The 70,996-nt window shown below is 42.9% G+C and overlaps 2 protein-coding genes and 9 long non-coding RNA genes across 12 annotated transcripts; 2 read left to right on the top strand and 9 right to left on the bottom strand.

Moving 5' to 3' along the window:
• Positions 1-2,253: 2,253 nt before the first annotated feature.
• On the bottom strand, positions 2,254-2,833 carry LOC114435794 (uncharacterized). Its single transcript, XR_003670629.1, has 4 exons — positions 2,805-2,833; positions 2,641-2,703; positions 2,478-2,540; positions 2,254-2,372 (listed from the first exon to the last, which is right to left on the bottom strand). It is a non-coding gene; the product is annotated as an uncharacterized LOC114435794 (long non-coding RNA).
• A 4-nt stretch (positions 2,834-2,837) lies between these two features.
• On the bottom strand, positions 2,838-8,036 carry LOC114435784 (uncharacterized). Of its 2 annotated transcripts, none has more exons than XR_003670618.1 (5): positions 7,787-8,036; positions 4,799-4,989; positions 4,274-4,461; positions 2,975-3,025; positions 2,838-2,860 (listed from the first exon to the last, which is right to left on the bottom strand). It is a non-coding gene; the product is annotated as an uncharacterized LOC114435784 (long non-coding RNA). The 2 variants fall into 2 exon arrangements; XR_003670617.1 differs by having other exon boundaries at positions 2,840-2,860; positions 4,200-4,461.
• Positions 8,037-8,514: 478 nt separating this feature from the next.
• LOC114435419 (uncharacterized) lies at positions 8,515-9,777 on the top strand. The gene is made up of 2 exons (XM_028405088.1): positions 8,515-9,219; positions 9,332-9,777. Exons 1-2 carry the CDS (start codon positions 8,515-8,517, stop codon positions 9,548-9,550), a joined length of 924 nt encoding a protein of 307 aa, XP_028260889.1. The 3' UTR covers positions 9,551-9,777.
• Positions 9,778-11,744: 1,967 nt separating this feature from the next.
• On the bottom strand, positions 11,745-13,579 carry LOC114435808 (uncharacterized). The gene is made up of 2 exons (XR_003670644.1): positions 13,222-13,579; positions 11,745-12,015 (listed from the first exon to the last, which is right to left on the bottom strand). It is a non-coding gene; the product is annotated as an uncharacterized LOC114435808 (long non-coding RNA).
• Positions 13,580-23,751: 10,172 nt separating this feature from the next.
• Positions 23,752-24,598, bottom strand: LOC114435786 (uncharacterized). The gene is made up of 4 exons (XR_003670620.1): positions 24,547-24,598; positions 24,386-24,451; positions 24,238-24,297; positions 23,752-24,154 (listed from the first exon to the last, which is right to left on the bottom strand). It is a non-coding gene; the product is annotated as an uncharacterized LOC114435786 (long non-coding RNA).
• Positions 24,599-33,482: 8,884 nt separating this feature from the next.
• LOC114435824 (uncharacterized) lies at positions 33,483-33,849 on the bottom strand. The gene is made up of 3 exons (XR_003670660.1): positions 33,768-33,849; positions 33,594-33,650; positions 33,483-33,492 (listed from the first exon to the last, which is right to left on the bottom strand). It is a non-coding gene; the product is annotated as an uncharacterized LOC114435824 (long non-coding RNA).
• A 1,522-nt stretch (positions 33,850-35,371) lies between these two features.
• On the bottom strand, positions 35,372-42,755 carry LOC114435813 (uncharacterized). Its single transcript, XR_003670649.1, has 3 exons — positions 42,507-42,755; positions 35,994-36,180; positions 35,372-35,666 (listed from the first exon to the last, which is right to left on the bottom strand). It is a non-coding gene; the product is annotated as an uncharacterized LOC114435813 (long non-coding RNA).
• Positions 42,756-47,858: 5,103 nt separating this feature from the next.
• On the bottom strand, positions 47,859-50,884 carry LOC114435789 (uncharacterized). The gene is made up of 3 exons (XR_003670623.1): positions 50,638-50,884; positions 48,406-48,530; positions 47,859-47,919 (listed from the first exon to the last, which is right to left on the bottom strand). It is a non-coding gene; the product is annotated as an uncharacterized LOC114435789 (long non-coding RNA).
• A 1,346-nt stretch (positions 50,885-52,230) lies between these two features.
• LOC114435420 (uncharacterized) lies at positions 52,231-53,493 on the top strand. The gene is made up of 2 exons (XM_028405089.1): positions 52,231-52,935; positions 53,048-53,493. The coding sequence occupies exons 1-2, from the start codon at positions 52,231-52,233 to the stop codon at positions 53,264-53,266; spliced, it is 924 nt and encodes a 307-aa protein (XP_028260890.1). The 3' UTR covers positions 53,267-53,493.
• A 1,626-nt stretch (positions 53,494-55,119) lies between these two features.
• LOC114435807 (uncharacterized) lies at positions 55,120-57,133 on the bottom strand. Its single transcript, XR_003670643.1, has 2 exons — positions 56,938-57,133; positions 55,120-55,732 (listed from the first exon to the last, which is right to left on the bottom strand). It is a non-coding gene; the product is annotated as an uncharacterized LOC114435807 (long non-coding RNA).
• Positions 57,134-64,246: 7,113 nt separating this feature from the next.
• Positions 64,247-65,090, bottom strand: LOC114435798 (uncharacterized). The gene is made up of 5 exons (XR_003670634.1): positions 65,068-65,090; positions 64,863-64,913; positions 64,714-64,776; positions 64,572-64,625; positions 64,247-64,308 (listed from the first exon to the last, which is right to left on the bottom strand). It is a non-coding gene; the product is annotated as an uncharacterized LOC114435798 (long non-coding RNA).
• Positions 65,091-70,996: the final 5,906 nt, after the last annotated feature.

Below are 70,996 nucleotides of genomic sequence, written 5' to 3' on the forward strand. Positions count from 1 at the left end.
ACGTCATGATTAATCCAAAACGTTATCAGTAACATTCTTTTACTTAAATGTACACAATGACAAATTGCGATTAACTATATAACAAAGCCTGTATAACTATATATTGATATAGCTACATTAATAGGAATGTCCTATCCCTGAACACACCCGATCCCACCAAGCGATTCACACCCGAACCAATCACATGACTCGTATGCCGTTCGAAAGCGCTCAACTGCTTCAAACGTCACTGAAGTGGTTCAAACGTCACTAGTCACGTGACTGAAGCAAGCCTCAGCACAGTGGTTCGAAGCAATTGCTTCATGAGCTACCGCGCATGTGTCAGAGCCTCGGGTGTCAGAGGACCATCCTTACCCATGATAGTGATGTCCAAATGAAGCAATGAGCCGTATTGAACCACTTCATCATTGTGTCGAGTATGGGTTCATTCATTCAAAGCTCGTTTCAGTGACCTCTAGTGTGAAATAGGACACAGTGTCTTAATTACATGATGAGTCTAACCAGGTGTGTGATGTACATATATTTTAGTTAAGACTGATTAATGGTTCGGTCAGTTGATTCTATAAATATATATGTATTGCAGTAGGAGCTTGTGGATATGCCTGGATAGTAATTAAACATTTTCATTGTTAAACGATATTTTTTCCACTGTTTTGGACTGAGCCGGTTTAAGCAAAATCTCACGTTATGAAGCAGTGTGGAGTATTTGAACCAGTCATGTGATTCACTGAGAGGACCGAAGCAGTTACTGCTTCGGACGTCATCGGTCACGTGGGTTTTCCAGGACCAAAGCAAGCTTCAAAGCAGTGGTTCAACATAAATGCTGTTGCAACTCGGAAGCTTGTATCAGAGCGTCGGTGTCACTTGGCCATCACTAACCCACAACATGATGTCAATGTGATGTTTTACTTTCAGCCATAGATGATGAATAAAGGAACGACTAATTCATATCTTTCATCAACATGCAGCAGAGATATTTTAACATAATGTGTGTAAACACCTGAACTTTAGAGCATAAAAAATATTCAGAGTGGTTTATTACACAAAATAATCTAAATGAAAACCATTAAGTTTTAGTTATCGTGACTAAACAAAGAACCAGGGTTAGGATTTACTGACATCTAGTGGCCAATCTGAATACCCCTCCCTTTCTAAGTTTGAAAATCTTGCTCAGTCCAGCTGTGTGACTTATAATCGGGCCGAAAGTTATCATCCTGACCTGCTGAGATACATTTATAACATCAAATGTCACCAACAAACTCCTCAGTAAATATATGATCATATATGACCTGACTAATGTTAATATGTATGAACAGGAAATAAATGTAACCTTCAGTATGTCCATAGGAAAGTGTGCTGAACACTAAAAAAAAGATTGGAACCTCCTGACTATGACATTAAAACACTATTTTACATGTTAATAAAGACATCAGACTTCTGCTTTCTGAACTCACTAGGTACATATATATATAAACAAACATATAGGTGTACATACCAGGGATGCAGACTCCAAGAAGCAACACAAGTATATGTGACGTTACCATGGTGACACAGTTAACCAACAACTCACCTCTGTGTGGAGAGAAACAACTTCCACTTCCTCTTGTGGTCTGTCAGGCTGTGGCTTGACTTTTTAGGACGTTTCATCATTCTGTCAACAAGCAGAAGAAGTGGTTAGAGCTGCTCTGACATGAAGCCACTTATGAACATCTCCTGATTTCCTGAAATTATGTAAATTGCTAGTCAAAACAAAAATATCAAGTTAACACTTCAGAAGAACTGGAAAAATTATAGACACGCAATTGACCACAGAAGCAACAAAACAGCTAAAACAGTACACAAAGTGTTTTTTATCTCTCGTCATGACAACAGTATAGATTATGTTATTATGTTCAAACGTTATTAAGTGAATTCATTTAATAAAAAGTATTAAAATCATAAGTCATACTCTCTCTGACCTTTTTGGAACCAGTGCAGTCACCCCTGCAGACCAGCAGGGGGAGCCACAGGTTCAAGGCACTTCTGTAAGGGTTTCTCTTTATAAACTCTGAGGTTTCATCACATTCTTTTGTACAATGTCTGGTCTGTTGTAAGCTTGCAGCTTCAGAGTTTATCAACAATTAAACATTAACGTAATATCATACATAGAAACACAACAAATTACTATAATTTCACATATAACTGTATGAAGATGAACTACCACAAACTGCTGTGTTTTGTAAAGTGAGTCAACTTACAATGGAATATTCACATTATAAACAGGAGAATAAATGTGTGTTAAAATCTGTATTTTGTTCATGATGTGATATTAAATTAGGAGCATTTTTGTCATCCATCCTGCTGGTTTCATTGATCCTGAACTCTTCATTGATCTGGAAAAGAAATGAAGACAGAGATGCAGGGTCAACAATCTGTACAAGTGAACTGTTACGCTGACAAATCTAAACATGCGTGTTGTGTTGTTGCTGCACAAAGACCTGTCCTTTGTCTGACTTCAGCATAAACAGCTCCATCAGCTGCAGCAGCAGGGGCTGGTTGTCCTGTGAATATAAACATGTGGCAGTATTGAACAGTGACTTCACAGCAGAGAGAATAAAAACACAAATATACTTTATTAACAGTTGTTGTAACACCATGTACCTGCAGATGATCTTATCTTCACGTCTGAGTAAACACAGCTCTCCACTGGTTTCTGCTTCTTCCCTGTTAAAAGACCCAGATGAATGAGCTTTCTTCAGGTATTCCTGGCATTTAAAAGCACCTACGTGCTGTTAGCTTTTCTTGCTGCTGTATGTGGTGCTCACCTTTCTTAGTTACGTTTTTAAGTTCAATCAAGAATATGTGACGTCACTGGATTCACCTGAAACATATAGTTACGCTTTAGAATGTCAACATGTTACTGTGACCTTAAAACATATCATTGTAGTATTTGTAACTGTAACTCAAACTCAAAACATCTCGCTGTATACTGTACCATGTTCTGTGTTTTCAGGCTCTTTGATTGTTTCATAGACGGACACATCACCTACAGAGTGAGAATCGAGATGAGGTTAGTCGTTATTATCACATCATGTGAATTACAACAGCTAACAAGACATGGAAGTGTTACATTTGACACAACTGCTGATTGATAAGTCTGAGGTTTGACTTTTGTTTTCACACAGAAGGATAAATAAAATTGTCCTGCATGGCCAGAAGAGAACACCAAAACACACATATACAAAAGAGAACTCCTCTGGCCAGTAGCTGGCACAGGGACTGTAGCTTAGGAGCATATCAATGCGTGCACACAGCCATAGCCAGACCACATGTCTAACTGCTATAGATTTATTGGAAGTGGCAAGTAGCAAGGAGCTGCTGAACCATGTCGTTCAGCTGTGATATATTTTATTTGTGATTTAAAGTCACTCTTCTTCCATAACTGAGGTGACAGTAGGGGTAGCAGCTGTTTCTTGGCTAGTAGCTCCAGCTTAACTCAAAGAATGGAAGATCGATAACCGACTGTTTTCTAGCTTGCTGGTTTGGTGTTTAGGAGACAGTCCTGCTCTTTACAGGATTTTGGGAGGTTCAGACTTCACAAAATACATTGCTGCACTGTGCACTTTTTTTTAAAGTCCTATTGTTGTTGGAGTCTGAGTGGTGAATCTGCCTCTGTTTGCTTATAAACCTACACAGGAGCTTTGAGAGAAGCTAATGTGAGCTGCAGGGAAGCAAATGGTCAAAAAAGGTCTTTTGTCTTTCTTTTTGAAATTAAATAAGAATATCTGACACAGGCTGAGCATTCCCCACGAGCAGACACTACAGTCAGCACCTCGGACAGCTCCAGCACTGCTGCCGGCTCCACAGCAGCACCATGGACAGAGACACAGCACAGGTCCATTATTAGTCATATCTAAACTGTAATAATAATTTGGTGTCCACATGCCTTCTGGGGTAGGAATAACTTCAATTCCTTATTTTGCCATCAGATCTCTCCCCAGGAGGTTAACAGGGCAAAAGTCAGACAGCACAAAAGAACACTTTATACTCATTCCTGAAACTGGGTCTGTAACCTTGAGCGTTGCAGATTAAAACTCCGATTTGACCACTAGCTGACACACAACCTGTAGACCTTTTGTTTTGAACAGTTGTGGCAGAGAGATTCAACAATGTATCTAGGTGGTGCAGCTCAATAACATCAACATCATCATTTGTCTCACCTTGGTGTGAGTGTGCTAAGTGTGAAGGTGAAAACTTTTCGTCAGTTAGAACATGTGTGTGTTCATGTCTTGACCTGCTGATCCATCCCGGGGTTGCCAGCCATCTCCCCCTCCATCCTGTCTTTCTCCTTTTCTCACTTTACAGATTTGTGCCCAATGTCTGGCTTTTCTGCATTTGTAGCACACATCTCCCCTCCTGTCCTCTCCTCCATTCCTCTCCCCTTTTCCTCCTCCATGCTGCCCTCCTCTTCCCATGTTACCTCTGAAATAAGTGTCACAGGCATTAGAATCATCATCCACATTATTTTCATTAATGATAAATATTTCAGTCACCATTTTCCTTTCGGTCCCACTTTAGTACGTCCTCTGCATGAATAGCATTCTCTTTGTGTCAGTGAGGCACATTTTGGTTCTACATCACGATCATGGCCTGTACATGGTTTAGTTTTACGTATTGGCATGGCGTTTAGTACCCCCATTCTTCTTTATTCACCATTTTAGTGGTTTTGGTTTCAGTGTTAGATTCATGAGCTGACATTGTCTCTAGCAGTTTTTTCTTTATTTTTCATTATGTTTAAATCAGAAAAACTGTTCCTGACCTTATTGTTGAGGCGTCCTCTTCCCGTGGAATTTGACAGCCAGAAAGAATAGTGATGTCTGTTGTGTTTGGGGTGGTAGGAGAGGAGGAGGTGCAGCTGTTGCGGTGGCTGAGGAAAAGGTGGGGGGTCAGCGCTGGGTCCCGGGAGTGGATTCCTTCTCCGATACAACGTACATTAAGTCATCTTCTTCCCTAGAAAAATGCACATCAGAAACTTTATGAGTAGCCGTCGTCCGGCTTCTTTCCCTTGCCGCTCTGTCTATTTTGTGCTTCTTTCAGCCACTCCTTAGACCTTCTAGTTTAGACCTCCTCTCTTTCTTTCTACTCCTGCCTCTATTAGGCTCACAAGTGTTTTTACATTGCTTTAAAATCAAACATCTCTTAAAAGTAAAGTTGAGCAAAATAAACGATACATTACAGACGCTGTGATTTAAAGAAAGAACAAACAAATATAAACATGTCATTAAATTCACCTGTGTTAAACACTACACACTTTCTTCTTTTTCTGATTCTAGGACATGAGTAGATTTACACTCCAACAAGAACTAATTCAGAATCAGAAATACTTTATTAATCCCATGGGGGGGTTTGCTTATATTCAGCTGCTCCATGATGGTCGGAAACGGGTTAAAAATATAAATAGGCCTAAGATAAAAATAAGAGATAAGATAGATAAAAATAGCCTTTAAATAAGGTGAGGTAAATTAGCAAGTAAATAAAGTAAAATAAAATCTAACCAATAATAAAGAAAAGCGAATGTAAAAGTGAATAAATTGTGATTTAAATGAGGAACTCTTGTCCGGTATAAAGATGAAACAGGTTCAATATTTATTTGTTTTAATTTACAGCCTGTGTGAACACGCTGCTGTGTCAGCAAAGCTTTGGGCCTGTTCGTGGATCTGTGAGCGCGGAAATCAAAAACATTTCATAAACCTGCGGATTAAATTCATAATAGAAGAAACAAAACCAGCCACGTGACGTCATTTTGTAACAATTCACCTGTTTTTAAAAATCAGGAAAACGCCACCACGCGCTATTCTCACGGGCGGGTCTTATTCTGCTGCTGCTGGTTTATCCGTTAATAAAAAACCGCCAGGCTAGGCCACACACACCACACCAATATCCCAATAATATTTACAAAAACACAGAGGAGCCAGAAATCGATTGTTTAGAGTTCACGCTGTATTGTAGGCAGAGCACAGGTGATCAGCTCGTGCACACAAGCAGCGCGACACAACCGGTCTTTTTCCCCAAAGTTTCTCCCTGTAACCCAGAGTTTAGTGCAACCCGATCAGTCCCCAAATAATATATAAAGAATATTTCCAGTTCGGAGTTCGAGAGAACGGTCCAAATGAACCCGTGTCCCTCCGTGAGGACTAGATCAGCAGTTCCTCGGTGAGACGTCGTTCCATTAAAAAAAGAATAAAACGCGATCTCACCAAACTCCAGTCGTTCGGGTAAAATCCTTTTTTAGTCCTGGGGTAATCCACTGTCTTTGGTAAATCCACAATGTCCGTAGATTCCACTTAAATCGCGGTAAATCCAGCCAGGGAAAAGGCCCAAACGCTGCTCCGCATGCCGGCGTCTTTCAGGAAAAGGTCCACTCGTCCACCTGTGTCTTCCGTGTGTCTCCTGTGTCCTCCCGTGTGTCCTCCGTAGAGACATTTAAATGTTCCGCACAGGGATCCCACACCTCCGCAGCGTAGATTGGCAGGTGACAAATATACATACATGACATTTATACGTGATGAGAAATAATAACCTCTTTTCTCTCATTTCCAAAACAGCCATGTAAAGAGGTGATTATGAGGCAACCTTTACAACCCTTTATTTTTATTGGACTGAAAATGTCACAAATACTAAAAAAATCCATTCAACGAGATAAATTCAACGATATTAACATGTAGAACGATCAAACACACACAGAGACAATAAGAACCAGCTGACTCTCATATCAAACCAATAAATAAAAGACAGATTTAAAGTCAAACTCCAAATGTGAGAGAGGGGAACATGGAGCTATTTCAGGGTTTATCCTCATTCTACTGCTTTCTTCTGTATAAAACCATCCCTGAGCTCAGCAGGCCTGAAGTCCACGATCATCCTCCAACACCAAAGAATCCCAGAATTTAGCATCAATCCTTTCATTATAATAATGACTCTCTGTCTGTTTTATGGGGGCAGCAGGTATGTGTGCCTAGTTTTGTTCTAATCTTTAGATTCTGTCATTTAAGGAATGGATTACACAAACAGCTGAAGCTGAAGGTTTTTATTTCACTATGGACTCAACACTGACCTCAGCCCATTTGTCAGCCTGCTCCTGTGATGTAGGATGACAGCTTCTGGCCAAATAAAGGTTCAAATAAATAGATTAATATAATAACTTAAATACTATAATTAGATACGTGGAGCTAAAGGCACAACAAGGCAGCTAACTCATAAATGAACTGCTTTGGTGTTATTATTATTCTTTATGTGACTATGGGCATATGACGTATTTATCTCGACCGTACCCGCGTTTCACTTCAAACCGCCTGATGTTAGCAGCTGTCTGTGCTGAGTTAATTATAATAACACTGACCGTCTCCCTGAACGGAAGGATAGCTATGATATAAAATCACGTCTATGTATAGGAAACCCTGATAATAGAGCCGAACTGTGGCCGAACTCACAGCAAAGTCTTGATCAATAACTGATGTGTGTGTGGAGTCAGAAGAACCAGCTGCTGCTTCTAAAATCCACATTTGAGCAGTTTGAAGCGGAAGTTTGGTGAAGGAGGAAGTAGCAGCTGCTTCACTGATCTTTCCTGAATATTTCAGTTTAGCATCAAACACAGAAACATATTTTCCACAGACCGTGGACAGAGTTTCATTAGTGAACACACGACACACTTTAAGACTGGTTTTGACGCCACTGCGAGTTTTTCTCCCTGTGAACAAATCCAGGTGAAGAAGCTGATGAGCGAGTTAGCACGAGTGGCTAACGTTACCTGAAAGAATCCTCTTCAGTCCACGCTGTCGCCTGTGGAAGTTTTCCACGGTTTGCACTGGTCCACTCAGTGTGATTCGCAGAGTGTGGACTTTGGTTTGGACGAAATTCTGTGTGTTCCGACCCCGAGACAACTGAGACAGGAGCCGACAGAGAGAGAGAGAGAGGCGCAGTGTGCTGATGGAGGCTCTGTTTGGCGAACAGCAGCACACTGCAGGAGAGAGGCGGACTGTGGTTTTCCGGAAGTTCTCTCTCTGCTGTCAGCGAAACAACTGAGACAGGAGCGAGTTTGGAGGGGCGGAGTTCATGTGTGGTCGGGAGAAGTACCGTCGGTCGGATACACTGTGCGTTGGTTGGAGAGATTTTGAAGCGAAGTTTAAGCCGTACTAATGTTTGGGTCGGGCCGAATGTCAGCTTTGTCGTGGGTCTTTAATGCTCCAGTGGATGTCTCTGTGACTGAGGAGGAAGAAACCTTGAGCAGGACCCGTGTCTTAAGGAAGAACCTTCCTGCTGCCAGTCGGCCGGGTAGAGGAGAAGAAGAGGGAGCCAGGACAGAGAGGATGAAGGAGAGAGAGGAGCAAACAAGCAAAGTAGCAGCAGTTTGCTGTAGGTCACAGGCGGGGCTCTATTTGACTATCCCCGCCTGTGAACTACAGCACAGTATTTAAACCGTTCTGTTCAAACCATGCAGTTTGTTTCACCTTATCCTGACAGCAGGATCTCTTCGTGATGGCTCGTCCATTTCTCGTCATCAGTCTCTTCGTGGTCTCTCCTGTGCTTGGAGAACTAGTCCAGGTTCTTCAGGGAGACCCGGTAAAGTTTCCACCGCCTCCAAAGTGCAGCACAGGGGAAGAAGCCGCTCTGATCCACCGGCTGAGAGATGACAGCAGCCGGCTGGTAGCGTCCTGTCCTCTGAATCAGGACTGGAAGCCGGGACCAGATTACAGTGACAGGATCAATCAGAGCGCCTCTGTCGTTCTCAGCGCCGCGAACTTGAACGACCACGGCCTCTATGAGTTCACCTGCAAACAGCGCATCGTGAAACACCTGCAGCTGGATGTGCTCGTTCCCTTCGAGGCTCATGTATCAGCCGGTGGGACGGTCAGACTCCCCTGTTACACCGTGACTGCCGGGGAGTCCGTGCAGTCAGTGCGCTGGGAGAGACACGGAGAGCTGGTGCTGCAGCGCAGAAGCACCGAGTCCGGGAAAGACTCCGAGGAAAGACGAGTGTCTGTGTCAGCGGACTGGCACCGCACAGGGGACCTGTCACTCACCATGGAGCCGGCTCAGCCCGGAGACCAGGGGGTCTACTTCTGCTACTTCTACTCAAACGGACAGAAGAGACGCGGAAACCCTGCAGCAGTGAGACTGGAGGTCCCGCAGAGGGTCCCTGAACCACCTGCGCGCACACCGCCGCCTCCCCCCCAGCAGCAGGTAGAGTCCACTGTTCCCGCTGCAGCTAACCACTGGTTTTATTGACACATGTGTAATTGTGCATAACTACAGCATGACTGTCAGAGCTGACAAAGTTTCTTCCTGTCTGCAGCAGTCAGAGTGCCACACTGGGACCACCATCATCACCACAGTCACAGTGATGGCTGTGCTCTTTGTGCCGCTGATCGCTTTTCTTGGCTGGAAACTGAAGAGCAGAGGATTTGAGATGAACCAACCCGAGCAGAAGAACGTCTGGGAAGGCGGTGAGGACAGAGGAGAGGAGGGGAGCGGACAGGAGGAGGACACCAAATTTAACATAGTGATGGTTTAGAAGCAGCAGTCTGGTTCTGTCTTTGTTGCTGGAACCAAAACAGGTGATTTTAACCCTCATAAGCTGTAGAGAATTTTAATATGACTGACAGCTGGTCCTGTCCCTGACTCTGGGGTGTATTGTCCCTTTAACTGTCTTCTTCACATATACCCTCAGCTTTAGTCTTCCAGCCCCAGAACATGTTTTTCCAGATCCTAATGAACTTTTCTGACTCCATACTTCTGATCATGTCCATTCACTATTATTGTACTTTACTGCTATGCTTCAAATAAACTGATTTCTGTTTCCACTGTAATATTTATATGAAAGTTAATTAACGGCCCTGTGGCCCTAATGCTAATGCTGGTGGGGAATCTGTGTTTTTATAATTTTGAAGGTGTCAATAGTGAAACGGATCTGTCTTCCTTTCTGTTATCCTTTCATTTAAAATCTGGCTTTGTGCCCTTTTCAGAGTGGTTTCTGCCCTGTAACCTTTTATTGTGGATGCCAGCCTAAGCCTGCATAGTATAAGTTTGTCTTGCCTGTTACTCTCAGGATCAATTAGTATGAAGAAGTGAAACACAACACTAACTCACACTGGTGAATGTGACACATTGTGGTTGTGTAGTGGCTATTTTACCCCCCACTCGGTTGGTTGGGTACAGGGGATGTTGTTTTCTACGCGCTGATATTTCCAAAATAAATCGTTTGATGCATCATAATCTTTGGCTGAGGTTCCCGTTTGTTGTTAACAAAGGGTTTAACGAGCATATTTAATATTATGATACTAACCTCCCCGCTCCTACAGGCTACCTGTCTGATCTGATCACCTGTGTTCATTTAAGCCTTATCCACCAACCCTAAGCTGCCATCTAGCGACAAACAAAAGCAATTACAGCTTAACTTCATGGCTCCTACAATGTGTGTTCCTACCAGTGGTGGAGGAAGTATGAAGCTTGGTACTTAAGTAAAAGTACAAATATATACTCAAGTAAAAGTAGAAGTACATCAACAATCCTACTTAAGTAAAAGTCTTAAGTACTTTTAAATGTACTTAAAGTATTCAAAGTAAAAGTACTCACACACTGAATATATATGATTGATTTCCATTGCAAAGGATCTGAACAGGTTAAAATAATCGAAGAAATCATCTCAAAGTAAAATGGAGCATGTGTAGTTAATGTCCATGTTCAGTCCAGAAGCAGATGTGGACAGGTCTGTGTGTCATGAGGCAGGCTGTGGGCATCAAGTGAACAGAGAGGCTGCTGATAACAAACAGGCATTCAGAATGTTTACTGTGTCAGTGTTCCTGCTGTAGATTCATGTTATGATTCATGTTCATCAGACATTAATGGATGGACCTGTGTCAGCAGACAGCAGCTAACTAGTTAGCTAACTGAGCCAGAGCACCGGCATCATGACTGAGGCTCATTATAGAAACACAGCTGGCAGCGTGACACCACCTCCATGCAGAGTCTGACCTCACATCAGTCCAGCACTGTGTTCATCACATGGAACAAGGAACTACAGACACTGTAGAAATGTAGTGGAGGAGAAAGTACTGGTAACAGCTGCAACATGGAGTCAAAGTAGAAAGTATCACTATTATTTTTACTTAGAAACACATAAAAACTTTACATTTACTGTTATTGTAAGTAAATGGACATGATCAGAGGAGACAGAAAAGTTCATTAGGATCAGTGGTGGAAAGTAACTAAGTATTTGTACTTTCTTACTGTCTTAAGTAATTTGTATGTATTTGTACTGTACTTAAGTCATTTTTTTATGTATTACTAAGTTTTCAAATAATGTCTGTGTTTGACTGAACGCTGTGATATTTATATGAAAGTTAATTGAATGCCTGTTGATTCAGATTACAATCGTACACATGGGTTTATTCATTTTTCCACATTCAATTACAATAAATGTTAAAACTACACTAAAAATCAACGACTCAAAGAAAACATCAAAGAAAAAGGGGACATGAAAATAAAATGAATATATAAGAAAAGAAGAATTAATAACTCTACAGTCTGACGTTTACATCGACCAAGCTGCGTGCTTCAGGCGGGAATGTCTCTGTGTGACAGCGCTGCAGGAGGGAGCGGGAGGACTTAGGGTGTTAACAGCGCCACCTGGGGAGGCGGGGACCTCAAACCCAGGAAATGAGAAAAAGGGCACACAGGTTCGAATCATACACAGGGCAAGGATCGTATACCACAAAAGAAGATTTATTTAATTACAAAGAGATTAAAATCCACAGACTATGTTTAAAATCAATAATCAAACGTGTTGCCAGTTCACCGCATGAGTTGGGATGGCCCTGAAAAATAAAATAAACACTGACAAGGCTGAGGCTCACCGGGGGCAGAGGAACAAACCAAGAAGGGATCAAACTACACACCCGTGACACTACACTCCAACGAAATGACGTGAAGAAAACCCAGCACCAGGGAAGGGGGACCAGCACCGCTGGGCCACAGCTCCTGTACAGCAGAACAAAAGAGAATTAATCACAAATCACAAGGACCCAACCACATCAACAACATGGCAACATGAGCGTGCGTACACACACACACACACACACACACACACACACACACACACAAATTAAACCAAAAACAAAACTAAAACTATAATTCAATATAAAAGAAGTACGAATATTAGGACTAAGCCTATAGAATAATCAACATAATCAGAAATAACAGAAAAATAACCCAAACAAGAATCCAAAGGCCCATCTATACAGAACCATTCAGACGTGGATGCAGCTGTATTAAAAGCTGCTGGTCCAAAATCCACGGACGATGACCCCACGGCCCCGCAGCCACCGTTGCAGGCTATTGCTGCGCGCTTCTGCCACACAGGAGGAGGAAGAGAGACGCAGGAGGAGCGCCACCTGCCTGCTGAAATAGGAACGGCGCCACCAATCAGCACAAGACAACAAGAGAATTAACTCACCTGGCCACATCTGCTCTGTTTTACAAAACACTTATTAAAAAACAAGGTTTTCAGTGACAGCAGGAGGACAAAGCTACAAAGCTCCGGTTCAGGGCGCTGCAGGTGTCCTCACAGACAGAAGCTCTGCTCCACCCTGTCACTGTTCAAGGAGAGGAGGCCAACAGCGGGTGGAGCCGCAGACTGGAGCAGACTGAACACTCCGCCTGTCTCTCTCTCTCTCTGCGGACCGAGTCCTCTCTGCTCCTGTCTCATTCGTCTCAGACACAACAACAACAACTTCCTACAAATCGAAGTCCACACAGCTCACAGTCCACCGAGTGGACCAGCTCAGTCCACGAGAGACTTCCACAGCTGACACCCAGAACACACCGTTACTTTAACATCATGATAGAGCCGAACTGTGGCCGAACTCACAGCAAAGTCTTGGTCAATAACTGATGTGTGTGTGGAGTCAGAAGAACCAGCTGCTGCTTCTAAAATCCACATTTGAGCAGTTTGAAGCGGAAGTTTGGTGAAGGAGGAAGTAGCAGCTGCTTCACTGATCTTTCCTGAATATTTCAGTTTAGCATCAAACACAGAAACATATTTTCCACAGACCGTGGACAGAGTTTCATTAGTGAACACACGACACACTTTAAGACTGGTTTTGACGCCACTGCGAGTTTTTCTCCCTGTGGACAAATCCAGGTAAAGAAGCTGATGAGCGAGTTAGCACGAGTGGCTAACGTTACCTGAAAGAATCCTCTTCAGTCCACGCTGTCACCCGTGGAAAACTTCCAGCGTGGACTGGTCCACTCAGTGTGATTCGCAGAGTGTGGAATTTGGTTTGGAAGAAATTCTGTGTGTTCTGTCCACGAGACAACTGAGACAGGAGCCGTGTTCCTGTCAGACCGTGGGCCGGTGTGTCGGATTAACTGGTGCCCAAATTAACTGGTGACCGAGTTGGTGCGATACAGATGTAACGTGGGCGTGTCTCTGTAGGACCCGTTTCTGTTCAAACCAGGAAGTAAACATCGGGAGTTCTTCTTCCATAAAATTCTATTTTTACTCGTTTTAGGAGTAACAATGAACGTGACGATGTCGGCCAGCATGTAACAGCATGTTCAGCGTCCTCAGCTGTGTGGAAAATAAATATATTATGAAGCCAAATTTAAAAAAGAAAACGCGGTCACATCTTGAACCGATGGAGGTTTGTTAACAGGGTCAATAGAGACCATACATAGAACCTGCTAGTTATGGTCGGGTAGATTTTCTATGGCCGTGATTGTTGATTCCTGACCCCCAGGAAAATAATCTTGCAATATACTTGAATAATAGTCCTGATTGTGTCTGTTATTAGAAGACAGAATCCACGCATCTTCTGTGGATGTGGGCTGTCACAGTTTAACCTGGCTGTGGAGGTGTGGACCACGGCGCTGCGTGGGATTCAGCCAACATTCATTGGGTCATATCAGTGCTGTACTGTTTACTTTATGTGTAGGTTACACCACCAATCAACAGTGTCACTACACAAACGCTGCTGATAATGTTAACAATATATTTAACCATGAACCTGCATTCTAAGCAGTATTGTCTGTATCGGATTAGTTGGTGCCGCAGTATTTTGAACAGGCAGCTGCGCGGACACCAAACACCTCTGTTGACACCGCTGAACTTTTTGTTGTAATAAAAAACTCATATTGTTGTTTTGCTGGTCACGTTTGAACAGATGAACAGCAATAAATGAAAACGTTTATCAGCTGGGGCTACACTCATAATGCTCAGCTCAAGAAGCGATGACGTACGCAGCGATAATGTGCGAGCGTCTTCACCCAGGTTAACTGGTGACCCTGGCACCTGGCGTCCAAACAACTCTGTATGAAGTAGCTCAAAGCGGCAGATAACTCTTCACTCCTCCTTATTAACTTGTGTATATGACCAATGACGACGTTTGAATCCTGCAGAAGAAAGTTGCCACCCTGTAACACACACACACAGCTCTGTGTTTGTGAACATTAATCAGTGATTATGTTGATTATCCATATATTCATATGGATTTAGTCTCATGTAGTGTCTGTCCATATTTGTTTCATTGATAAAACACAAACATGGTCCTCATTAAAGTGTGTATTTCATGTGTGTTAATGGAGGAAGGTCCATGCTGTGACCGCTGTGATGACTCGAGCACCGAACGCAGGGGTCAGAAACCTTCAGCATGAAAAGAACCATTGGGCCTTTTCTCACCGAATAAAGCCACAAACCCCTCAGATAAAACTGTTTGACAGAATATTAAACGTTTTATGTTAATATCATGAGAGCATCTCAATCTCCAAAGAAACAACAACACTATGACAAAAACATCATTAATAAATACAATACATTTAAGTTAGAGGCCATTATTTATTCACATTGTTATTTTTCTTTGTTTTTTCCTTCTTCTTTTCAAACATGAGCTCGCTGCATGAGCCACAGAGGGATGAAAGAGCCGCATGCGGCTTTGCATTACGTCCTATTGCAGTGCATTGGCCCACTAATAAATGATATCATGGAACTTTTTATTTAGCATTTAGGCTAGAGTCAAAATCTGATTTACTTATTTATTTTAACTTTACCATGTCAAGTGACGTCAACACATTTTTCTGAGTTTCGGTCTGATCTGTGAGACTTTTCAATGTTTAAACTCTGCAGGGGATGGTCAGGTAACAGCTCCAAGGCGCTCCGGATTTTTCAGGTGTTTCTGTATTTCTTTGTACGGATAACAAAGCCACACCTTCTTCAGAACCAACTTCTTCTGCTGTATTGGAGTGCACTTTCCTTCCAGGGCCCATTTTAGGGCTAAACAAACATGGTTTATTAGTAAAAGTATTGAACTCATTGGTGACCTCAGAAACACACTCTAAGATAACTGGTGAATGCTATCAGAGAGTTACTGAATGATCACACTGTTCATGTAGGAACACAAGCTGCTTCTCACCCGTCAAGACGCCAGGTGCGACAGTCACCAGTTAACCTGGGTGAAGACGCTCGCACATTATCGCTGCGTACGTCATCGCTTCTTGAGCTGAGCATTATGAGTGTAGCCCCAGCTGATAAACGTTTACATTTATTGCTGTTCATCTGTTTAAATGTGACCAGCAAAACAACAATATGAGTTTTTTATTACAACAAAAAGTTTAGCGGTGTCAACAGAGGTGTTTGGTGTCCGCGCATCTGCCTGTTCAAAATACTGCGGCACCAAATAATCCGATACAGACAATACTGCTTAGAATGCAGGTTCATGGTTAAATATATTGTTAACATTATCAGCAGCGTTTGTGTAGTGACACTGTTGATTTGTGGTGTAACCTACACATAAAGTAAACAGTACAGCACTGATATGACCCAATGAATGTTGGCTGAATCCCACGCAGCGCCGTGGTCCACACCTCCACAGCCAGGTTAAACTGTGACAGCCCACATCCACAGAAGATGCGTGGATTCTGTCTTCTAATAACAGACACAATCAGAACTATTATTCAAGTATATTCCAAGATTATGTTCCTGGGGGTCAGGAATCAACAATCACGGCCATAGAAAATCTACCCGACCATAACTAGCAGGTTCTATGTATGGTCTCTACTGACCCTGTTAACAAACCTCCATCGGTTCAAGATGTGACCGCGTTTTCTTTTTTAAATTTGGCTTCATAATATATTTATTTTCCACACAGCTGAGGACGCTGAACATGCTGTTACATGCTGGCCGACATCGTCACGTTCATTGTTGCTCCTAAAACGAGTAAAAACAGAATTTTATGGAAGAAGAACTCCCGATGTTTACTTCCTGGTTTGAACAGAAACGGGTCCTACAGAGACACGCCCACGTTACATCTGTATCGCACCAACTCGGTCACCAGTTAATTTGGGCACCAGTTAATCCGACACACAGGCAGAGAGACAGAGGACTGTAGTCTGGTGCTGGACTGAGAGTCTGATGCTGGACTGAGAGTCTGATGCTGGACTGAGAGTCTGATGCTGGACTGAGAGTCTGATGCTAGACTGAGAGTCTGATGCTGGACTGAGAGTCTGGAGCTGCGCGCTGTGTTTTTATAATGTCCATCCATGATGCTGCTCTGGCTCGTCGGTTAGCTAACAAGTTAGCTACTGTCTGCTAACATAAGTCCGTCCATCAATGACAGGCTGATTAACGGTAAACTAAAGTAAGAATACTGCTGATGTCAGCTGGTTTTATGAGTTAAATACAGGGTAAAAAGTGGGAATGATTATTTTTCATCCATTCAGCCTCTCTTCACTCGATGCCCACAGCCTGGACCATCACACAGGTTTCAAAATCACTAGTGTTACACATCACAACCTTTATGCTGCTTACTGAAATCTGAAAGCACTATCATTGTAACAAATAATTATATTTATGTATAAATGCAGTCCTATCGTAGTACAGTGGAATATTTTTGTTTTGTCTGAATAAGCAAGGACATATGTTTGATCCAGTCCAATTGTAGAGCTCTAGTGTACATGACTTATGTTAGTTTTAAAAAAATATAGACATAAACCATTTATCATTATATTATCCATTTTGCAACCTGTCATGTTTGTTTTCTATAATGTTTGTGCATGTTTGTTCCTCTCTCTCTCCTTCATCCTCTCTGTCCTGTCTCCCTCTTCTTCTCTTCCTCTACCCGGCAGACTGTCAGCAGGACGGTTCTTCCTTATGAGTCGGGTCCTGCTCAAGGTTTCTTCCTGTTAAAAGGGAGTTTTTCCTGACACTGTGGCTCTTAAGGGGGTTCAGGCTCTGGGTCTCTGTGAAGCGCTTTGAGACTATTTCAGATTGTAAAACATGCTATATTGTGACCTCCACGTATTTGTTTTTTTTTTTTTTTTTGGGGGGGGGGGGGGTGCTCACGGGGGTCTCGCCCAGGGAGTAATTCAATGTAGAACCGCCACTGATGCCACCTTGTTATCACTGTGAATCATGATTTATGATCAAACTGTTGAAGTTTGCTCAGATAGAAAAGATCTACAGAGGAGTCTGATCCGGCCCTGTCCCTGATGCTCTGCTCTGTGTGCAGGACACCGTGGAGGAGCTGACGACGGTTCAGAAGGACACACAGCGACAACCACAACATGAGGTGATACAGCAAACAGCCACCTGCTATCATGCTATACTATATTCACTATGCTACTTTTTGAGCTGTGCTGATGTTTCAGTCTGATGCGGATCAGTGTAACATTCTAACATGTCTCTGTGTTAGGCTGATCCCTGCCCAATGACAGACCACCTGCTGACACAGTATCCACCGCCCAGCCTTGATGGACCGGTGAACCCTGAGGACGCAGACTCTCAAACCTCTGAGCGACCAGGAAGATCCACCTGTCCTCCTTCCTCAGATAAGACCGTTCTTCACCGTGAACACATTGTACCAGAACTCGTGGCGGTTTTTGGGCAGGAAGGCGTCCGGGTTGATGACTTTGTGATTGTTGATGGGAGGCTTGGACTGACTGCAGCGGGTGGATGTGTTTTCAGGAAGGTGTTGTGTGCATTTTGGACTGATTTCTATGAGCAGTGCACTGTGGGAAGTGATTTCAAAGTTCCACGTGCATGTCATCACTTTGGTGAAGCAGAGTGGGGAAGTGTGGGCCGAATAATCGCAGCCGGCTGGCAGAAGGAGAGGTACCTCCCTGTGAAGCTAGCACCCGTGCTGCTGGAGGAGGCCATGTTGGGCTCAGTGAAGACCGACCCTGTTGACTCGTTTTTAAAATTTGTGTCAGAGTCTGACAGAATGGTCCTTGAATCTTGGCGTTTGGATTTCGAAGGTGTTGACCTGGTAGCTGTGCTGACGATCATGGACCGTTACAATAACCGCAGGCGTCCAACAGCCGATGTCGTTGAGCTAATCTTGAGGGAGCTAGCTCAGAAAGTTCTGATCCAGGAACCCGGCTCTGTGATTCAGCAGTGGAGCCGCACACTGGCTCCTGTTGGATCAGAGCTGAGGGCAGTTTCAGCAGCCTATCAAGACCTACAACCGACATTTGAAAAGATTGTCAGATCTCTTGATTTCAGTTTGATCCAGAATCTCCATGAGGACCGAGCTGTCTGGTTTCTACACCTATACCTTAGTCAGGCCGGCAGCCAGCAGCTGTCCCTCTTCCTCAGGTTCTGCACTGGATTAGACTTGTTCACAGGACAGAGAATCACTGTCGGCTTCAGAAAAAAGATACGTTGTGGCTTCAATCGGAGGGCAGGCTGCTCTCTGCTTAAGCTGCCGGTCCGCTGTCAAAGCTACTTAGTGTTTGAACGCAACCTAAGCAAAATGTTGCGAAGTCTGGCGTGAAGACATCGACACTGCTCCGTTAGCTTTTTAATACTCACAGATTTTACATGAAGGATTATTTCAAAGCTGAAATCCACTGTAATGACAAACATTATGTACTGTACTGTTAAGATTATGTTCTTGAATGCACTTAGTGGTGATGTTTTTGATGGTTTTAATTGTGCCAGACAACAGTGTTACTGAAAGAATCCGCTAAGCTATTAGCACTGATACAGGGCACGTGGTACGAGGCTAGCAGTGGCTAATCTGGAGATTCAGGAGGATTCCCTGATGACATACCTGCATTTATACCCAATAATAAGACTAGCTGCTGTTTCATTTATTCAAGTTGCTTCTCCATGGGGAAAGCAGGCCTGAAGAGTGGCCCTGATTATTATTATTATTATTTGTTTATTGTCACACAAGCTAAACCTGTTGCAATGTGTGAATAAATCATTTAAGCAAGAAGAAATGACAGTGATGTGTTTTTATGAATGAAAGTGTAACCATGATGAAGTTTGACCCAAAAGTCACAAAAGGAATGTCTGTGTCCTGATTTAACCTGTGTGTGTGTGTGTGTGTGTGACCTCTGACCTTCACTGTTCATTCTGTAGTAAAAGAAACAAACCCCTGGATATGACAGCTTGTACACTTACTTAAACTTTGAGATTATCGACCATATCAATAAATATACTGGTGATGTGAACATCTGGAGACGTGCCAGTCAGATGTTGAAGGAGGCAGGTGAGCCGTGGATGACTGACAAAGCCTGTTTTTAATGCCGAGAACCACAAATGCTGCATTAAAGAGGAAAAAACTCTGTCCTAAGGAACAGGAAGAGAAAGAGCTGCAGCACCTTCAGGCAGCCAGCAGGCGGCAGTCTGCGCTTACGTTCTATTTTAATTAATTAAAGAGACATTTAAGGCAAATTGGAAAAACGATATACAACATTAAACGACATTAACTTATTAATACTTACTTACTAATACATTCATGGTGCATAGTTCTGGAAAATACGGAAACAGGCTGAAGAACAGATGCAGAGCGAGTCATAGACCTGCGGGGTGCAGCACATGTTCACTTTTCTTCCAGTTCAAGCCGCGATGTTCGCCTGTCTACATTACTGCAGTCCGTGAACACACCATGTGTGACAGCCACAGACGCTCCGGCCTCGATCATGGGTCTGGTTCTGCTCTTCTCTCTGTGCTTTTTGTTTTTATTCTCCAAACTCTATTTGCGCCTCATATCCTTTAAGACCTTAAAGACCGCGTGTCTGCGCTGCTTCATCACCTGAGGTTATTTCTTTTCAGTCAACACTGATGTTTATTTTAAATAAAACGCAACAAAAAATCCGGCTTTAAATCATGAAGATCATCACATTTTGAACTGATAATATTACGATATTTATAACGCTGTTTTATTTGAAGTTTTGAGGCTGATTAAAAAGTTGAGCAAAATGAAATTTTAAATAAAGTAAAATATAAACGATAATAAAGAAAAGCGAATGTAAACGTGAATAAATTGTGATTTAAATGAGGAACTCTTGTCCGGTATAAAGATTAAACAGGTTTAATATTTGTTTTAATTTGCAGCCTGTGTGAACACGCTGCTTTGGGCCTGTTCGTGGATCTGTGAGCGCGGAAATCAAAAACATTTTAGAAACCTGCGGATTAAATATTTGTATTTTTTGGACATGTTCAAACAGCCTGACATTTATTGCTGCAAAGATTCAAGTCATTTATTTACAGAGGATCAATGTTTTTTCATCATGGTGAAAAATCAAAGAAACTGTTTCACTTTCACTGCAGTGACGTCACACACACAGTTTAACCAACTCATTTGCATAACTCAGTGCTTCAAACTACCACAGTAATAAACAGTCACCTTCATGCTGACCGCAGAGTGAACACTGAAAGAAGGAAAGAGGATGTTCAGTGACTCATGTGTCAGCAGCATTCATGCGTTGTGTTGTGAAATGTTTCATATTATACTGAAGCTCCATCCGCTATTCGTCTGTCATCATATTTACTGTCTTTACAGCTCAGATCTCATTAAAACAGTCCTGGTTCTGCATTTCTCAGTTGCTGTCTGCTAAATTCTTCGATAGTTTTGGACAGAAACTCATCCAGTTTGTGAATAATTCAACACACAGAGACAATAAGAACCAGCTGACTCTCATATCAAACCAATAAATAAAAGACAGATTTAAAGTCAAACTCCAAATGTGAGAGAAGGGAACGTGGAGCTATTTCAGGGTTTATCCTCATTCTGCTGCTTTCTTCTGTATAAAACCATCCCTGAGCTCAGCAGGCCTGAAGTCCACGATCATCCTCCAATGTCAAAGAATCCCAGAATTTAGCATCAGTCCTTTCATTATAATAATGACTCTCTGTCTGTTTTATGGGGGCAGCAGGTTTTCATGTCCTCTCATGTATGCCTGAGTGTCTGTGTCCCCAGACTGGCACCGCACAGGGGACCTGTCACTCACCATGGAGCCGGCTCAGCCCGGAGACCAGGGGGTCTACTTCTGCTACTTCTACTCAAACGGACAGAAGAGACACAGAAACCCTGCAGCAGTGAGACTGGAGGTCCCGCAGAGGGTCCCTGAACCAGCTGCCCCCCCAGCAGCAGGTAGAGTCCACTGTTCCCGCTGCAGCTAACCGCTGGTTTTATTGACACATGTGTAATTGTGCATAACTACAGCATGACTGTCAGAGCTGACAAAGTTTCTTCCTGTCTGCAGCAGTCAGAGTGCCACACTGGGACCACCATCATCACCACAGTCACAGTGATGACTGTGCTCTTTGTGCCGCTGATCGCTTTTCTTGGCTGGAAACTGAAGAGCAGAGGATTTGATACGAACCAACCCGAGCAGAAGAACGTCTGGGAAGGCGGTGAGGACAGAGGAGAGGAGGGGAGCGGACAGGAGGAGGACACCAAATTTAACATAGTGATGGTTTAGAAGCAGCAGTCTGGTTCTGTCTTTGTTGCTGGAACCAAAACAGGTGATTTTAACCCTCATAAGCTGTAGAGAATTTTAATATGACTGACAGCTGGTCCTGTCCCTGACTCTGGGGTGTACTGTCCTTTTTAGGAATAAAACCCAAAATCTCAGCTGTTCTTCACTCAAGTGCTTTTATTCCTGCAGGATGGAGCAGTCACACACACAGACAGTAGCCTCTGTAGGAGTGCTCAAGGTCTTTTCAGAGCAGCTCCCTTCTTATATCCTCTGTTATCTAACAGACACAGCTTCTCAGAATACACACATCTTAGAATAGGCACAAGCACAATCATATATGACAGTAACATATCACGTATGAGATCATAGGTGTAACATCACATATATTTCCATAGTAAGACATATGGACAGACTGTCTCCACAAAGTCCAGCAGGCCATGCTGCTGACACAGGTTATTTACAGAATTCTTCCAACAGTCCCTTTAACTGTCTTCTTCACATGTACCCTCAGCTGTAGTCTTCCAGCCCCAGAACATGTTTTTCCAGATCCTAATGAACTTTTCTGACTCCATACTTCGGCGACAATGACCACAGACAACAGCAGGGCTGATGTCATCCACTGGCTTTTAGACATTGAAGCAATAAATTTAGTTTTTCACCCGAGCAGGCCAGCAGGGGGAGCCACAGTCCATCACAGAACTACCAATGATATGAGAATCAGAGCTGATGCAGGGTGAAGAATGAAATAAAATGTAAAAACCAGCTGTTACACTGACAAATCCAAACATGCATGCTGTGTTACTGCTGCACAATCACCAAGACCTGTTCCTCCAGCACAGACAACAGACCAACACTTTCACATACATGTACACAAACCCCACAGAAACATATTAAAAATACAATTACACCAGAAACACTGGAGACATGAACTTTATTGTAAATCTGACCAAATTTCAAGAAAAACATATTTTAAACTCTCATAATCTGTTTTCAGTGAGAACAGCTGATAAAATGTGATCCTTGAAAATAGACCATGGATTATTAGATATATGCAATAACTGCTGGTGTCACTGCTAAAAAAGCTGTGCTGATACATGAGGATACATTCAGAGCTTAATACAAAAGATAACAGATGTAAATAATAATAATGATGCAGCACATGAACAGTAGGAGAGGCATGTGTTTTTAGGACAGTATTCAGAGCATGAAATATATCAACATCAAATAAATGTACAAGGTTCAGATTGACAGATTCCCAAAACCAAACAGCTTCTGTTTGGTTCTGTTTGTCTCTGCACAGCCCTGTAAGAGAAGCACAAAGACAGAACATGGTTTATCACAGTCATCCATCATGTGGTGCTTTGTGGAGAATAAATCACTCACAGTATGAATCCTACGTGGCAGCATGAGCTCCGAGAGCTGCTCCTGCTCTGATTTCAGAATAAACTGCTGCATCAGCAGCTGCAGGAGCTGATGTTCCTGTGAATGGAGGCCTGATTCATTTAGAACTGTAATCTGATCATTCAGCATGATGTTGTTCCTTTCTCTAAGTATTTCACAGTATACTGAATTCTTAAAAGATTGAATAGGATGTAGTAAGTAGCACTACTGTGAGGCCTTTGTGGAAAGATCGACAAATGTTCCATATTACACACTAAAAGAATATGTTACCCTCACTGCTTTGTCTGCATGTCATGTTGGAATATCTGTGTGAACTGTGGTAAATCTTTGTTTAATACAGCAATTAGATCCAATGAGAAGTAAAGAATAAATTATATTTTAATAAGAACCATTTTATTTAAAAAAAAAAAAAAAAAAAAACATTTCAAAGGCCACAAAATATTAATCCATGTGGGACTACATGCCCTTTACTTGTAATACTCCAGTTTGTCCTGTGGGTGGTAATGTGGTTTTACTGGTGACATTTAGATTAGCATGTGTAAAATGCTGCAGACAGTGTCCACTTTCTGACTTTGCTCTGAGTCTATTGAACATCTCGGGCTGCTCGTCTGGTTGTGCTCTTGCATGATATCCACATTTACGTCAGAGAGTCCATCTGGAGGAGGAGCCTCAAACAAACCTTTGTCAGACAGCATCACACACAGAAAATCTTTCAACTCATGATTCTTCACATTTAAAGAAAGCTGCAGCTCAAAGAAATGAACTCACAACAAACAGTCTCTCTTGAGACATGACAAATGACAACACTATAAGCTGAAGTTTCTGCTCTCAAAACAGGAGAACATGAAGATGAACTAAAAAAGAACTTCTTCTTTATAACATGGGGAACAATCTAAAGCAGGCCAGCACTGAAACATGTTCTGTTATCAAGCTTAAAACAGACAGCTAGTCAGTGACTTCATGCTGCCATCTGTGCTTCTCTTTGTTTGTTGATGATGAACGTCTCTTCATGGACCTGAAATAAAATCACAGCAAACAGTCTCAGTTTAAAATACTGTCTTTGGAACATGAGCTCTGACTGTATATGAAGAATATTACCTGTGTTTGGATTCACATTACTGTAGTCAGACAGTGACTCTTCTGGGTCAACATGTTGTCCTGTTATCATGATATCAATCATATATAAAATAATGATTCTCTCTGTATTTCAGTATCAATGTTCAGTCTCATATTTTTATATACTCACTCCTGCTGTCCAGAGCTTTGAGCTGAATCAGATATGAAGCATTATAGTAATCTTCTTCAGCCTGACCTGAAATAACATTAAAGTGAGTACTGAGTTTCACAGTCATTCTATAATTATTATAACTTTAACCTGCTCCATGTCAATCAAAGTGTGTACTGTACCATTTCCAGAGCCTTCAGCTCCTCTGATTGTCTCATAGACACAAAGGTCGACTACAGGACAGTGAAACATTAAATGAGTCACCTCACATCTGTCACACTCATTTAAACATCTTTGTTTTTGTTAAATGTTGTTATTGAACAGTATTAAAGCTGCAGCAGCATCAATACATCTTACAAATATCTGTGACAACATTCAGAACCAGATGAAACACTGACCGTGGAGAAGAGAGGAGTATATCTGATGTTGGTTTACTTCCTGGTTCACTGTCTGCTCTGCAGAAGAACCTGTTATTAACAAAAAATGATCATGTTGTTACATGGTTTTGTAAATTCTGTGTCACATTTAAAGTTTATAGTAAATAAATGATGCATCAGAAGAAAAAGGTCTCACCTTTGGACTGTCTGTAGTGATACAGTAAGAGCACAATGACAAAGAATAATATGATTCCACACAGCAGTCCAACAATTAATGGCACTGAGGATGAGGAGCTTTCAGGTCTGGATACAACTATTAGAAATAATAAACATACATTAATACACTTATATTGGACTTGGTGTCATTAGTACAGACAATAATCAAAACAACATTACCGTAATATACCAAAAAAGGAGCATCAAACATCTTTACTCACCTTTCACTGACATCCAGCTCTGAGGTGACTTCTTTCCTGAATGTTCACACCTGTAGAAACCTTCATGTGACTCTGACACTGCAGAGATCTTCAGCTCCCCTCTGGTATCATTTTGAACAAGTTTGTCATTGTGATAGAAAAACACATTGGAAAGTTTGTTTTGTCCTCTCAGTCTGCAGCCAAGAATAACAGAGTCTCCTTCAGTCACACTATTGACAGGACTCTCCAGGACAATGTCTGTATCTGTGAGACAGTCAGAGGACGTCAGTCAGAGATCAGTCAGGGAGGTGGAGGTTAGTGTATAGTAAGAAATCACCTACCATGTACAGTGATGTTGACTGTGTTGCTGAACTCTCCTGATGCAGACTCACACCAGTACACACCAGTATCAGACTGTGATGTGTTGATGTTACATGTGGATCCAGTCATTGTTCTCCAGTTAGAACAGGATGACAGACGTCCTTCATCAGAGAACTTCCTCACTCTCCACTCAGCAGAGTTTCCCTCACAGGTCAGTGAGACAGACTCAGAGGTGAAGTGTTGGACTCTGTCAGGATTCACTGTGAGAGACGCTGCTGGATGAAAACCTGAAAAACAAAACATGTCAAAGGAACAAAGTAAGAACATAAAAATGACACACAACCAGCTCATTCTGATTCTCTCAATAAACAGAGGAATCACAGTGACAGAATAAATTCTTCTTACTGAGAGGACAGAATCAAACTGACCTGCAGACCAGACAAACTTTGGGTCACTGTAATCAGAGTGATACTCTGGGTCTCCTCTTCCAGCTCTGCACACATATGCTGCTGTGTGTGTCTGTCCATGAATGATGTAGGAATCCTGTGCAGTCCCATCAGTGCTACCAGGCAGCAGCTCATAGCTGTCAGACCAAGAGTTCTTTGACAGACCAGGAACAGCTTTATACCAGTAGAACCTCCATCCTGCAGGTGGATGTTCAACCTCACAGCTCAGAGTTACTGAGGCTCCAGGACTCAGCCATGATGGAGACACAGTGAGGACAGGTCGGGGTTTACCTGTTGGAAAGAGATGATGTTAAAACAGACTGTCAGATTGCAGATTTAGAGTTTTATCAATAAAATAACACTTACTGTCAGATACTGTCAGTCTGACTGGATCACTCCACTCTGTTGTTGTATGTTCATTGTTCATGTAGCCCTTACAGCTGTAGGCTCCACTGTGTGATGAAGAAGCAGAACTAATCCTGTACTCATTCTGATTTGAAGGTTTGTTGGAGTCTGGTGCTTTCCATTCATAACCCCACTCAGTGTCTCCTCCTTGGATCTCACATCTGACACTGATCGTCTCTCCTTCATATATCTGAGTCCAGTTAGGTTGCAGAGTCACAACAGGTCTGATTGAAGCTTTGAAACAACACAAGAAGTTCATATCTGTTCATATTTTATTCATCCTGATACAAGATCACAGCAGATATTGTGTGTTACATACAACTCACCAAGTTTGTAGATCTTCACTGATTGGCTGTACTCTGTGTAGTAAAGTGGGTCTCCTCCTCTTCCTCCTCTTCCTCCTCTGCACCAGTACTCTCCTTCCTTTGAGACTCTGATTTGTTGGTCTGAAAGTGAAACAGCCTCCTGTGTGGTCAGAGGTTCAGAGGATTTCTGATCTCTGTACCAGAAGTATTTCCATCCAGAGGACTGTTTCACAGAGCAGGTCAGAGTCACACTGCCCCCTGCTGGAACAGCTGACTCGTCTGCAGTCAGGTCAGCTGTTGGTTTAGCTGCAGTTCAGTTCAGAACACAGTGTATAAAAACATTAGGATTTATTTAGTTGTAAACAAAAACAATGAAACAAAACTGAACTAATCAAACTTACCTGATACAGACAATGTGAAGGCAAAACTCCACAATGTGTAGAAATTCTTATTCCTGCCCCAACATCTGTATTCTCCTCTGTCAGTAGAGGAAGCTCTGTTGATTCTGTATTCATTGGATGTTGAAGTAATGTTGGACCTCTCATGTGTCCATTCATACGTCCACTGACGTCCTTCAACTCCCTGAATGTCACATCTGAGGGTGATCGTCTCATCAATGAATATCTGAGGCCAGCTGTGCTGCAGAGTGACACTGGGAACTGTTCACATAGAAACATCCAGTCAGTCAGCAGACAGTGTGATAACCTTAAATATTTCTTATCATATTGATCTTTTTAACAGATGAACTCTGTAACAAAGTGCTGTGGTTTGGTGTCCCAGTATTTACTCTGATTACATTTTATGCTGACATCATTTTATTTCATTCAATAAATTCCAGTGATTGTTTTTCATTAGTCCAACAGCTCAACATTGTTAATATTCCTCTGTCCACTTCTGAAGAGAGACAGACAGGTTTACTCCACAAAAACCAACTTTAAGGGGAAGAAATGCAACAAAAGCTTCTGATTTAAAACATGGAGCTCAGTGGTGCTGAGGAAGAGGAAGTATTAACACAGTAACAAGCAACATTAATATAACTGAGGTGCAATTTGGATCAGTCCTGTCTAAAAATGAAGAAAGTAAAGTTCTGATTTTTCAGCATCATCAGAGCAGGAGGAGCTTCTGACATGTAATCAATGTTTTTTGTTTCTGTTGGTAACAAAATGTCTCTTTTCTTCATTACTGACAAACACATGAAACATTTGAAAAGTTCATGTTGTTTCATTTCACAACTAATTATTAAACTCACCAGTTTCCTTAATGGAAACTTCATTGCTGTCATATGTGTAGAACTCTGGGTCTCCTCCTCTTCCTCCTCTTCCTCCATAGCACTGATAGATTCCTCCCTCTGAAACACTGACAGTGTCTGATTGATCATTTATTGGTTGAGCTCCAGAATACACTGAGCCATCTCTGTACCAGTAGTACTTCCACCCTGTAGAGACGTCCACAGAGCAGTTCAGTGTTACGCTGCCCCCTGCTGGTATGACTGTCTTGTCTGCTCTCAGTGAGGCCTGAGGTCTATCTGCAGTGAGGAAGAAAAAATGAAACAGTCAGTAAAAACAGTCAAACAGTAAATAGTAAATGGTTAGAGTATGAATTACTGCAGAAAAATCTTTGCACTTCATTCTTTTCAGACACTGTTGTGAAAACAGGAAGACATGCAGCACAATACTTAGTGTGTATTTAGTAGCACTTAAATTGTTGGTTAGATTTGACCTAATTCAGCACTTTTATATGGATTAAAGATGATCAGCTTACCTGATACAGTCAATCTGAGGGCTTCACTCCACTCTGTTGTGAACGTGTTGTGTCTACCCCGACATCTGTATTCTCCACTGTCAGACCCAGAAACTCTGATGGGCTTGTATTTACTGTATGTTGAATGAAGTTCTGACTCGTCTTGTCTCCATTCATACGTCCACTGAGTTCCTTCAGCTCCCTGAATGTCACATTTGAGGAAGATTATCTGACCAGAGAATATCTCAGTCCAGCTGTGTTCCAGGATCACAGAGGCCTTCATGTAACCTGTTCAAATCAAAAACACCCAGTTAGAATACAAAAGAGATTAAACACAAACATGTTATTTGTTTTAGTACTAAACTCTATGATAATTATGTGAATGCATGTTGTGCTGTGGTACATCTTATGTAAATAACCCCATTTATATTTTGCCTTCTTACGAAGATAGCCCTGTTAATTTTTATTCTGTTATCTTTACAGCATGTTTGCATCTTGGTTTTAGCTTATATTGTCTTATATTTTATTTTAAATACGAGCGCTTTTATTTTGAAGGGGTTTTCACTGCAATCGCGGAGTTCCGCTAATAACTAAACGGTGACGGCAACAAACGGTAAAGACAGAGTATTAAAACGGAATGGTTCATGTATTAGCAACCCTCCGAAGAGGCACAAGGTTCGTATTTGTTGGTATTGTCTGTGTCTTAAGTTAAATTTGAACTTTATTAACTTTCATACTGATTGTTTAGTTAAGTTAGCATTCGCTAAATATGAGCTGTGGTTAAGCTATGTATATGCAGTAAGACTGTGAGGAAAGTAGCTAACATATATTGTTCTTTTGTGTTTGTAACCAGCTCTTACGTTGGTTTTGGGATTTTCATTAAACCCTGAGATCATCAGTTCAAGTGTGAGACCATCTTTGGTGGGATATGCTACATCTTAAAATAACTAATGTTACAAAACAAACAAAAAAAACAATAATAAAGCTGTGAAACATTTAAACTGTATTTGCATCATCAGGATGAATCTAGGGTCAAACACACAGACTGAATATAACTATAGATAAAGTGTCCTTGACATCAACCACATGTTTGTGGATGTTGAGTCTCTGTTGGAGGTTATATTACAAAATATATATTTAAACACTGAAGGATCAAACTCTTGTACACATTCTGTGACTGTTGTCTTGTTTAGAATGAACAAACTAAACTGTGATGTTGCCACCAGCGTGTGGTTTCAGAGAGCATGCAGACAGAATTAGAAGTGTGATGTAGTGTCACAGTGTGTCTACTTCAGTGTCCTGTCTCACAGATCTATCATTTATTATTCACAGTGACTACAACAATATCCTGAGGTTCTGCCTGCAGACCTCCAGCTTTAAACAGGCTGTGTGAAAGAACCAAATATCATTTAACCCTGTGTTCACACCAAGAGAGACTAAAGCTGTAAAATCACTTTCGTGCCTCAAAGTTCAAATCACTCATGACGAGAGAAATTCAAATGTTTGATTTAGCTTATTTAAAGGAGTCGTATGCTTTTAGGACTTTGCTTCCACTTTTTGTGGCATCTTAACTATTGAACAGAAAACACAGCTGTCATTTGGTATCAAGAGAACGTGTGCTCCTTTAAATAAACTGTGCACTCACTTTGAGGTCAGGCTGCGTTTATTATGCAGGATCTGTTTAGTAAAAGTATTTAATCAAATGAACGCACATTTTCTCAATAGAGAACAGAAATTTTAATTATTAAGGAAGACTAGCATGCTAGGAGCTTGATTAGCAGGCAAGTATGGTGCCGTGGAACGAGATAAATTGCATTATCTTTTTAAAAACAACAAACTTGTTGGTTCTCCTTAATGATAAACACATCTGTCCCTGTAATTTAATCACATTCACAGTATAATTAATGATCAAATTAATCATCAATCTAATACACAATATAATATAAAACACTGAGAAGTTGATAAACAGGAGATAAATACTTTGTGTAATATACAAATGAAGAGAAAAATAAAGACAAAGTATAATTTGTCACCTTCAGTGTGTCCGTAGAGGAGTGTGCTGAACACTGAAATAAAGATTAAAACCTCATCAGACGTCATCAAACCAAAAGAAAGTGATCAATCACAACATTAAAACACTATATATACACAATGTAGATGTGTGGAGCCAAATCCAGCAGGACTTCAGTGTAAAACAGAGACATATCAGCAGCCGACGTTCATAAAGACGCCAGTCTGCTCAGAAACACTCTTCAGAAACAACAAGTCAGAAATGTACTTACAGAATAAGTCCAGCACACAGAGCAAAGTGTGCCCCATCCTCACATCCAGCACAATGAACAAAGTGTTCTATCTATTCATAATTATAATGCTGAAGGCAGAAGTGACGTTTCATTAAAAGGTGTGATCAGAATGCAGAGTATAGACTCTTCCTTCCCCTTTGCCCAAACTTCAAACAGCAGCTCTGACCACAGCACATGGTTCACATGGTTACATTTCCTGTTCTCTTCACACATATGAACATGTTTCTCTGCCAAGGTTTAGTCTGGTTCCTATAAATGTTATTGTACTTTAATTACTGCACATGCATAAAACATCAGACTGTTGAATTGAAGCATATTACATCTTGTTGTACAATAAAACTTTGCAGTACAATAAATAAAAAGCATTCATAATTATAATGCTGAAGGCAGAAGTGACGTTTCCTTAAAAGGTGTGATCAGAGAGTCTCACCTACATCAGCTTCTGAGTATAGACTCTTCCTTCCTTTGTGCCCGTCCACCTATAGACAGCAGCTCTGCCCACAGCAGTTTCACATGGTTATATTTCCTGCATCATTTAACCAGAGTGTAGAATCTATACATGTGCTCACTTTGTGGCAGAATTCTGGTTTATTTGTGGCTGTGACCTCAGACTCAGGAAATGACTGAAAGGTGGAATCAAATGTTTGTTTCACAGCAACAAGAGTAACACCATCAGAGGACAATATGTGTAAATACAACACACACTGTAACAGATCTCTATACTGTTCATGTTTAGAATACTTTATTGCACAGTACGTCTGCACAGTAGCTGCCAATAAAAGATTTGCTGTGATGGGGTGAATGTTTCTGGGATACATCATCTATACATTGCTGGCTAGATAACAAGCTAACTGCAGAGTCTCACCAAGGAGTCTAGTGCACAGATGGCACAGATAAGCCTGCTGTCTGTCAACACCGCAGCAGTGTGCCACTGTTTTTAGAACAGCAGTTAATTACTCACTCATGCTCCGTCTACATATTATCATTCTCTAAAACTTCGCCAGTATTCACCGTAATATCCGGTCAATCAAGGTGCACACTTGGTGGCTTTACTCATAACTCCATACACATATACTTACACTGCGCACCGCTCACGGGCGCGACGCGGTGTCACGCTGTGACGTCCTGACGAGGAAGTGGGCAGGTAAAGCGTGCCGGCGTTTCTCTACCCTTTAAATATCAGTCGCGCGCTTCTAGTCAGCTGACTTCTGTTTGTTAAAAATAATGTTTAAACTGAGTAAATGTGGGAATTTTTTGTGGGAAAATGTGAACAGAAATATTGTTTGAATGGTTTCTATGTGTGTTTGGGAGGTATAAAATACTTACCTGTGTAAAAGAAGTATGAAGTCAAAATACTCCAGCCCAGTGGGAGGGGCAAGGGGGTTAACAGAGGGTGCTGTGGCTCCTCTGGGAGACTCTGACGATGGTTACAAGGCGGGTAACAGCTCCTGGAGGTAAATGAGCTTGTCATTATTTTGTGAGTTATTGAAGAACTCAAATTACAACTTTAAGTATTATTATCATTATTCTGTTATTGTTTTTCCATCACTTTATACTGCACTTTGGAGACTGGTAAAACAAAATAGGAAAAAACACCTATTTCCGAATACACCTGTGATTTTTGAGGAGAGACCCATGATTAGTGATGGTTTTTCGAGGCTTTGTTGAAGCTTCGACACATGATTCAAGAAAAAGGTTCATTACTTGAGGCTTCAATGACACAGTGCTCGAGGAGGACATCTAGTGGTGAATAAAATGAATTGCGGTGTGTGTTATTGGTTCGTGGATCGTTTGGGATTCGAATCGCCGTGCACAGTCTCGTTAAACTACACTACATGGTTTAATAATTTCAGGCTGACACAATAAAATACATGAAATTTTCAGTTTCACTGCATGAAATTGTTATAAAAAATTACATTTGAAGTGGATAAATAATAATTAGGGCACACAAAGTTTTCTTGTCTCTCGTCATATCAACAGTATAGATTATGTTATTATGTTCAAACATTTATTAAGTGAATTCTTTTAATAGAAAGTATTAACATCATAAGTCATACTCTCTCTGACCTCTTTTTGGAACCAGTGCAGTCACCCCTGCAGACCAGCAGGGAAAGCCACAGGTTCAAGGCACTTCTGCAAGGGTTTCTCTTTATAAAATTTGAGGTTTCGTCACATTCTTTTGTACAATGTCTGGTCTGTTGTAAGCTTGCAGCTTCAGAGTTTATCAACAATTAAACATTAACGTAATATCATACATAGAAACACAACAAATGACTATAATTACACATATACCTGTATGAAGATGAACTACCACAAACTGCTGTGTTTTGTAAAGTGTATCAACTTACAATGGGAATAATCACATTATAAACAGGAGAATAAATGTGTGTTAAAATCTGTATTTTGTTCATGATGTGTTATTAAATTAGGAGCATTTTTGTCATCCATCCTGCTGGTTTCATTGATCCTGAACTCTTCATTGATCTGGATAAGAAATGAAGACAGAGATGCAGGGTCAACAATCTGTACAAGTGAACTGTTACACTGACAAATCTAAACATGCATGTTGTGTTGTTGCTGCACAAAGACCTGTCCTTCCTCTGACATCAGCATAAACAGCTCCATCAGCTGCAGCAGCAGGGGCTGGTTGTCCTGTGAATATAAACATGTGGCAGTATTGAACAGTGACTTCACAGCAGGGAGAATAAAAACAGAAATATACTTTATTAACAGTTGTTGTAACGCCGTGTACCTGCAGATGATCTTATCTTCTCGTCTGACTAAACACAGCTCTCCACTGGTTTCTGCTTCTTCCCTGTTAAAAGACCCAGATGAATGAGCTTTCTTCAGGTATTACTGGCATTTAAAAGCACATATGTGCTGTTAGCTTTTCCAGCTGCTGTATGTGGTGCTCACCTTTCTTAGTCGCATTTTTAATTTCAATCAAAGAATATGTGACGTCACTGGATTCACCTGAAACATATAGTTACACTTTAGAATGTCAACATGTTACTGTGACCTTAAACATATCATTGTAGTATTTGTAACTGTAACTTGTCTGGACTCAAAACATCTCGCTGTACACTGTACCATGTTCTGTGTTTTCAGGCTCTTTGATTGTTTCATAGACAGACACATCACCTACAGAGTGAGAATCGAGATGAGGTTAGTCGTTATTATCACATCATGTGAATCACAAACAGCTAACAAGACATGGAAGTGTTACATTTAACACAACTGCTGATTGATAAGTCTGAGGTTTGACTTTTGTTTTCACACAGAAGGATAAATAAAATTGTCCTGCATGGCCAGAAGAGAACACCAAAACACACATATACAAAAGAGAACTCCTCTGGCCAGTAGGTGGCACAGGGACTGTAGCTTAGGAGCATATCAATGCATGCACGCAGCCATAGCAAGACCACATGTCTAACTGCTATAGATTTATTGGAACTGGCAAGTAGCAAGGAGCTGCTGAACCATGTCGTTCAGCTCTGATATATTTTATTTTGTGATTTAAAGTCACTCTTCTTCCATAACTGAGGTGACAGTAGGGGTAGCAGCTGTTTCTTGGTTAGTAGCTCCATCTTAACTCAAAGAATGGAAGATCGATAACCGACTGTTTTCTAGCTTGCTGGTTTGGTGTTTAGGAGACAGTCCTGCTCTTTACAGGATTTTGGGAGGTTTAGACTTCACAAAATACATTGCTGCACTGTGCACTTTTTTTTAAAGTCCTATTGTTGTTGGAGTCTGAGTGGTGAATCTGCCTCTGTTTGCTTATAAACCTACACAGGAGCTTTGAGAGAAGCTAATGTGAGCTGCAGGGAAGCAAATGGTCAAAAAAAGGTCTTTTTGTCTTTCTTTTTGAAATTAAATAATAATTGGTGGGGAAACATGGTTTAACAGCACGCAGTGACTGATTTATTTTTTTGTTGTTAGGTTAGGGTAAATCAAGTCATTACAAAGGGTGTGTTACAAGGCGAATCAGCACATTCTCTGCTAACACCAGACTCAATGAGGGCCTTAATGGTGGGCCTAATGCCCTCAGCTGCTCCTGTATTGTCTTTGAAAAGGCCTGCAAGAACTTTTGGGTGTTATTTTACAAGCTTGGTATCATTCATAGTCCCAATATCTGCTGGCCCAGTAGACCACAGACTATTAGGCACTATACTTTAAGCATCTTCCTCCTCAGACGAAAGCAAAAACATTTCTCAAAATTGGGACTCAGATGCAGCCTTTACAGGTGTTGACGGTACACACGTAACTAGAATCTGTGCTCATATTAGCTGTCCGGCCCATGTGTGTATTCAGTGATACATTGTACAATGCACGTCTTTGGGTTGTTGAATGATGGCAGTAGAGAACTATACTTTCTGTGAGTTTTAGTAAATCATTTACAACCGCTTCAGGTCCATTATTAGTCATATCTAAACTGTAATAATAATCTGGTGTCCACATGCCTGCTGGGGTAGGAATAACTTCAATTCCTTATTTTGCCATCAGATCTCTCCCCAGGAGGTTAACAGGGCAAAAGTCACACAGCACAAACACTTTATACTCATTCCTGAAACTGGGTCTGTAACCTTGAGCGTTGCAGATTAAAACTCTTTGCCGATTTGACCACTAGCTGACACACAATCTGTAGACCTTTTGTTTTGAACAGTTGTGGCAGAGAGATTCAACAATGTCTCTACATGGTGCAGCTCAATAACATCATCATTTGTCTCCTCTTGGTGTGAGTGTGCTAAGTGTGAAGGTGAAAACTTTTCATCGAGAGACATGTGTGTGTTCATGTCTTGACCTGTCTCCTCGGTCAGTCATGCTGATCCATCTCCCCCTCCATCCTGTCTTTCTCCTTTTCTCACTTTACAGATTTGTGCCCAAAGTCTGGCTTTTCCGCATTTGTAGCACACATCTCCCCTCCTGTCCTCTCCTCCATTCCTCTCCCCTTTTCCTCCTCCATGCTGCCCTCCTCTTCCCATGTAACCTCTGAAATAAATGTCACAGGCACCAGAATCATCATCAACATTATTATCATCAATGATAAATATTTCAGTCATTAGTACATCCTCTGCATGAATAGCATTCTCTTTGGTAGTTGTCAGTGAGGCACATTTTGGTTCTACATCACTTTCACGATCATGGCCTGTACATGGTTTAGTTTTACATATTGGCATGGCGTTTAGTACCCCTATTCTTCTTTATTCAGCATTTTAGCGGTTTTGGTTTCAGTGTTAGATTCATGAGCTGACATTGTCTCTAGCAGTTTTTTCTTTATTTTTTCATTATGTTTAAATCAAAAAAACTGTTCCTGACCTTGTTGTTGAGGCGTCTTCTTCTCGTGGAATTTGACAGCCAGAAAGATTAGTGATGTCTGTTGTGTGTGGGGTGGTGGGCGAGGAGGAGGTGCAGCTGCTGCGGTGGCTGAGGATAAGGTGGGGGGTCAGCGCTGGGTCCCGGGAGTGGATTCCTTCTCCGATACTACATTAAGTCATCTTCTTCCCTAGAAAAATGCACATCAGAAACTTTATGAGTAGCCGTCGTCCGGCTGCTTTTCCCTTGCCTCTCTGTCTATTTTGTGCTTCTTTCAGCCACTCCTTAGACCTTCTAGTTTAGACCTTCTCTCTTTCTTTCTACTCCTGCCTCTATTAGGCTCACAAGTGTTTTTTACATTGCTTTAAAATCAAACATCTCTTAAAAGTAAAGTTGAGCAAAATAAACGATACATTACAGACGCTGTGATTTAAAGAAAGAACAAACAAATATAAACATGTCATTAAATTCAACCATCCCACGACACACACACACACCTGTGTTAAACACTACACACTTTAATCTTTTTCTATAGGACATGAGTGGATGTACACTCCAACAAGAACTAATTCAGAATCAGAAATACTTTATTAATCCCATTAGGGGTTTGCTTATATTCAGCTGCTCCATGATGGTCGGAAACGGGTTAAAAACTATAAATAGGCCTAAGATAAAAATAAGAGATAAGATAGATAAAAATAGCCTTTAAAATAAGGTGAGGTAAATTAGCAAGTAAATAAAGTAAAATAAAATCTAACCAATAATAAAGAAAAGCGAATGTAAAAGTGAATAAATTGTGATTTAAATGAGGAACTCTTGTCCGGTATAAAGATGAAACAGGTTCAATATTTATTTGTTTTAATTTACAGCCTGTGTGAACACGCTGCTGTGTCAGCAAAGCTTTGGGCCTGTTCGTGGATCTGTGAGCGCGGAAATCAAAAACATTTCATAAACCTGCGGATTAAATTCATAATAGAAGAAACAAAACCAGCCACGTGACGTCATTTTGTAACAATTCACCTGTTTTTTTTTTTGTTTTTTTTAAATCAGGAAAACGCCACCACGCGCTATTCTCACGGGCGGGTCTTATTTTGCTGCTGCTGGTTTATCCGTTAATAAAAAACCGCCAGGCTAGGCCACACACACCACACCAAAATCCCAATAATATTTACAAAAACACAGAGGAGCCAGAAATCGATTGTTTAGAGTTCACGCTGTATTGTAGGCAGAGCACAGGTGATCAGCTGCACACAAGCAGCGCGACACAACCGGTCTTTTTCCCCAAAGTTTCTCCCTGTAACCCAGAGTTTAGTGCAACCCGATCAGTTCCCAAATAATATATACAGAATATTTCCAGTTCGGAGTTCGAGAGAACGGTCCAAATGAACCTGTGTCCCTCTGTGAGGACTAGATCAGCAGTTCCTCAGTGAGACGTCGCTCCATTAAAAAAGAATAAAACGCGATCTCACCAAACTCCAGTCGTTCGGGTAAAATCCTTTTTTAGTCCTGGGGTAATCCACTGTCTTTGGTAAATCCACAATGTCCGTAGATTCCACTTAAATCGCGGTAAATCCAGCCAGGGAAAAGGCCCAAACGCTGCTCCACATGCCGGCGTCTTTCAGGAAAAGGTCCACTCGTCCACCTGTGTCTTCCGTGTGTCTCCTGTGTCCTCCCGTGTGTCCTCCGTAGAGACATTTAAATGTTCCGCACAGGGATCCCACACCTCCGCAGCGTAGATTGGCAGGTGACAAATATACATACATGACATTTATACGTGATGAGAAATAATAACCTCTTTTCTCTCATTTCCAAAACAGCCATGTAAAAAGGTGATTATGAGGCAACCTTTACAACCCTTTATTTTTATTGGACTGAAAATGTCACAAATACTAAAAAAGTCAATTCAACGAGATAAATTCAAGGATAGAGAAGATTGAAGCAAGGCGTCTGGACTTGTAGAGTTTTCTAGAAGACGTTTCGCTGCTCATCCAAGCAGCTTCATCAGTTCTAACTGTTTGGTGGGGAAACATGGTTTATATGTGGTTACAGACCTCAGTGGGTGGGTCTGGGTAAAACTTTAAAAAACTTACAAACAATAGCACTAAATGTTTCCATACTTACCTGTGATGTTCTGGCTGACTGGGCCAGGTGAGTCTAACGACTGGCTAACGACTATGAAACTGCCGGAGGGGGACTGATTGACAGCCCTTTGTTCTTACTGTGAGTATGTGTAAACTTCCTGGGAATGGATGGAATCACTGCATTGTATGTGGTAGAAAGATGATGTCTGAGGCCTCCACCTCTGTTAAGGGAAGGTTTTTCCAGCTTAACATAGATGGCTTCCTTGACTCCTCTTTCATACCACCTTTCCTCCCTGTCTAAAATGTGAACATTGTTGTCCTCAAAGGAGTGTCCTTTGTCTTTGAGGTGGAGGTGAACAGCTGAGTCTTGTCCTGAAGAGGTGGCTCTCCTGTGCTGAGCCATTCTTCTGTGGAGTGGTTGTTTAGTTTCTCCAATGTACAGATCAGAGCATTCCTCACTGCACTGGACTGCATATATCACATTGCTGTGTTTCTCCCTGGGAATCTTATCCTTCGGGTGAACCAGTCTCTGTCTCAGTGTTGTCATAGGTTTGAAATGGACCGGGATGTCATGGTTGTTGAAGATCCTGCGGAGTTTCTCTGATACTCCTGACACATATGGAATGGAGATGTTCTTTCTCCGCCTGGTGTTGTCCTTCTTCTTGTTGTTGGGGGGTCTTGTTTTTGTGGCTTTGATGAGTGCCCACTTCGGGTAGCCACATGTTTGCAGGGCCTTCCTGATGTGGTGTTGCTCCTTCTTCTTCCCCTCTGAGCTGGTGGGTACAGTTTGTGCTCTGTGCTGCAAGGTCCTGATGACTCCCAGTTTGTGTTCCAGTGGGTGGTGTGAATCAAACAACAGGTACTGGTCCGTGTGTGTGGGTTTCCTGTACACTTCCACATTGAGGCTCCTGTCCTCCTCAATATGTACTGTGCAGTCCAAGAAGGCCAGATTGTTGTCCTTGGTGTCCTCGCGAGTGAACTTGATGTTATTATCCACTGCGTTGATGTGTTCTGTGAACCGTTCCACTTCGTTAGTCTTGATTTTGACCCAGGTGTCATCCACATATCTAAACCAGTGGGTGGGGGTGGTTCCAGGATAGGAACTCAGGGCTCTTCTCTCCACTTCTTCCATGTAGAGGTTGGCCACAATAGAAGACACAGGTGATCCCATCGCACAGCCGTGCTTCTGTCTGTAAAAGTTCCCATTGTACTGGAAATAAGTGGTGGTCAGGCAGAGGTCCAGCAGGTCACAGATGTGGTCTGGCGTTAGGTTGGTTCTCTCCTTGAGTGTGCCGTCTTGTGTGAGGCAAGTCCTTACCATCTCTGTGGCTTCTTATGTAGGGATGCAGGTGAACAAGGAGGTGACATCAAATGAGACCATGGTGTCATCTGGGTCCATTTGGATCTTCTCCACCTTGTTCACAAAGTCCTGCGAGTTGTGAATGTGATGTGGTGTGTCACCTACCAGTGGTGTCAGGAGTTCAGCCAAGTGCTTAGCCACGTTGTATGTGACTGAGTTTGTGCTGCTGACGATGGGTCTGAGGGGGACTCCTTCCTTGTGTATCTTGGGGAGTCCATACAGGCGTGGAGTGGCTTCCCCCGGATACAGTCGAAAATAGAGCTTGCGGTTGATGATTTGGTCCTTCTCCAGTTTTTGTAGGTAGCTGACTAGTTTCTTCTTGTAGTTTCCGGTGGGGTCCCTCTTCAGTGTCTCATATGTGGCTGTGTCACTGAGGAGTTCTGTCACTTTGGCGTGGTAGTCCTGTGTGTTGAGCACCACTGTGCATCTTCCTTTGTCTGCTGATAAGATGGTGATGTCCCGGTCCTTTTGTAGTGCAATCAGGGCCTTCCTTTCATCACTGGAGAGGTTGGATGGCGGTGCTTTAGCAGTGGAGAGTGTGGCTGTGACCTTCAAGCGGAGTTGCTCAGCTTCTGTGTCTGTCAGGTTGTTGTTCTTGATGGCTGACTCTGTGGCTGTGATGAGGTCCACCACTGGAATCTGCTCTGGCGAGATGGCAAAGTTGAGTCCTTTGGCCAACACGTCTTTTTCCGGCTGGCTCAGTTGTCTGTCTGAAAGGTTCTTTACCCATTTGTCCTGGGTGTCCTGCTGTGGCAGTGAGTGGTCTTCCCTCCTCCATGTGTGAAGGTTAGCTGTATTTTTAACAGAGAAAACAGTTTTCAATTTATGGAATTTGCGTTTTTGTCGTTCCTTACCCCTGGTGTGCTGTGCCGTCTGGACTTTTTCAGTCAGTTTGATGACTTCATCCATGACTTCGCTGGGTAGGAGGGTGGCAAGCTGTGATCTTGTCTGCTCCGTGGTGACCATGAGAGTGTCTATGGTGAAGTTGATCTGTCTGATCCTTTCGTTGAGGAGTTGGTTCTGGGCTTTCTGCAGGATGGTGTCTGCTCTGTGGCCCTTGACAGACCCACCCACTGAGGTCTGTAACCACATATAAACCATGTTTCCCCACCAAACAGTTAGAACTGATGAAGCTGCTTGGATGAGCAGCGAAACGTCTTCTAGAAAACTCTACAAGTCCAGACGCCTTGCTTCAATCTTCTCTACGTATGATGACCTGGATGACTGAGAATCTTCATCAACATGTAAATTCAAGGATATTAACATGTAGAACGATCAAACACACACAGAGACAATAAGAAGCAGCTGACTCTCATATCAAACCAATAAATAAAAGACAGATTTAAAGTCAAACTCCAAATGTGAGAGAGGGGAACATGGAGCTATTTCAGGGTTTATCCTCATTCTGCTGCTTTCTTCTGTATAAAACCATCCCTGAGCTCAGCAGGCCTGAAGTCCACGATCATCCTCCAACACCAAAGAATCCCAGAATTTAGCATCAATCCTTTAAAGACATACTGTGAAATAAAAACCTTAAGATTTACTGTAATGAACAGAAACACTGTTACAGACGCAGCGCGGCCTGTAAACTGCTGTTATCCTGTTAAAACACCTTACAGCTCTTCACAGGCCGCGCTGCGTCTGTAACGGTGTTTCTGTTCATTACATTAAATCTTAAGGTTTTTATTTTACAGTATGTCTTTAAAATAAAGGACAAAGACATTTTCCTCACTTTAAATTATTGACTCAGAAATCCTACATGTGACTGCCCTGTCCTCTGTGACCATTTCCGTTTCACAAACGCATTAGTCTGGAAGAAACGCAAAGAGAGAGAGAGAGTGTGTGTGTGTGTGTGTGTGTGTGTGTGTGTGTGTGTGTGTGTGTGTGACGGTACTAAACAGCAGACTTTTCGTGGCTTTTCGGCACGTTTTAATTAGATTTCAGTGTTTCTCTGTTTCAGTGTTTCAGTGTGTGGTGGCAGCTGGTGTCGCATCAGTCGGGAGACGGTCATCAGGGTTTCTACAGGGTAAATATAAACCTGCAGTTTATCTAATGACAGTTTTAAAGCTACAAGAAGCATTTTGAATGTATTCAGTTAGACCTTAATTCTCTCAGTTAGTTCTGGGGGATGAGACCAGTGGCCTGGACCTTCCCCACCTCAGCTCATACATCACAGGCCAGGACAATGAGTCTGCTCATACACATAGCTGGACTTCATATCGGAGGAAGACCTGGCTTTATTCATGAATGACTCCGTTTTTAGCTGAATTTGTGCCTAGTTTAGTTCTAATCTTTGGATTCTGTCATTTAAGGAATGGATTACACAAACAGCTGAATCTGAAGGTTTTTATTTCAATATGGACTCAACACTGACCTCAGCCCATTTGTCAGCCTGCTCCTGTGATGTACGATGACAGCTTCTGGCCAAATAAAGGTTCAAATAAGTAGAATAATATAATGACTTAAATACTATAATTAGATACGTGGAGCTAAAGGCACAACAAGGCAGCTAACTCATAAATGAACTGCTTTGGTGTTATTATTATTCTTTATGTGACTATGGGCATATGACGTAGTTTATCTCGACCGTACCCGCGTTTCACTTCAAACCGCCTGATGTTAGCAGCTGTCTGTGCTGAGTTAATGTTCCATTATAATAACACTGACCGTCTCCCTGAATGGAAGGATAGCTATGATATAAAATCGTGTCTATGTATAGGAAACCCTGATAATAGAGCCGAACTGTGGCCGAACTCAGGGCAAAGTCTTGATCAATAACTGATGTGTGTGTGGAGTCAGAAGAACCAGCTGCTGCTTCTAAAATCCACATTTGAGCAGTTTGAAGCGGGAGTTTGGTGAAGGAGGAAGTAGCAGCTGCTTCACTGATCTTTCCTTAATATTTCAGTTTAGCCTCAAACACAGAAACATATTTTCCACAGACCGTGGACAGAGTTTCATTAGTGAACACACGACACACTTTAAGACTGGTTTTGACGCCACTGCGAGTTTTTCTCCCTGTGAACAAATCCAGGTGAAGAAGCTGATGAGCGAGTTAGCACGAGTGGCTAACGTTACCTGAAAGAATCCTCTTCAGTCCACGCTGTCACCTGTGGAAGTTTTCCACGGTCTGCACTGGTCCACTCAGTGTGATTCGCAGAGTGTGGACTTTGGTTTGGACGAAATTCTTTGTGTTCTGTCCCGAGACAATTGAGACAGGAGCCGACAGAGAGAGAGAGAGGCGCAGTGTGCTGATGGAGGCTCTGTTTGGCGAACAGCAGCACACTGCAGGAGGAGAGAGGCGGACTGTGGTTTTCCGGAAGTTCTCTCTCTGCTGTCAGCGAAACAACTGAGACAGGAGCGAGTTTGGAGGGGCGGAGTTCATGTGTGGTCGGGAGAAGTACCGTCGGTCGGATACACTGTGCGTTGGTTGGAGAGATTTTGAAGCGAAGTTTAAGCCGTACGAATGTTTGGGTCGGGCCGAATGTCAGCTTTGTCGTGCGTCTTTAATGCTCCAGTGGACGTGTCTGTGACTTCCACCCTCCACACAGAGAGAGGGTGGCTCAGAGAGAGAGAGCGGATCCGCACTCTGTTTCGCGAACAGCAGCACACTGCAGGAGGAGAGAGGCGCGGCGTGCGCTCATGAGACTTTCACGGAGATTTCGGTCTGTTTGTTTCCGTACGGATCCGGGATCCGCACGCAGTGGGAACCACGGTCGGGAGTTTATTATTGTCACTTATTATGAACTGTTTTGTCTGATTGGTGTGTTTCACTGAGTGCTGTAATAACATGTATTTATATTAAAGTGACGCTGCCTCTTCATTCACATTACAGTCATGTTTTTATTCATCTTTCCACATTAATGTTACATTTTAGACTAAAAATCAATGACTGGAAAACATCAAAAAAGGACAAAGACGGTCCGCCGTACGGCAGCCCGCACATCAGGACATGAAAAATCCTGAATGCGCGCAGGAGGAGAGACGAGGTTTGTTGTGAGCGTGGAGGACTGTGAGACTGAAAGCCGAGAGCTGCGAGGTAAGAACACACCAGTGGACGCGTCTGTGACGAGCTACACACACAGAGAAGGTGGCTCAGAGAGAGAGAGAGAGAGAGCTGATCCGCACTCTGTTTGGCGAACAGCAGCACACTGCAGGAGGAGAGAGGCCGACTGTGGTTTTCCGGAAGTTCTCTCTGTGCTGTCAGGGACACAACTGAGACAGGAGCGATGTTGGAGGGGCGGAGTTCATGTGTGGTCGGGAGAAGTACCGTCGGTCGGATACACTGTGCGTTGGTTGGAGAGATTTTGAAGCGAAGTTTAAGCCGTACTAATGTTTGGGTCGGGCCGAATGTCAGCTTTGTCGTGCGTCTTTAATGCTCCAGTGGACGTGTCTGTGACTTCCACCCTCCACACAGAGAGAGGGTGGCTCAGAGAGAGAGAGAGAGAGCGGATACGCACTCTGTTTCGCGAACAGCAGCACACTGCAGGAGGAGAAAGGCGCAGCGTGCGCTCATGAGACTTTCACGGAGTTTTCGGTCTGTTTGTTTCCGTACGGATCCGGGATCCGCACGCAGTGGGAACCACGGTCGGGGGTTTTTTATCGTCACTTATTATGAACTGTTTTGTCTGATTGGTGTGTTTCACTGAGTGCTGTAATAACATGAATTTATATTAAAGTGACGCTGCCTCTTCATTCACATTACAGTCATGTTTTTATTCATCTTTCCACATTAATGTTACATTTTAGACTAAAAATCAATGACTGGAAAACATCAAAAAAGGACAAAGACGGTCCGCCGTACGGCAGCCCGCACATCAGGACATGAAAAATCCTGAATGCGCGCAGGAGGAGAGACGAGGTTTGTTGTGAGCGTGGAGGACTGTGAGACTGAAAGCCGAGAGCTGCGAGGTAAGAACACACCAGTGGACGCGTCTGTGACGAGCTACTCACACAGAGAAGGTGGCTCAGAGAGAGAGAGAGAGAGAGAGCTGATCCGCACTCTGTTTGGCGAACAGCAGCACACTGCAGGAGGAGAGAGGCGGACTGTGGTTTTCCGGAAGTTCTCTCTGTGCTGTCAGCGAAACAACTGAGACAGGAGCGAGTTTGGAGGGGCGGAGTTCATGTGTGGTCGGGAGAAGTACCGTCGGTCGGATACACTGGGCGTTGGTTGGAGAGATTTTGAAGCGAAGTTTAAGCCGTACGAACGTTTGGGTCGGGCCGAATGTCAGCTTTGTCGTGGGTCTTTAATGCTCCAGTGGACGTGTCCGTCACTTCCACCCTCCACACAGAGAGAGGGTGGCTCAGAGAGAGAGAGAGCGGATACGCACTCTGTTTGGCGAACAGCAGCACACCGCAGGAGGAGAGAGGCGCAGCGTGCGCTCATGAGACTTTCACGGAGTTTTCGGTCTGTTTGTTTCCGTACGGATCCGGGATCCACACGCAGTGGGAACCACGGTCGGGAGTTTATTATTGTCACTTATTATTAACTGTTTTGTCTGATTGGTGTGTTTCACTGAGTGCTGTAATAACATGTATTTATATTAAAGTGACGCTGCCTCTTCATTCACATTACAGTCATGTTTTTATTCATCTTTCCACATTAATGTTACATTTTAGACTAAAAATCAATGACTGGAAAACATCAAAAAAGGACAAAGATGGTCCGCCGTTCGGCAGCCGGCACACCAGGACATGGAAAATCCTGAATGCGCGCAGGAGGAGAGACGAGGTTTGTTGTGAGCGTGGAGGACTGTGAGACTGAAAGCCGAGAGCTGCGAGGTAAGAACACACCAGTGGACGCGTCTGTGACGAGCTACACACACAGAGAAGGTGGCTCAGAGAGAGAGAGAGAGAGAGAGCTGATCCGCACTCTGTTTGGCGAACAGCAGCACACTGCAGGAGGAGAGAGGCGGACTGTGGTTTTCCGGAAGTTCTCTCTGTGCTGTCAGCGAAACAACTGAGACAGGAGCGAGTTTGGAGGGGCGGAGTTCATGTGTGGTCGGGAGAAGTACCGTCGGTCGGATACACTGTGCGTTGGTTGGAGAGATTTTGAAGCGAAGTTTAAGCCGTACTAATGTTTGGGTCGGGCCGAATGTCAGCTTTGTCGTGCGTCTTTAATGCTCCAGTGGACGTGTCTGTGACTGAGGAGGAAGAAACCTTGAGCAGGACCCGTCTCTTAAGGAAGAACCTTCCTGCTGCCAGTCGGCCGGGTAGAGGAGAAGAAGAGGGAGCCAGGACAGAGAGGATGAAGGAGAGAGAGGAGCAAACAAGCAAAGTAGCAACAGTTTGCTGGGCACGAGGGGCGGGGCTCTATTTGACTATCCCCGCCCCTCGTGCCCAGCACAGTATTTATACCGTTCTGTTCAAACCATGCAGTTTGTTTCACCTTATCCTGACAGCAGGATCTCTTCGTGATGGCTCGTCCATTTCTCGTCCTCAGTCTCTTCGTGGTCTCTCCTGTGCTTGGAGAACTAGTCCAGGTTCTTCAGGGAGACCCGGTAAAGTTTCCGCCGCCTCCAAAGTGCCGCACAGGGGAAGAAGCCGCTCTGATCCACCGGCTGAGAGATGACAGCAGCCGGCTGGTAGCGTCCTGTCATCTGAATCAGGACTGGAAGCCGGGACCAGATTACAGTGACAGGATCAATCAGAGCGCCTCTGTCGTTCTCAGCGCCGCGAACTTGAACGACCACGGCCTGTATGAGTTCACCTGCAAACAGCGCATCGTGAAACACCTGCAGCTGGATGTGCTCGTTCCCTTCGAGGCTCATGTATCAGTCGGTGGGACGGCCAGACTCTCCTGTTACACCGTGACTGCCGGGGAGTCCGTGCGGTCAGTGAGCTGGGAGATACACGGAGAGCTGGTGCTGCAGCGCAGAAGCACCGAGTCCGGGAAAGACTCCGATGATGACCGCCTGTCTGTGTCAGCGGACTGGTCCTCCCACGGAGACTTGTCTCTGACTCTGAGGCCAGTCCGGCGGCAGGATGAGGGAGGTTACCTGTGCTCCGTGTTCACGGGAGGACAGTGGGTCCACGCTGGAGCTGTGAGACTTAAAGTTAGAGACAGAGACGAGGAGCACATCAAAAGCACTGTGTCTGTGAGCAGAGACTCTGTGGACACAGAAGGCGCACCGGGATCCTGCTGGGTGTCTGTCAGCGTCACAGCAGCGCTCTGTTTTTGGTGGTGTTTTATTGGCTGTGGTCGGACGGTGTCTGAAATCTTGCCGATCCGAGTCCGAGTCTGCTTCACGTGGACCCTGTGCTGCATTTATGTGGACCGTCATCCTGAAGTCAACAGAACCAGAGCGCAGAGAGACGCAGAGTCCCCTGAGTGAGACTCACTGAACTCTCAGCCTTAATATAAAGTTAATAATCTTAGTGTCTATGTTAAAACCTCAGTTTAGACTGTTTCATGAATAAAATGCAGTCAAATGTATTTTTATCATCAACGTGAATAAACATTTGAATTCTTTGAGTGTTCAATGAAGTAACACGTTTTCTTATAAAATCTTTCATATGAATTAAACAGTGTTCAGAAAAATACAGGAGAGAAAACCAGCAACAACAACGAGTTTAAAGTGTTTTTATTGGTGGAAAGAAAGTGTCGCTGCTCAGGATGGAGAAGAGAAACACACACTGCTGAAAGTGACACATTAATGTGTGTTCTTACACACTCTGAACCTCAGCAGCCATCTGTGCAACATGCACACACAACAACAGGGACACACACACCAGATCATTCATGCTCACCTCTGCATGCTGAAGGAACAGCAGCAACATCTGGCCACCTCCACTCTGGACAGACCGGCTGACAGAGACCCTCAGCAGAGACTATCAAATATATCTTAATTAATGAAATATGTACTCTCTGAAGACTGTCCACAGTGGTGGAAAGTAACTAAGTACTGTATTTGTACTTTGTTACTGTACTTAAGTAATTTTTCATGTATTTTTATGTATCCCCCAAGTTAAAAAAAACTTGAGCTCCTTGAGTCCAGTTGCCTCGATTTAAACTCTTGGAAATTAAAAGTAAGTACTTAAGACTTTGGTTAAGTAGGATCGTTGATGTAGCACATCTACTTTTACTTGAGTATATATTTTGCTGGGTAATTGTACTTTCACTTAAGTACCAAACTTCACTGCTTCCTCCACCACTGACAGCACAAGATATGATGACTAGTATTGTTATTATGAAGTTTGTCCACAGTGCAGGATCATCAGTGAGACCTGGACACCTTGGACCCTTCCTCTGTTACCAGGTCAGGTGCTGGAGGAGCAGAGGAAGGAGTGGAGGCTCTCAGGTGTTGGACTGCTGCTGGGACGTCCTCTGGAGTTTCCTCACAGGGCTCCACATGACCTGTGTGGTATAAGACCATAATGATCAGCCTGATAATTAACACTGTAAATAATCCAGATCATTCATAATGCACAGACCTTCATCTGTGGAGGCTGTGGCATCTTCATGAGGAGACACAGACAAATGTTTAAGCACCTGATGAAAAACAGAATTTAAAAATGCCATAAAATAACAACTATATGACAATAATTGACTAGCTTGTCATTTACAGAGAAACACCTGAGCATTAATAAACACTAAATAGACTAAATACATACATTGGTTTTTCCTGCTGTGGTTTAGAGCTCATTAACTCTAACAGTAAGTTGTAACAGCAGCACTTAGCTTAATGCTGAACAAGCTAAAGTAGCATTAGCATAGCAGCTACACACTGTTGCTGCATGAGCTAACAAGCTACTTTACAGCTTCATTTACGTTTTATATCACGTCATTATATTGACGTTTGTAACTCATTTAGCAGACGTTTGTATGCAGAGCGACTCAGTGAACATTCAGGCTGCAGCATGAAGGAGGCTGTAGTGACGTGAAGCCTGCGTCTCTACAAGTGTTCTGTGATACAATGTGAAACAAGACAAACAGTGGTGGAGTAAGATGAGGCTCAGCTGTGTCACAGACTCTTACCTCTCTCCCGTTTTGTCCTCTGTTCCTTTCTTTTGGCGTCTTTCCTCGCAGCCCTGAGTGTGTGCTTCCTCCTTTATTTTGAACGAGCCGCGCCTCTCTGCTTCCAGCAGCTGTCACAGGGCCCCCTAAGATAAAAATAAGAGATAAGATAGATAAAAACATTTCATAAACCTGCGGATTAAATTCATAATAGAAGAAACAAAACCAGCCACGTGACGTCATTTTGTAACAATTCACCTGTTTTTAAAAAATCAGGAAAACGCCACCACGCGCTATTCTCACGGGCGGGTCTTATTTTGCTGCTGCTGGTTTATCCGTTAATAAAAAACCGCCAGGCTAGGCCACACACACCACACCAAAATCCCAATAATATTTACAAAAACACAGAGGAGCCAGAAATCGATTGTTTAGAGTTCACGCTGTATTGTAGACAGAGCACAGGTGATCAGCTCGCGCACACAAGCAGCGCGACACAACCGGTCTTTTTCCACAAAGTTTCTCCCTGTAACCCAGAGTTTAGTGCAACCCGATCAGTTCCCAAATAATATATACAGAATATTTCCAGTTCGGAGTTCGAGAGAACGGTCCAAATGAACCCGTGTCCCTCCGTGAGGACTAGATCAGCAGTTCCTCGGTGAGACGTCGTTCCATTAAAAAGAATAAAACGCGATCTCACCAAACTCCAGTCGTTCGGGTAAAATCCTTTTTTAGTCCTGGGGTAATCCACTGTCTTTGGTAAATCCACAATGTCCGTAGATTCCACTTAAATCGCGGTAAATCCAGCCAGGGAAAAGGCCCAAACGCTGCTCCACATGCCGGCGTCTTTCAGGAAAAGGTCCACTCGTCCACCTGTGTCTTCCGTGTGTCTCCTGTGTCCTCCCGTGTGTCCTCCGTAGAGACATTTAAATGTTCCGCACAGGGATCCCACACCTCCGCAGCGTAGATTGGCAGGTGACAAATATACATACATGACATTTATACGTGATGAGAAATAATAACCTCTTTTCTCTCATTTCCAAAACAGCCATGTAAAAAGGTGATTATGAGGCAACCTTTACAACCCTTATTATTATTGGACTGAAAATGTCACAAATACTAAAAAAATCCATTCAACGAGATAAATTCAACGATATTAACATGTAGAACGATCAAACACACACAGAGACAATAAGAACCAGCTGACTCTCATATCAAACCAATAAATAAAAGACAGATTTAAAGTCAAACTCCAAATGTGAGAGAGGGGAACATGGAGCTATTTCAGGGTTTATCCTCATTCTACTGCTTTCTTCTGTATAAAACCATCCCTGAGCTCAGCAGGCCTGAAGTCCACGATCATCCTCCAACACCAAAGAATCCCAGAATTTAGCATCAATCCTTTCATTATAATAATGACTCTCTGTCTGTTTTATGGGGGCAGCAGGTATGTGTGCCTAGTTTTGTTCTAATCTTTAGATTCTGTCATTTAAGGAATGGATTACACAAACAGCTGAAGCTGAAGGTTTTTATTTCACTATGGACTCAACACTGACCTCAGCCCATTTGTCAGCCTGCTCCTGTGATGTACGATGACAGCTTCTGGCCAAATAAAGGTTCAAATAAATAGAATAATATAATAACTTAAATACTATAATTAGATACGTGGAGCTAAAGGCACAACAAGGCAGCTAACTCATAAATGAACTGCTTTGGTGTTATTATTATTCTTTATGTGACTATGGGCATATGACGTATTTATCTCGACCGTACCCGCGTTTCACTTCAAACCGCCTGATGTTAGCAGCTGTCTGTGCTGAGTTAATGTTCCATTATAATAACACTGACCGTCTCCCTGAATGGAAGGATAGCTATGATATAAAATCACGTCTATGTATAGGAAACCCGGATAATAGAGCCGAACTGTGGCCGAACTCACAGCAAAGTCTTGATCAATAACTGATGTGTGTGTGGAGTCAGAAGAACCAGCTGCTGCTTCTAAAATCCACATTTGAGCAGTTTGAAGCGGGAGTTTGGTGAAGGAGGAAGTAGCAGCTGCTTCACTGATCTTTCCTGAATATTTCAGTTTAGCATCAAACACAGAAACATATTTTCCACAGACCGTGGACAGAGTTTCATTAGTGAACACACGACACACTTTAAGACTGGTTTTGACGCCACTGCGAGTTTTTCTCCCTGTGAACAAATCCAGGTGAAGAAGCTGATGAGTGAGTTAGCACGAGTGGCTAACGTTACCTGAAAGAATCCTCTTCAGTCCACGCTGTCGCCTGTGGAAGTTTTCCACGGTTTGCACTGGTCCACTCAGTGTGATTCGCAGAGTGTGGACTTTGGTTTGGACGAAATTCTTTGTGTTCCGACCCCGAGACAATTGAGACAGGAGCCGACAGAGAGAGAGAGAGGCGCAGTGTGCTGATGGAGGCTCTGTTTGGCGAACAGCAGCACACTGCAGGAGGAGAGAGGCGGACTGTGGTTTTCCGGAAGTTCTCTCTCTGCTGTCAGCGAAACAACTGAGACAGGAGCGAGTTTGGAGGGGCGGAGTTCATGTGTGGTCGGGAGAAGTACCGTCGGTCGGATACACTGTGCGTTGGTTGGAGAGATTTTGAAGCGAAGTTTAAGCCGTACTAATGTTTGGGTCGGGCCGAATGTCAGCTTTGTCCTGCGTCTTCAATGCTCCAGTGGACGTGTCTGTGACTTCCACCCTCCACACAGAGAGGGTGGCTCAGAGAGAGAGAGCGGATACGCACTCTGTTTCGCGAACAGCAGCACACTGCAGGAGGAGAAAGGCGCAGCGTGCGCTCATGAGACTTTCACGGAGTTTTCGGTCTGTTTGTTTCCATACGGATCCGGGATCCGCACGCAGTGGGAACCACGGTCGGGGGTTTATTATTGTCACTTATTATGAACTGTTTTGTCTGATTGGTGTGTTTCACTGAGTGCTGTAATAACATGTATTTATATTAAAGTGACGCTGCCTCTTCATTCACATTACAGTCATGTTTTTATTCATCTTTCCACATTAATGTTACATTTTAGACTAAAAATCAATGACTGGAAAACATCAAAAAAGGACAAAGATGGTCCGCCGTACGGCAGCCGGCACACCAGGACATGAAAAATTCTGAAAGCGCGCAGGAGGAGAGACGAGGTTTGTTTTGAGCGTGGAGGACTGTGAGACTGAAAGCCGAGAGCTGCGAGGTAAGAACACACCAGTGGACGCGTCTGTGACGAGCTACACACACAGAGAAGGTGGCTCAGAGAGAGAGAGAGAGAGAGCTGATCCGCACTCTGTTTGGCGAACAGCAGCACACTGCAGGAGGAGAGAGGCCGACTGTGGTTTTCCGGAAGTTCTCTCTCTGCTGTCAGCGAAACAACTGAGACAGGAGCGAGTTTGGAGGGGCGGAGTTCATGTGTGGTCGGGAGAAGTACCGTCGGTCGGATACACTGTGCGTTGGTTGGAGAGATTTTGAAGCGAAGTTTAAGCCGTACTAATGTTTGGGTCGGGCCGAATGTCAGCTTTGTCGTGGGTCTTTAATGCTCCAGTGGATGTCTCTGTGACTGAGGAGGAAGAAACCTTGAGCAGGACCCGTGTCTTAAGGAAGAACCTTCCTGCTGCCAGTCGGCCGGGTAGAGGAGAAGAAGAGGGAGCCAGGACAGAGAGGATGAAGGAGAGAGAGGAGCAAACAAGCAAAGTAGCAGCAGTTTGCTGTAGGTCACAGGCGGGGCTCTATTTGACTATCCCCGCCCCTCGTGCCCAGCACAGTATTTAAACCGTTCTGTTCAAACCATGCAGTTTGTTTCACCTTATCCTGACAGCAGGATCTCTTCGTGATGGCTCGTCCATTTCTCGTCATCAGTCTCTTCGTGGTCTCTCCTGTGCTTGGAGAACTAGTCCAGGTTCTTCAGGGAGACCCGGTAAAGTTTCCACCGCCTCCAAAGTGCCGCACAGGGGAAGAAGCCGCTCTGATCCACCGGCTGAGAGATGACAGCAGCCGGCTGGTAGCGTCCTGTCCTCTGAATCAGGACTGGAAGCCGGGACCAGATTACAGTGACAGGATCAATCAGAGCGCCTCTGTCGTTCTCAGCGCCGCGAACTTGAACGACCACGGCCTCTATGAGTTCACCTGCAAACAGCGCATCGTGAAACACCTGCAGCTGGATGTGCTCGTTCCCTTCGAGGCTCATGTATCAGCCGGTGGGACGGTCAGACTCCCCTGTTACACCGTGACTGCCGGGGAGTCCGTGCAGTCAGTGCGCTGGGAGAGACACGGAGAGCTGGTGCTGCAGCGCAGAAGCACCGAGTCCGGGAAAGACTCCGAGGAAAGACGAGTGTCTGTGTCAGCGGACTGGCACCGCACAGGGGACCTGTCACTCACCATGGAGCCGGCTCAGCCCGGAGACCGGGGGGTCTACTTCTGCTACTTCTACTCAAACGGACAGAAGAGACGCGGAAACCCTGCAGCAGTGAGACTGGAGGTCCCGCAGAGGGTCCCTGAACCACCTGCGCGCACACCGCCGCCTCCCCCCCAGCAGCAGGTAGAGTCCACTGTTCCCGCTGCAGCTAACCACTGGTTTTATTGACACATGTGTAATTGTGCATAACTACAGCATGACTGTCAGAGCTGACAAAGTTTCTTCCTGTCTGCAGCAGTCAGAGTGCCACACTGGGACCACCATCATCACCACAGTCACAGTGATGGCTGTGCTCTTTGTGCCGCTGATCGCTTTTCTTGGCTGGAAACTGAAGAGCAGAGGATTTGAGACGAACCAACCCGAGCAGAAGAACGTCTGGGAAGGCGGTGAGGACAGAGGAGAGGAGGGGAGCGGACAGGAGGAGGACACCAAATTTAACATAGTGATGGTTTAGAAGCAGCAGTCTGGTTCTGTCTTTGTTGCTGGAACCAAAACAGGTGATTTTAACCCTCATAAGCTGTAGAGAATTTTAATATGACTGACAGCTGGTCCTGTCCCTGACTCTGGGGTGTATTGTCCCTTTAACTGTCTTCTTCACATATACCCTCAGCTTTAGTCTTCCAGCCCCAGAACATGTTTTTCCAGATCCTAATGAACTTTTCTGACTCCATACTTCTGATCATGTCCATTCACTATTATTGTACTTTACTGCTATGCTTCAAATAAACTGATTTCTGTTTCCACTGTAATATTTATATGAAAGTTAATTAACGGCCCTGTGGCCCTAATGCTAATGCTGGTGGGGAATCTGTGTTTTTATAATTTTGAAGGTGTCAATAGTGAAACGGATCTGTCTTCCTTTCTGTTATCCTTTCATTTAAAATCTGGCTTTGTGCCCTTTTCAGAGTGGTTTCTGCCCTGTAACCTTTTATTGTGGATGCCAGCCTAAGCCTGCATAGTATAAGTTTGTCTTGCCTGTTACTCTCAGGATCAATTAGTATGAAGAAGTGAAACACAACACTAACTCACACTGGTGAATGTGACACATTGTGGTTGTGTAGTGGCTATTTTACCCCCCACTCGGTTGGTTGGGTACAGGGGATGTTGTTTTCTACGCGCTGATATTTCCAAAATAAATCGTTTGATGCATCATAATCTTTGGCTGAGGTTCCCGTTTGTTGTTAACAAAGGGTTTAACGAGCATATTTAATATTATGGTACTAACCTCCCCGCTCCTACAGGCTACCTGTCTGATCTGATCACCTGTGTTCATTTAAGCCTTATCCACCAACCCTAAGCTGCCATCTAGCGACAAACAAAAGCAATTACAGCTTAACTTCATGGCTCCTACAATGTGTGTTCCTACCAGTGGTGGAGGAAGTATGAAGCTTGGTACTTAAGTAAAAGTACAAATATATACTCAAGTAAAAGTAGAAGTACATCAACAATCCTACTTAAGTAAAAGTCTTAAGTACTTTTAAATGTACTTAAAGTATTCAAAGTAAAAGTACTCACACACTGAATATATATGATTGATTTCCATTGCAAAGGATCTGAACAGGTTAAAATAATCGAAGAAATCATCTCAAATGAAAATGGACCATGTGTAGTTAATGTACATGTTAAGTCCAGAAGCAGCTATGGACAGGTCTGTGTGTCATGAGGCAGGCTGTGGGCATCAAGTGAACAGAGAGGCTGCTGATAACAAACAGGCATTCAGAATGTTTACTGTGTCAGTGTTCCTGCTGTAGATTCATGTTATGATTCATGTTCATCAGACATTCATGGATGGACCTGTGTTAGCAGACAGCAGCTAACTAGTTAGCTCACTGAGCCAGAGCACCGGCATCATGACTGAGGCTCATTATAGAAACACAGCTGGCAGCGTGACACCACCTCCATGCAGAGTCTGACCTCACATCAGTCCAGCACTGTGTTCATCACATGGAACAAGGAACTACAGACACTGTAGAAATGTAGTGGAGGAGAAAGTACTGGTAACAGCTGCAACATGGAGTCAAAGTAGAAAGTATCACTATTATTTTTACTTAGAAACACATAAAAACTTTACATTTACTGTTATTGTAAGTAAATGGACATGATCAGAGGAGACAGAAAAGTTCATTAGGATCAGTGGTGGAAAGTAACTAAGTATTTGTACTTTCTTACTGTCTTAAGTAATTTGTATGTATTTGTACTGTACTTAAGTCATTTTTTTATGTATTACTAAGTTTTCAAATAATGTCTGTGTTTGACTGAACGCTGTGATATTTATATGAAAGTTAATTGAATGCCTGTTGATTCAGATTACAATCGTACACATGGGTTTATTCATTTTTCCACATTCAATTACAATAAATGTTAAAACTACACTAAAAATCAACGACTCAAAGAAAACATCAAAGAAAAAGGGGACATGAAAATAAAATGAATATATAAAGAAAAGAAGAATTAATAACTCTACAGTCTGACGTTTACATCGACCAAGCTGCGTGCTTCAGGCGGGAATGTCTCTGTGTGACAGCGCTGCAGGAGGGAGCGGGAGGACTTAGGGTGTTAACAGCGCCACCTGGGGAGGCGGGGACCTCAAACCCAGGAAATGAGAAAAAGGGCACACAGGTTCGAATCATACACAGGGCAAGGATCGTATACCACAAAAGAAGATTTATTTAATTACAAAGAGATTAAAATCCACAGACTATGTTTAAAATCAATAATCAAACGTGTTGCCAGTTCACCGCATGAGTTGGGATGGCCCTGAAAAATAAAATAAACACTGACAAGGCTGAGGCTCACCGGGGGCAGAGGAACAAACCAAGAAGGGATCAAACTACACACCCGTGACACTACACTCCAACGAAATGACGTGAAGAAAACCCAGCACCAGGGAAGGGGGACCAGCACCGCTGGGCCACAGCTCCTGTACAGCAGAACAAAAGAGAATTAATCACAAATCACAAGGACCCAACCACATCAACAACATGGCAACATGAGCGTGCGTACACACACACACACACACACACACACACACACACACACACACACACACACACAAATTAAACCAAAAACAAAACTAAAACTATAATTCAATATAAAAGAAGTACGAATATTAGGACTAAGCCTATAGAATAATCAACATAATCAGAAATAACAGAAAAATAACCCAAACAAGAATCCAAAGGCCCATCTATACAGAACCATTCAGACGTGGATGCAGCTGTATTAAAAGCTGCTGGTCCAAAATCCACGGACGAAGACCCCACGGCCGCGCAGCCACCGTTGCAGGCTATTGCTGCTCGCTTCTGCCACACAGGAGGAGGAAGAGAGACGCAGGAGGAGCGCCACCTGCCTGCTGAAATAGGAACGGCGCCACCAATCAGCACAAGACAACAAGAGAATTAACTCACCTGGCCACATCTGCTCTGTTTTACAAAACACTTATTAAAAAACAAGGTTTTCAGTGACAGCAGGAGGACAAAGCTACAAAGCTCCGGTTCAGGGCGCTGCAGGTGTCCTCACAGACAGAAGCTCTGCTCCACCCTGTCACTGTTCAAGGAGAGGAGGCCAACAGCGGGTGGAGCCGCAGACTGGAGCAGACTGAGCACTCCGCCTCTCCGACCGAGTCCTCTCTGCTCCTGCCTCATTCGTCTCTGAGACACAACAACAACAACTTCCTACAAATCGAAGTCCACACAGCTCACAGTCCACCGAGTGGACCAGCTCAGTCCACGAGAGACTTCCACAGCTGACACCTAGAACACACCGTTACTTTAACATCATGAGAGAGCCGAACTGTGGCCGAACTCACAGCAAAGTCTTGATCAATAACTGATGTGTGTGTGGAGTCAGAAGAACCAGCTGCTGCTTCTAAAATCCACATTTGAGCAGTTTGAAGCGGAAGTTTGGTGAAGGAGGAAGTAGCAGCTGCTTCACTGATCTTTCCTGAATATTTCAGTTTAGCATCAAACACAGAAACATATTTTCCACAGACCGTGGACAGAGTTTCATTAGTGAACACACGACACACTTTAAGACTGGTTTTGACGCCACTGCGAGTTTTTCTCCCTGTGAACAAATCCAGGTAAAGAAGCTGATGAGCGAGTTAGCACGAGTGGCTAACGTTACCTGAAAGAATCCTCTTCAGTCCACGCTGTCACCCGTGGAAAACTTCCAGCGTGGACTGGTCCACTCAGTGTGATTCGCAGAGTGTGGAATTTGGTTTGGAAGAAATTCTGTGTGTTCTGTCCACGAGACAACTGAGACAGGAGCCGTGTTCCTATCAGACCGTGGGACGGTCTGTGGAGTCTGTCCGCCGGGAGAGAAACGGAGAGACGGCGCTGGAGCTACATTCCAGCCGGAACTACATTCCAGACACCGCTGCTGGGCGGAGTGATTTAGTGCACAGCGAATTGAGGAGAGTAGCTGCACTAATCGTGTGCTATTGAAGTCGCTCTACCCAACAGCCACATCTGGAATATAAACAAATCCAGAATGTATAAATATGTACATTATTTTCCCATGATCCCATTGCACACGGGGATGAAACGTGAAGCTGAAAGACACTTGTCATATCTTTTTTTTTTTTTTTTTTTTTTTTTTTTTTGGGAGGGGGGGGGGCACCCAGCCTACTCAAGGCAAAACGCTGGGTGCTTTGCCTCGAGTGAGTCTTGGGCACGGACACAGTATTGTTCCGCGGTCTATGGGCATACTCCGTACTTTATCTCAACCGTATCCGCGTTTCACTGTAAAGCGCCTGATGTTTGCTGCGGTACCAGCTCTGTCTGTGCATAGTACAGTCAACCTGCTAATGTGGACACACGCCAAACTTTTCTTGTGAGTTTCGGACCAACGACTCAACGGGAGACCTATTTCTGCTTTTTTCTGAGAGCAAAGTGATGATGAAGCTGCTTCTCCTCATCCTCGGCCTGTTGACCGCTGCAGTGAGTAGATACAGCTTTTTTATTTGTTTAGGAGACTCAGAACCTCCTTAAAAACAGGGTCTGATCCTTAACAATCATCATCACTCTAGTTATTTTATTGAGTTTTGAGTTACCGTGGCTGTATTTTAGCCAATTTCTTTATGTTGGGTTCTATTCGAATTATTTGTTTATTTTGGGTATTATTCAGTAGTCTATGTTTATTTAATGTATATTTGTTATTGGTTACTTTACTTCATTTATTATCAATTACTCAGCCTAAATATCAATATCCGCCAGAATTTGCGCCCACTGCACGCTCATCTCATGAGGAGAGAATGCAGTCACATTTATAGAAACTGTAACAATTCAGCAGAGCGTGCAGCGCTGAGCTCCACTGTGGAAACGGGAGTTCAGCGAGTTCAGTGAGTGAAGGAGGAGGTCTCACTCTGTCCTGATGCGTCACTGCGCGTTTGTGCATAGCAGCGTGAATGATCGAAGGAGTGAGAGGTCTTACCGTTAAGATCATTAAACAACACGGAAGTTTTAGGGCCAAACCGGACAGAGCAAAGCTGCAGGCAGAGAGACAGAGGACGGTAGTCTGATGCTGGACTGAGAGTCTGATGCTGCGCGCTGTGTTTTTATAATGTCCATCCATGATGCTGCTCTGGCTCGTCGGTTAGCGAACAAGTTAGCTACTGTCTGCTAACATAAGTCCGTCCATCAATGACAGGCTGATTAACGGTAAACTAAAGTAAGAATACTGCTGCTGTCAGCTGGTTTTATGAGTTAAATACAGGGTAAAAAGTGGGAATGATTATTTTTCATCCATTCAGCCTCTCTTCACTCGATGCCCACAGCCTGGACCATCACACAGGTTTCAAAATCACTAGTGTTACACATCACAACCTTTATGCTGCTTACTGAAATCTGAAAGCACTATCATTGTAACAAATAATTATATTTATGTATAAATGCAGTCCTATCGTAGTACAGTGGAATATTTTTGTTTTGTCTGAATAAGCAAGGACATATGTTTGATCCAGTCCAATTGTAGAGCTCTAGTGTACATGACTTATGTTAGTTTTAAAAAAATATAGACATAAACCATTTATCATTATATTATCCATTTTGCAACCTGTCATGTTTGTTTTCTATAATGTTTGTGCATGTTTGTTCCTCTCTCTCTCCTTCATCCTCTCTGTCCTGTCTCCCTCTTCTTCTCTTCCTCTACCCGGCAGACTGTCAGCAGGACGGTTCTTCCTTATGAGTCGGGTCCTGCTCAAGGTTTCTTCCTGTTAAAAGGGAGTTTTTCCTGACACTGTGGCTCTTAAGGGGGTTCAGGCTCTGGGTCTCTGTGAAGCGCTTTGAGACTATTTCAGATTGTAAAACATGCTATATTGTGACCTCCACGTATTTGTTTTTTTTTTTTTTTTTTGGGGGGGGGGGGGGGGGTGCTCACGGGGGTCTCGCCCAGGGAGTAATTCAATGTAGAACCGCCACTGATGCCACCTTGTTATCACTGTGAATCATGATTTATGATCAAACTGTTGAAGTTTGCTCAGATAGAAAAGATCTACAGAGGAGTCTGATCCGGCCCTGTCCCTGATGCTCTGCTCTGTGTGCAGGACACCGTGGAGGAGCTGACGACGGTTCAGAAGGACACACAGCGACAACCACAACATGAGGTGATACAGCAAACAGCCACCTGCTATCATGCTATACTATATTCACTATGCTACTTTTTGAGCTGTGCTGATGTTTCAGTCTGATGCGGATCAGTGTAACATTTGAACATGTCTCTGTGTTAGGCTGATCCCTGCCCAATGACAGACCACCTGCTGACACAGTATCCACCGCCCAGCCTTGATGGACCGGTGAACCCTGAGGACGCAGACTCTCAAACCTCTGAGCGACCAGGAAGATCCACCTGTCCTCCTTCCTCAGATAAGACCGTTCTTCACCGTGAACACATTGTACCAGAACTCGTGGCGGTTTTTGGTCAGGAAGGCGTCCGGGTTGATGACTTTGTGATTGTTGATGGGAGGCTTGGACTGACTGCAGCGGGTGGATGTGTTTTCAGGAAGGTGTTGTGTGCATTTTGGACTGATTTCTATGAGCAGTGCACTGTGGGAAGTGATTTCAAAGTTCCACGTGCATGTCATCACTTTGGTGAAGCAGAGTGGGGAAGTGTGGGCCGAATAATCGCAGCCGGCTGGCAGAAGGAGAGGTACCTCCCTGTGAAGCTAGCACCCGTGCTGCTGGAGGAGGCCATGTTGGGCTCAGTGAAGACCGACCCTGTTGACTCGTTTTTAAAATTTGTGTCAGAGTCTGACAGAATGGTCCTTGAATCTTGGCGTTTGGATTTCGAAGGTCCTGGTAGCTGTGCTGACGATCATGGACCGTTACAATAACCGCAGGCGTCCAACAGCCGATGTCGTTGAGCTAATCTTGAGGGAGCTAGCTCAGAAAGTTCTGATCCAGGAACCCGGCTCTGTGATTCAGCAGTGGAGCCGCACACTGGCTCCTGTTGGATCAGAGCTGAGGGCAGTTTCAGCAGCCTATCAAGACCTACAACCGACATTTGAAAAGATTGTCAGATCTCTTGATTTCAGTTTGATCCAGAATCTCCATGAGGACCGAGCCGTCTGGTATCTACACCTATACCTCAGTCAGGCCGGCAGCCAGCAGCTGTCCCTCTTCCTCTGGTTCTGCACTGGATTAGACTTGTTCACAGGACAGAGAATCACTGTCGGCTTCAGAAAAAAGATACGTTGTGGCTTCAATCGGAGGGCAGGCTGCTCTCTGCTGAAGCTGCCGGTCCACTGTCACAGCTACTTAGTGTTTGAACGCAGCCTAAGAAAAATGTTGCGAAGTCTGGCGTGAAGACATCGACACTGCTCCGTTAGCTTTTTAATACTCACAGATTTTACATGAAGGATTATTTTAAAGCTGAAATCCACTGTAATGACAAACATTATGTACTGTACTGTTAAGATTATGTTCTTGAATGCACTTAGTGGTGTTTTTGATGGTTTTATTCGTGCCAGACACCAGTGTTACTGAAAGAATCCGCTAAGCTATTAGCACTGATACAGGGCACGTGGTACGAGGCTAGCAGTGGCTAATCTGGAGATTCAGGAGGATTCCTGGATGACATACCTGCATTTATACCCAATAATAAGGCTAGCTGCTGTTTCATTTATTCAAGTTGCTCCTCCATGGGGAAAAGCAAAAAAGTGGCCCTGATATTAAAAAGGTCACTTCCAGTCCAAACTGAGGACATTAGGAGAGGTCTAACAATAGAAATAGTGGCTACAATGCACTGTTCCAAAAACACCTCTTTAGCTGAGCTATGCTAAGCTGAATGCAGAAAGTCTGTTACTATTTATTATTATTAGTTATTTGTTGTCACACAAGCAAAACCTGTTGCAATGTGTAAATAAATCATTTAAGCAAGAAGAAACGACAGTGATGTGTTTTTATGAATGAAAGTGTAACCATGACGACGCTCCCGAAAGTCATGGGTGTGTGTTTGTGTGTGTGTTTCAACCATAAACATAACTAAGTATTAGACACGCAACAGTGACTAGGGAGGAGTTGGGTTGTGATGATCGAAACATGTGATGTGAACATCTGGAGACGTGCCAGTCAGATGTTGAAGGAGGCAGGTGAGCCGTGGATGACTGACAAAGCCTGTTTTTAATGCCGAGAACCACAAATGCTGCATTAAAGAGGAAAAAACTCTGTCCTAAGGAACAGGAAGAGAAAGAGCTGCAGCACCTTCAGTCAGCCAGCAGGCAGCAGTCTGCGCTTACTTTCGATTTTAATTAATTAAAGAGACATTTAAGGCAAAATCCGCTGTGTGTCTGTCATCATATTTACTGTCTTTGCAGCTCAGATCTCATTAAAACAGTCCTGGTTCTGCATTTCTCAGTTGCTGTCTGCTAAATTCTTCTTATTACTGGGATATTTTTGGACAGAAACTCATCCAGTTTGTGAATAATTCAACACACAGAGACAATAAGAACCAGCTGACTCTCATATCAAACCAATAAATAAAAGACAGATTTAAAGTCAAACTCCAAATGTGAGAGAGGGGAACATGGAGCTATTTCGGGTTTATCCTCATTCTGCTGCTTTCTTCTGTATAAAACCATCCCTGAGCTCAGCAGGCCTGAAGTCCACGCTCATCCTCTAACGTCAAAGAATCCCAGAATTTAGCATCAATCCTTTCATTATAATAATGACTCTCTGTCTGTTTTATGGGGGCAACAGGTTTTCAAGTCCTCTCATGTATGCCTGAGTGTCTGTGTCCCCAGACTGGCACCGCACAGGGGACCTGTCACTCACCATGGAGCCGGCTCAGCCCGGAGACCAGGGGGTCTACTTCTGCTACTTCTACTCAAACGGACAGAAGAGACACGGAAACCCTGCAGCAGTGAGACTGGAGGTGCCGCAGAGGGTCCCTGAACCAGCTGCCCCCCCAGCAGCAGGTAGAGTCCACTGTTCCCGCTGCAGCTAACCACTGGTTTTATTGACACATGTGTAATTGTGCATAACTACAGCATGACTGTCAGAGCTGACAAAGTTTCTTCCTGTCTGCAGCAGTCAGAGTGCCACACTGGGACCACCATCATCACCACAGTCACAGTGATGGCTGTGCTCTTTGTGCTGCTGATCGCTTTTCTTGGCTGGAAACTGAAGAGCAGAGGATTTGAGATGAACCAACCCGAGCAGAAGAACGTCTGGGAAGGCAGTGAGGACAGAGGAGAGGAGGGGAGCGGACAGGAGGAGGACACCAAATTTAACATAGTGATGGTTTAGAAGCAGCAGTCTGGTTCTGTCTTTGTTGCTGGAACCAAAACAGGTGATTTTAACCCTCATAAGCTGTAGAGAATTTTAATATGACTGACAGCTGGTCCTGTCACTGACTCTGGGGTGTACTGTCCCTGTTAGGAACAAAACCCAAAATATCAGCTGTTAATCACTCAAGTGCTTTTATTCCTGCAGGAAGGAGCAGTCACATACACAGACAGTAGCCTCTGTAGGAGTGCTCAAGGTCTTTTCAGAGCAGCTCCCTTCTTATATCCTCTGTTATCTAACAGACACAGCTTCTCAGAATACACACATCTTATAGGCACAAGCATAATCATATATGACAGTAACATATCATGTATGAGATCATAGGTGTAACATCATATATATTTCCATAGTGAGACATATGGACAGACTGTCTCCACAAAGTCCAGCAGGCCATGCTGCTGACACAGGTTATTTACAGAATTCTTCCAACAGTCCCTTTAACTGTCTTCTTCACATGTACCCTCAGCTGTAGTCTTCCAGCCCCAGAACATGTTTTTCCAGATCCTAATGAACTTTTCTGACTCCATACTTCAGCGACAATGACCACAGACAACAGCAGGGCTGATGTCACCCACTGGCTTTTAGACATTGAAGCAATAAATTTAGTACAGAGTTGTTCACCCAAGCGGGCCAGTAGGGGGAGCCACAGTCCACCACAGAACTACCAATGATATGAGAATCAGAGCTGATGCAGGGTGAAGAATGAAATAAAATGTAAAATCCAACTGTTACACTGACAAATCCAAACATGCATGCTGTGTTAGTGCTGCACAATCACCAAGACCTGTTCCTCCAGTACAGACAACAGACCAACACTTTCACATACATGTACACAAACCCCACAGAAACATATTAAAAATACAATTACACCAGAAACACCGGAGACATGAACTTTATTGTAAATCTGACCAAATTTCAACAAAAACATATTTTAAACTCTCATAATCTGTTTTCAGTGAGAACAGCTGATAAAATGTGATCCTTGAAAATAGATCATGGATTATTAGATATATGCAATAACTGCTGGTGTCACTGCTAAAAAAGCTGTGCTGATACATGAGGATACATTCAGAGCTTAATACAAAAGATAACAGATGTAAATAATAATAATGATGCAGCACATGAACAGTAGAAGATGCGTGTGTTTTTAGCACAGTATTCAGAGCATGAAATATATCAACATCAAATAAATGTACAAGGTTCAGATTGACAGATTCCCAAAACCAAACAGCTTCTGTTTGGTTCTGTTTGTCTCTGCACAGCCCTGTAAGAGAAGCACAAAGACAGAACATGGTTTATCACAGTCATCCATCATGTGGCGCTTTGTGGAGAATAAATCACTCACAGTATGAATCCTACATGGCAGCATGAGCTCCGAGAGCTGCTCCTGCTCTGATTTCAGAATAAACTGCTGCATCAGCAGCTGCAGGAGCTGATGTTCCTGTGAATGGAGGCCTGATTCATTTACAACTGTAATCTGATCATTCAGCATGATGTTGTTCTTAACCAGCAGTGTCCATTTATACAAAGACTGACTGTGTGTCACGGCTTTAAGTCTTTAAACATGACGTAAACTGTGGATGCATACATGTAAATACTGCACAATAACAACAAAGGCAGCTGAATGCAGACTTTACTGTACCCGTTTTATTCTTGGCCTTTCCTTTCTTGTGGTGGATGATCTGAGAATACAGCAGATTATCTGCAGCAGGAGCTGATGGTGGAGCACACGTAATGTGTGAGAACATGAACAGTTCAGCTTCATGTTACATCTGTCTGTCTGCAGCACGGGATTATTCCATCTCAAACTTTTAGGAACACCTGAACCTCACATAGACCATGTGGAAGATTTGACTCTCTGCTGCCATCCACTGGTGATATGAGGTAACTAACAGCATGCTGACCCAATAATTACCTGCAGTGTGGTGCTATGACGACACATTTCAACACAAGCATGACTGTTGTAGGCGACTGTACCTGCTGTCTTCACTTCAGAGTAAACACACCACTCCTCTTCCTCATGTGTCCTCTCTGTTAGGACAATATGTGAAAATAAAAAAACTAAATCTTTCTTAACTATCGTCTCATTTTCTACACTGCACGTATTTGGAGTACTCACTCTTTTTTCCAAACTTCTTCAGCTCAACTACAGAGTATGTGACATCTTGGCGTCCACTTGCTTCTGTAACGTACAAGCCTAATCTATAACCCTAACAGAATAAATGAACCAGTTTATGCATTTGTGGGTCAGACAAAGACAAACTGTACCATTTCCAGTGTGTCCAGAGGGAGTGACTGACTCATACAGGGGAGAATCACCTTCAGAAAGAACACAGAAACAGTCAGAGCAGTCTGCCTTATTCAGATGGTTCATGCTTGAGAACATGTCTAATAGATCTCAGCTTTTAATGAATGTAAGCTGAATGAAGAGAAGTTAAATAAAAGTCCACATTAGTATTTAATAAGTGCTGACCACTGAGAGGAGAGCAGTGTTCATTTGTACTGACTTCCTGATTTCTGTTGGAGCCCTGACTGCTGCTCTCTGACTGGAACAGCCTGTAAAATAACACATACAATACATTTAATACAGAAACATGAAAGCACTGATGCATGTTGAAGAAAAGTTTAGAGATGAGTGCTGCACTAACCTGATAAAGGAGGAATCTGTGAAAAAAGACATTTGTTGTTACATGGTTTTATAAAGTAAAAATATTCTGCTGTCATTCTGTGTCACATTTAAAGTTTATAGGAAATACATGATACATCAGAAGAAAAAGGTCTCACCTTTGGACTGTCTGTAGTGATACAGTAAGAGCACAATGACAAAGAATAATATGATTCCACACAGCAGTCCAACAATTAATGGCACTGAGGATGAGGAGCTTTCAGGTCTGGATACAACTATTAGAAATAATCAACATACATTAAAACACTCATATTGGACTTGGTGTCATTAGTACAGACAATAATCAAAACAACATTACCGTAATATACCAAAAAAGGAGCATCAAACATCTTTACTCACCTTTCACTGACATCCAGCTCTGAGGTGACTTCTTTCCTGAATGTTCACACCTGTAGAAACCTTCATGTGACTCTGACACTGCAGAGATCTTCAGCTCCCCTCTGGTATCATTTTGAACAAGTTTGTCATTGTGATAGAAAAACACATTGGAAAGTTTGTTTTGTCCTCTCAGTCTGCAGCCAAGAGTAACAGAGTCTCCTTCAGTCACACTATTGACAGGACTCTCCAGGATAAGACCATTATAATCTGTAAAGAGGACATCAGTCAGAGATCAGCTGATACAGGCCTTAAAAAGACATTTTAACATTGTTGACACATAAACAGCAGCTTTATTCAAACTCCTATAAATCCTATCGAGCTTGTTTTGATGGTGATTTCATCATTTCATTATTTGTTTGTGTTTAATTCTAATTCAAAATCCAAACTGATTCAAATAAAGACTGAAGATGTTTACATTACATCTACACAACAAAGAAGAAATCATTTGTCTGTTTTCTCACATACAATTATTTAACATAGCATAAAGTGAAACATATATGATCTAGAGTTATATAAGATGTTTACGATGATTTAAATATAATAAAATAATGTATTATACCATGTACAGTGATGTTGACTGTGTTGCTGAACTCTCCTGATGCAGACTCACACCAGTACACACCAGTATCAGACTGTGATGTGTTGATGTTACATGTGGATCCAGTCATTGTTCTCCAGTTAGAACAGGATGACAGACGTCCTTCATCAGAGAACTTCCTCACTCTCCACTCAGCAGAGTTTCCCTCACAGGTCAGTGAGACAGACTCAGAGGTGAAGTGTTGGACTCTGTCAGGATTCACTGTGAGAGACGCTGCTGGATGAAAACCTGAAAAACAAAACATGTCAAAGGAACAAAGTAAGAACACAAAAATGACACGATGAAAAAAATGACACACAACCAGCTCATTCTGATTCTCTCAATAAACAGAGGAATCACAGTGACAGAATAAATTCTTCTTACTGAGAGGACAGAATCAAACTGACCTGCAGACCAGACAAACTTTGGGTCACTGTAATCAGAGTGATACTCTGGGTCTCCTCTTCCAGCTCTGCACACATATGCTGCTGTGTGTGTCTGTCCATGAATGATGTAGGAATCCTGTGCAGTCCCATCAGTGCTACCAGGCAGCAGCTCATAGCTGTCAGACCAAGAGTTCTTTGACAGACCAGGACCAGCTTTATACCAGTAGAACCTCCATCCTGCAGGTGGATGTTCAACCTCACAGCTCAGAGTTACTGAGGCTCCAGGACTCAGCCATGATGGAGACACAGTGAGGACAGGTCGGGGTTTACCTGTTGGAAAGAGATGATATTAAAACAGACTGTGTCTCCATCATAAAACAAAACTGAACTAATGTTGATGAAGATTCTCAGTCATCCAGGTCATCATACGTAGAGAAGATTGAAGCAAGGCGTCTGGACTTGTAGAGTTTTCTAGAAGACGTTTCGCTGCTCATCCAAGCAGCTTCATCAGTTCTAACTGTTTGGTGGGGAAACATGGTTTATATGTGGTTACAGACCTCAGTGGGTGGGTCTGGGTAAAACTTTAAAAAACTTACAAACAATAGCACTAAATGTTTCCATACTTACCTGTGATGTTCTGGCTGACTGGGTGACCAGGTGAGTCTAACGACTGGCTAACGACTATGAAACTGCCGGAGGGGGACTGATTGACAGCCCTTTGTTCTTACTGTGAGTATGTGTAAACTTCCTGGGAATGGATGGAATCACTGCATTGTATGTGGTAGAAAGATGATGTCTGAGGCCACCACCTCTGTTAAGGGAAGGTTTTTCCAGCTTAACATAGATGGCTTCCTTAACTCCTCTTTCATACCACCTTTCCTCCCTGTCTAAACTGTGAACATTGTTGTCCTCAAAGGAGTGTCCTTTGTCAGCCAGAACATCACAGGTAAGTATGGAAACATTTAGTGCTATTGTTTGTAAGTTTTTTAAAGTTTTACCCAGACCCACCCACTGAGGTCTGTAACCACATATAAACCATGTTTCCCCACCAAACAATTAGAACTGATGAAGCTGCTTGGATGAGCAGCGAAACGTCTTCTAGAAAACTCTACAAGTCCAGACGCCTTGCTTCAATCTTCTCAACTGAACTAATCAAACTTACCTGATACAGACAATGTGAAGGCATTACTCCACAATGTGTATAAATTCTCTTTCCTGCCCCGACATCTGTATTCTCCACTTTCAGCAGAAGAAGCCCTGTTGATTCTGTATTCATTGGATGTTGAAGGAATCTTTGACCTCTCATGTTTCCATTCATAGGTCCACTGACGTGCTTCAACTCCCCGAATGTCACATCTGAGGGTGATCGTCTCATCAATGAATATCTGAGGCCAGTTGTGCTGCAGAGTGACACTGGGAACTGTTCACATAGAAACATCCAGTCAGTCAGCAGACAGTGTGATAACCTTAAATATTTCTTATCATATTGATCTTTTTAACAGCTGAACTCTGTAACAAAGTGCTGTGGTTTGGTGTCCCAGTATTTACTCTGATTACATTTTATGCTGACATCATTTTATTTCATTCAATAAATTCCAGTGATTGTTTTTCATTAGTCCAACAGCTCAACATTGTTAATATTCCTCTGTCCACTTCTGAAGAGAGACAGACAGGTTTACTCCACAAAAACCAACTTAAGGGGAAGAAATGCAACAAAAGCCTCTGATTTAAAACGTGGAGCTCAGTGGTGCTGAGGAAGAGGAAGTATTAACACAGTAACAAGCAACATTAATATAACTGAGGTGCAATTTGGATCAGTCCTGTCTAAAAATGAAGAAAGTAAAGTTCTGATTTTTCAGCATCATCAGAGCAGGAGGAGCTTCTGACATGTAATCAATGTTTTTTGTTTCTGTTGGTAACAAAATGTCTCTTTTCTTCATTACTGACAAACACATGAAACATTTGAAAAGTTGTTTCATTTCAGAACAAATTATTAAACTCACCAGTTTCATTAATGGTGACTTTATTGCTGTAATATGTGTAGAACTCTGGGACTCCTCCTCTTCTTCCATAGCACTGATAGATTCCTCCTTTTGAAACACTGACAGTGTCTGATTGATCATATATTAGTTGAGCTCCAGAATACACTGAGCCATGTTTGTACCAGTAGTACTTCCACCCTGTAGAGACGTCCACAGAGCAGGTCAGTGTTACGCTGCCCCCTGCTGGTATGACTGTCTTGTTTGCTCTCAGTGAGACCTGAGGTGTATCTGCAGTGAGGAAGAAAAAATGAAACAGTCAGTAAAAAACAGTCAAACAGTAAATAGTAAATGGTTAGAGTATGAATTACTGCAGAAAAATCTTTGCACTTCATTCTTTTCAGACACTGTTGTGAAAACAGGAAGACATGCAGCACAATACTTAGTGTGTATTTAGTAGCACTTAAACTGTTGGTTAGATTTGACCTAATTCAGCACTTTTATATGGATTAAAGATGATCAGCTTACCTGATACAGTCAATCTGAGAGCTTCACTCCACTCTGATGTTAACTTGTTGCTTCTACCCCGACATCTGTATTCTCCACTGTCAGACCCATAAACTCTGTTGGATTTACTGTATATTGAATAAATGACTGACTTATTTCGTCTCCATTGATACGTCCACTGAGTTCCTTCAGCTCCCTGAATGTCACATCTGAGGGTGATCCTCTCACCAGAGAATATCTCAGTCCAGCTGTGTTCCAGGATCACAGAGGCCTTCATGGAACCTGTTCAAATCAAAAACACCCAGTTAGAATACAAAAGAGATTAAACACAAACATGTTATTTGTTTTACTACAAAACTCTATGATAATTATGTGAATGCATGTTGTGCTGTGGTACATCTTAAAATAACTAATGTTACAAAACAAACAAAAAAATCAAAAATAAAGCTATGAAACATTTAAACTGTATTTGCATCATCAGGATGAATCTAGGGTCAAACACACAGACTGAATATAACTATAGATAAAGTGTCCTTGACATCAACCACATGTTTGTGGATGTTGAGTCTCTGTTGGAGGTTATATTACAAAATATATATTTAAACACTGAAGGATCAAACTCTTGTACACATTCTGTGACTGTTGTCTTGTTTAGAATGAACAAACTAAACTGTGATGTTGCCACCAGCGTGTGGTTTCAGAGAGCATGCAGACAGAATTAGAAGTGTGATGTAGTGTCACAGTGTGTCTACTTCAGTGTCCTGTCTCACAGATCTATCATTTATTATTCACAGTGACTACAACAATATCCTGAGGTTCTGCCTGCAGACCTCCAGCTTTGAACAGGCTGTGTGAAAGAACCAAATATCATTTAACCCTGTGTTCACACCAAGAGAGACTAAAGCTGTAAAATCACTTTCGTGGCTCAAAGTTCGAATCACTCATGACGAGAGAAATTCAAATGTTTGATTCAGCTTATTTAAAGGAGTCGTATGCTTTTAGGACTTTGCTTCCACTTTTTTGTGGCATCTTAACTATTGAACAGAAAACACAGCTGTCATTTGGTATCAAGAGAATGTGTGCTCCTTTAAATAAACTGTGCACTCACTTTGAGGTCAGGCTGCGATTATTATGCAGGATCTGTTTAGTAAAAGTATTTAATCAAATGAACGCACATTTTCTCAATAGAGAACAGAAATTAATTATTAAGGAAGACTAGCATGCTAGGAGCTCGATTAGCAGGCAAGTATGGTGCCGTGGAACGAGATAAATTGCATCATCTTTTTAAAAACAACAAACTTGTTTGTTCTCCTTAATGATAAACACATCTGTCCCTGTAATCTAATCACATTCACAGTATAATTAATGATCAAATTACTCATCAATCTAATACACAATATAATATAAAACACTGAGAAGTTGATAAACAGGAGATAAATACTTTGTGTAATATACAAATGAAGAGAAAAAACAAAGACAAAGTATAATTTGTCACCTTCAGTGTGTCCGTAGAGGAGTGTGCTGAACACTGAAATAAAGATTAAAACCTCATCAGACATCATCAAACCAAAAGAAAGTGATCAATCACAACATTAAAACACTATATATACACAATGTAGATGTGTGGAGCCAAATCCAGCAGGACTTCAGTGTAAAACAGAGACATATCAGCAGCCGACGTTCATAAAGACACCAGTCTGCTCAGAAACACTCTTCAAAAACAACAAGTCAGAAATGTACTTACAGAATAAGTCCAGCACACAGAGCAAAGTGTGCCCCATCCTCACATCCAGCACAATGAACAAAGTGTTCTATCTATTCATAATTATAATGCTGAAGACAGAAGTGACGTTTCATTAAAAGGTGTGATCAGAATGCAGAGTATAGAC

The sequence above is a fragment of the Parambassis ranga genome, chromosome 5 (assembly GCF_900634625.1).
Source record: "Parambassis ranga chromosome 5, fParRan2.1, whole genome shotgun sequence".
In the NCBI taxonomy this organism is placed as follows: Eukaryota; Metazoa; Chordata; class Actinopteri; family Ambassidae; genus Parambassis; species Parambassis ranga.

What these genes read in the sequence shown, in the direction of transcription:
- LOC114435419 (XM_028405088.1), top strand. Translation starts at nt 8,515, where the DNA reads ATGGCTCGTCCATTTCTCGTCATCAGTCTCTTCGTGGTCTCTCCTGTG. An exon ending in CGCCTCCCCCCCAGCAGCAG is followed by an intron (nt 9,220 to 9,331) that starts GTAGAGTCCACT and finishes TCCTGTCTGCAG; the next exon opens with CAGTCAGAGTGCCACACTGG.
- LOC114435420 (XM_028405089.1), top strand. Translation starts at nt 52,231, where the DNA reads ATGGCTCGTCCATTTCTCGTCATCAGTCTCTTCGTGGTCTCTCCTGTG. An exon ending in CGCCTCCCCCCCAGCAGCAG is followed by an intron (nt 52,936 to 53,047) that starts GTAGAGTCCACT and finishes TCCTGTCTGCAG; the next exon opens with CAGTCAGAGTGCCACACTGG.